A 72,089-nucleotide genomic window follows, 5' to 3' on the forward strand; every position below is an offset into this window, starting at 1 on the left:
TTCCCTTGGTTCAAAATATCATTATTTTTATGTACTAAATTCTTACATATGCTTGGACTTTAAATTTCATAGTTTTATTTATACAATTACAATTTCCCACTGGATTAATTCTTATATAGCAAGAGTTTTATCATTGTGAATGCAATTTTCTAAATTCATGATATTCTCTAACTGATCATTAGTATTAACTAGGAAAGTTATTGCTATATGTATATTTATTTTGTAACATGCCATTTTGCTGAACATTATTATCTCTAATAGTACTCAAATTGGGTTAGCCAGAAAAATGATTATATAACTTCCAAATGGTTACAAATGTGTCTTCTTCTTTCAAATATTTATTCCTTTGATTTTGTTTTCTTGTCTTGGTTAAAACCTTCAGAATAATGTTGAATAATGGTGATAATGGACATTCTGATTCCTGACTTTGATGGGACTGCCTTTAAAGAAGTGATGTGAACTCAAACGCCTACAAAAGCCTGGCAGGAAACAAACAAGTGATACAAGCCATGGTAAGAAGACAACACAAGTGGCATAAAACAGTCAGTGTCACCTGTTCTTTGTGGCAAACCTGAGTGTGCATAGCTGGTTTGCAGTGGGAAGATGCTATTTAGCTACAGTTAATTGTTGTCATGTGGGCCTAATTTGCCAAAAGCCAAAAAATCTAGAAGTTTATTTAAGATGTGATTTTTAAATTCTGGCAACTAGGACAAGTTAAAAACAAAACAATAAAGCAGCCTAACAAACTTATTTGTAGGTCATGTCTAGCCCTTGGGCAGCAAGCTTGAGACCTATCCACTGGGCTGTGGTTACACTAATGAGCACCGTATTGGTCATTGGTTCCAGATAGTTTTTTTCACATTAAGGAAGTATATTTTAATTTATTCTTTACTAAGAAATTATATCCAGGAATGGATGCTGTATCAGTATTGAGATGACTCATACAACTTCTCATACTTCCAGAAAATTGTGCTTTTATTGAAATTTTAAAATGTATTAGCATCAGGTTATGTATATTTTTCTTATTATTTTCTTGATACAATCTGTATTGAAAGTTAATCATATTTTCTCATTGATATTGTAGTAGTTTACTAGGACTGCCATAACAAAATACCATAAACTGGGTGGCTTAAACAACAGAAATTTATTTCTCACAGTTCTGGAGGCTGAAAGTCCAAGATCAAGATGTTGGCAGAGTTGGTTTCTCCTTGGGACACTCTCCTTGGCTTGTATATGGTTATATTCTTGCTGTGTCCTCACATGGCCTTTCTCTGTGCACATGTATCCCTGATGTCTCTTCCTCTTCTTGTAAGGACATCAGTCCTATTAAATTAGGGCCCCACTGCTTTGCCTCAATTAACCTTAATTACCTCTTTAAAGTCCCTATCTCCAAATACAGTCACATTGGGGTTATGGCTTCAACATGTGGATTTGGGGAGGACACAATTCATTCTGTAACAGATATATTGGTTATCTATTTTTTCCTAATTCAGAATTATCAGTACGTTCTCCTTTCTAATTTTTATTTTCCCAAAGAATGAGCTCTCTGGTCCCATAGAGTGCCAAGCATCCTTTCTATCAGTTGTGTATTCCTGCATGGACTCTTAATTACTACTCAGTAAAGTTGGCAAATAAAACCAAGAGCAAGTGGATGGGACTTTACACACAGATGAAAGAGTAATATTTTGGGGAGTCCAGGCATGGTACTTCTTTGAAAAGGGGAATGCTGAGTAGTGACCTAGTCCCTTCCATATCATGGTTAGGAGCATGGACCCTGGAGCCAGACCACCTGAATTCAGTTGCAGATCTCCCACTTAACTAGCTGTGTGACTTGGGACAACTTACTTAACCTCTTTATGCCTCAGTTTTCTCAGATGTAAAATGGAGCTTGTAATAGTACCCACCACAGAGGGTTGTTATTAGGATTAAACAAATTAATATTTGTAAAGTGCTTAGAAGATTGCCTGGCACATACTAGTTGCTTTAGCAATGTTTGTAAATAATAAACCACTCTAGGTGGTGCTGAGATCATAGCAGTGGATACACTGGAATGCATTGGACCTGTTGTCGATAATCCTGTCACACTGATGGGATTCTCCAGTATTTCTCCCTATAGATCACTTGCACACAGGTCTCATTTTTTGAACTAAATGGACATCTTTCATTAATGGATAATTTGGGGGAGAGGGCATGAGTGCAAATCACATGACTACAAATGACAGTTTAGCTCTGTAGGCTTAAGCCACGTCTAGTTTGTAGTCTGACTTGGTCAATTAGTTCCTACCAGTTAAATATATCAATTCTTTGTCAGATTTTTAGAAAATGTTCTACCTTGCCCATCATGTTGTTTTGCCTTTTGTTTGCGATTTTGACATATTTAAATGCATCTTAAATATTTGTGAATTTAAGTCCTTTGAATTTTTCTTTTGTGATTTCTTTGACTACTGGTGGGCTTCGATGTTTCTAACTATTTTAAGATTAGAGAACCTGCTCCCTTTATTTGCCAGTCAAGACATTCTGATGCAGGTCACAGTACTGGCAGAGAGACAAATATAGTAGTGATGGGATCAAATATCAGCTGAAAGTCTCATGTCCTTAAAGCAGAGAATCAAGTCAATTCTTGACTTGACTTGCCTTGCTAACAATTTCATCTCTCAGATGGTGAAGGACGTGATGAAGGGACTACTGTTCTCAACTTCATTATTCCCAGTAAAGAGTCACTTAGTGAAATGTAAATGATAAGAATTTTGGCAAAAGTGTTCATGATGTCTTAGAATATATGATAGGGTAGAGAAAGGTTGACATATTAGTTGCATGTTGGAGACTAGAGGTGGCAAATATTTGACATGCAGGCACCTTCGTCCTCCTCCTAGACTGATGGCTGTCATCAGTAATCAATCAAAAAACTTTTTACTGCTGAGCTTGGAAGTAGTTTCAAATTCTCCCTAACCCAGCTCTTCGAGAGCCACTATCAACAGATCAAGTTGACAAAGTGCTTATTTTCCATCTTCTTTCTATTTTATAAGGGGGCAGATTTACAAAGTTTCAAAAAATATGTAGACTGGGAGTCTATAATTACTGTAAGAAAATTTACATGACAATTTAAAGCACTTGTCACATCTAATTATAGTGGATTCTTTATACAACAGTCTCTCCTGCTGGATGATGAGACCTTGGATGATGGGGATTATGATGTCTTCTTTGTAACTGTGATATCTTACCTAGGGCCCTGTGGTACATAAAACTCATTCAAAAGCACTGAATTGAATAATGCTGTTAATACATATGAAAACAGTTTACATATTTACTTAATTTACATATTCAAAACTATTTTTATACATGTTTTTCATTTGCTTATACAGTCTACTAATTTCAGGAGAGAAAAAAAAAAGCTCCATCAAAATAGCTAAGTGACTGGTCTTTGAAGATAATTTTCAACGTTAAAGCAAGGCAGGATCTTTTTTGTGGTAACAGTCAAGGTTTTTTCCTCAGAAAACATGATTTATGAAGGAAGGATAAGACATACTGGTTAAATATGGAGGAATAGCTCACAGGGTGAGTAGCAAAAATTGGTCTTTGGAACTATGTCAAGCTTTCTGGCCTCATTTTCTCTGAAGTGGGTCAACGTGATAAAGGCTTAAATGCAGTGTTTGCAAAGATGTTAATGATGTTCACTAAGTTGAAAGGCAAATCCTCTAGGCTGCCTCACTATGCAGATATTAGGATACTTTATTCCGAAAGGACATGGTCATAACCCCGGCCAAAGCATGGAAACCCCCAGAGCACTGCTGGTCAGAGGCACAGCAAGGCCATGGGACTCCTTGCCTGGCAAGTGCAGGTAATTCATTCTTACGACAATGTCAAGACAGAAGGGCTAAAACGAAAACAGTGGTGAGTGATGTGGCGCTGTTTGACCTTTTCCATTGGGGAAATGTGTCTAGAAGGGAAAGTAATTTAAACAGAAGTAAAAGGGGGGTGCCTTTAGTTTGTGACAATCCCTGAAGTCCCTAGTCATTATTCTATACCATGCAACTCCTGTAGTTACTCTCCTAGAGCTAAGTTATTTGGGCTGGCTAAACACAGGATGGAAACCAACCAACCAAACAAACAAATCATCCCCAAACAGGAAAACAGTGAAAGATCATAACTTTGTCATTGCTAACAAGTCAGAAGAAAGAGAGGTCAGAGATTCCATTGATGATAACATTATGTCAAAGGTGATATTTCAGCAGGATTAATTTAGAGGGTCTTTTCATCATCAAGGATTGGAAGAGGGAGAGAGGAACTCTAACCAAAGACTAGCTGTTAAAATCTATGTGTAACTTTATAGCATTCTGAGCTACTGGAGTGACAATATGCATGAAGGAAAGGGATGCTGACAAGGACACTACAAAGGGAGTAGCAATAGGACTTGGGGACTGTATATAGATAGGTGAGGGAGAGATGTAGAAATCAAATGCTTCCTCCACATCACACAATGATTTTCACCATCGGATGCTCATTTTAATGTTAGACAAATTCTCTAAAGTAAGACTTTGGTTTTAAAAAGGAAACGAGCATATATTCTTTGTATATTTTTCCTGACTTGGTAGCTATTCCCTCTTCCCCACATTCTTTTGTCATTAAGAATATGTTAATAAAAGAGTCAGCACAATGTAGTGGACCCACAGTGAATTGAGTCAGGAGTGCCAAGCTCAAGTTCCAGTTTTGCCCCTGGATAAACTCTGTGACTTACCCTTTCGAAGCTTCAGTGTCCACAGCTGTAAAATGAGGTTGGGCTGGACAATCTCTAAGGCCCATTTCATTTCTAAATTTCTATACTGACTTATCTACAGGTTGTAATATTTCCTTCTCACATAAAAATGAAAATACAGCATTCTATGAAGGGTATTGCCTCCTTAAGGTGTCCAATTTTCCTTTGACCTTTATCATTTTATTGGCATCTACCTTTATCAGAAAGCCCTTTAGGTTTAAAGACATCCATAAATTCCAGTTTGCAAACTCAGGGAAACAGAAAGATCAGAAGAATAATTTAATGCTGTTACAGGCAGTTGAGCAGGCCAGAAAAACAGAAAATGAAACTAAGTCAACAAGCAAAATGATGGATGCCACACAAGCGAAGGGGTGTTTTAGAAGGGAGGAAAGTGCCACTGCGCCAAAACATATGGCACATTAAACTGGGGAGGACATCAGCACAGGCCTTGAATATGGGTGGAATTCAGCTCATTTCTTCTTTAACCCCCTGGCGAAATCCCCATTTGTCAAACTGAACCAAGATTAAAGTAACAACAAGGTGAGTAATGAAAGAAGGAAAAATAATACTTGCCCTGATGATTTAGCCTGAAACTACAGTGAGTATTAAAAAACACCTTTGAGTGTTTTCATTTGTGCCAACCTTGGGGCAGATAGATTTCTGAGACTACAGTAAGGTTCCTTTTTGTCTAGCTTCTGTCCACTTATCTCTTAGGGCTGTAAATATCCAAAATTCTTGGAAACATATCACTTACTCCTCAATTAGAACTCAAGTCCTAAATACAGGTATTCCTGAAGGTGGTGACACAGTGACTTAAATTCATACTAAAGTGTGCATGAATGATAGCAGATTTTGTCTGAAGATAAATTTTGATGCGTAGCACAGAGCTAGAAGGTGCTACGTCTCTTAAATCAAGAAGGATGCTACATGGAGAAGAGAAAAGATCGTTAAAGAGGGGAGACTGGAGCCTTTGAGCAAGGAACTTGCCTACTTTGCATTTTGCAAAAGCTAACTTATTTGATCTTCAGATTAGTGAGAAGTCATATTTGTTTTGACAGTTTCTGTTAGTGAATAAAGATTTCTAGATCTTCTCCTGCTCATTTAATGCTTCTGTCCAAGGCATAAGCCCTATTGCTTCTCTGTTGGTAGAAATAGAATGGGTAAAAGACTGCTAGAAGAAAACACAAAGAAAGATAGCAAGGGTGCATCTCCACCTTACTAAACCTATGTTGTCTTCCCAAACTTCTGTTTCTCTGGGCCTGTCTGGGAGGAACCTCTCCAGGAACAAATGGTCCCATGTGGGAAGAAATGTCCAGGAGTCAAGATTATCAAAAAATGAACCTGAACATTCACTAACTTTCTGGAGGAATAGATTCATGCCTTTGTTAAGTGTCAGAAACAACTTGATCATTGGACTTAAGGATTTACTTTGAAAGCAGCCAGTTAAGTTCTTTGGAACACCACACTTGGTTCTTTATTATTATTGCTAATCAAAAACCCATTTAGTGAAGGGAAAAAAATGAGTTCAGCTAGTGTGGTGTGAAAAGTAGCCTGGATGCTGCTTTCTAATGATGTCTTAATGTAAAATTGTCAATAGAAGAGAGAAAAGAACATATTTGTGTCATGCATTTAAAGAAATAGTGACTCAAGAGTGCAGTGCTTGAATGAATGGGGTCTTCATTTATGAACTTCAGCAGACCTTACTGATATTTTTAGCTGCCTTTAAACAGTCATGAGCATTAACTCAGCATGTGAAAGAAATTAGGTCAAAGTTTTAAGGAAAACAGGATGAGGGGAGAACTGTTTACATGGAAAGCATGAGCAATGGCACAAGTCCTGTCTTCTTTTGATTGCCAGTGTCCTCGGCAGAGCCATCGTAGGGCTAATACGGAGGTGGAGAGTGGAGAAAACCTGTCAACAGGATACAGGATGTTGCCTCAGCCTATCTGCAAATTGTCCATCTGCAAAATGCAGTTTTGTGGCTTAACCAGAAGATCAGGCTCAGAATTACCAACTTGGATTTCCAAGAATTCACCAATTTGGTGAGTGGGAATGGAATTGAATTTTTTTAAACTTTTATTTTGAAATAATTTTGGCTTTATAGAAGAATTGCAAAGATGGTATAGGGAGTTCCCCTATCTTTTTCACTCAGTTTCTTCTAATGTTTACATTTTACATAGACGTGCATTTATCAAAACTAAGAAAGTAACATGTACAATGCTATTAATTAAACAACTTGCACTTCTTTTCTAGAATCATTTTGCCTCTTTTTGTACCTTTGCCTTTCCAAGTAGATTCTGGAATCAGTTTGTCAATATCTACAAAAGAGCTTGCTGAGATTTTGATTAGAAATGCACTGAATCTATAGATCTACAGACTAAACTAATTTGAGTCTTAAAATCCATGGACACATTTTTATTTCTCTAGCTATTTAGTTCTTCTTTGATTTCTTTCATTATGTTTTGTACTTTACAACATATGGAAAATACAGACTGCGCACATTTTCTTTAATTTATACCTAGGTACTTTATTGTTTTGATCCTATTGTAAATAGTATTGCTTTTTAAATTTCAAATCTCAATTTGCCATTGCTAGTGTACAGTAGTATAGTTGACTTTTTTATAATGACCTCGTAGCCAATATTCTTGCTAAACTCACTTAGTATTTCTAGAACATTTTTAGAGATTCTTTGGGATTTTCAGTTCAGACAAACATGTTGTCTGCAAACAGAGACAGTTTATTTCTTCCTTTCCAATCTGTATCCTTCTTTTCCTTATTGCACTGGGTAAGACTTCCAGCACAATGCTGAACAGGTGTGGTGAGAGGATATCTTGCCTTGTTCCCCATTTTAGGAGGTAAGTGTTCAGCCTGTCATCATTGAGCATGATGTTAGCTGTAAGTTTTTTGTAGATGTCTCATTGTGATAAGGAATTTCCTTTCTATTCCTACTTTACTAAGAGTTGTGGGGTTTTTTTAATCAAGAATGAATTTTGAATGTTGTCAATGCTTTTTATGTATATCTTGTCATGATCATATGGCTCTTCTAATTTAGTCTACTAACTAATATAGTAGATTGCATTGACTGATTTTTAAATGTTGAACAAGCCTTGCATTCTTGGGATGAACCCTGTTTAGTTATGATGTGTTATCTTTTTAATATATCCTTTGATTCAATTTTCTAATATTTTTTTGAGGATTTCTATGTCTATATTCATGAGGAATACTAGTTTGGACTTTTCTTTACTTACAATTAAAAATAGTTTTGCATTTTTATTGTCTGAATATATGTCTTGGTATGTTTACTTTCGGTATTTAACTTGCTTGTTCTCTGATCTACTTGGATCTGTTTTGTGTGTGTCTGTCATCAATTTTGGAAAATTCTCATACATGATTTTTTTGGATATTACTTCCACCTCATTCTCTGTTTCTCTTCCCCTCCTGGGATTCCAATGATGTGTATGTTAGACTGTTTGATATTGTTTCACATCTCTTAGATGCTCTGTTCTGGTTTTTTAATTTTTATTTCAGTTTGGATAATTCTCATTGACCTGTCTTCAAATTTACAGATTATTTTCTCAGCCATGTTGAGTCTACTGACAAGCCTGTTGAAGGCCCTCTTCATCTCTGTTACTGTGCCTTTGATTTCTAGTATTTCCATTTGATTCTTTCTTATAGTTTCATCTCTCTGATGAAATTACCTCCCTGTTAGTGCCTGTTGTCTACCTTTTCCATTAGAGCCTTTAACATCAAAATCAGTTATTTCATTGTATCCTTCCTTCTTCTTGCTTTGGGTTTAATTTGACCTTTGTCTGAATTTGTAAGATAGAAGCTTAGTCTGAGTTTGATTCTGGTGATTGCTTTTTCTCTTCAGACTGTGATTTTTCTTACCTTGTCCTATGCCTCTTAATTTATTAATGAAAGACCAATATGTTGTGTATGACAGCATATACTGAGATAAATATATTTTATGCTTGGAGATGAGCACACCTTTCCTTCTGTTGGGCCTTTAATGTGGTGGTTTGTGTTAATATTCTCAGAAGTTCAGCTGAAGTTTGTTGATGCTATGGTTCCACCATAGGCCTCAGATTCTTCTGGTGATGTCTTGTGTTTAGGGTGTAGGCTTGCGTACCACAGAGTTTTTCTCAATGTATCCTCCCCAGAGAGAATCTGTCTCTTGCAGCTCTTTCAGAAGTATTTTACTGCTTTTTTTTGCTCAGCATTTGTTAGTGTCATGTTAGGGAGTATGGGGCAGGGAGTGTTGTTCTCTGACATTATGATTAAACTTGAGTCCAAGGCAGATATTCAGAATCTGGAGTCTTCCCAAGTGTTCCTGACCCTCCTCTAGCTCTAGTACTGGGCTTAGCATATACTTCGTTTTTTTCCAAAGAGGCAGAACATTTTTAGTCCTCCTGTTCCCTTACTCCACATGCAGTGGGTTTCAATTTGTATACTAAGGTGACAGTTTTGTTGCTCTTTTCTCTGCCGATTAAGAGAGAGGGGAGCTGGATCTGGGAAGAATTTAGCAAAGGCACCATGAGGGAAACTTTCTCAGGAGTCTCCCTGATCTTCCCTATGAACATTTCAAGGAGTTTGTGGAGGAAAAGCCTGTGAGAGAGTAAAGAGCCCCTATATCTGCATCTCCAGACAATTCATACTTTCACACCGGCCCACATTTGACTGCTAGCAATTTGTCAACAATTTTTCACCAAATCACCTTTCCGGCTTATATGTAATCCGGTGGCATCTGCCACAGGTAAGCACATGTTCAGGTCCTGTTGCTACACACAGACACCTGTCTGTCTGCAGATTGCAGGTTAGTTGTTGAATCCTCAGTTCTCAGATGGGCTTAATAAAAGTTGTTTATTTGTCACTTGTGTGGCTTTTTTCTTATTTTAAGAGCTGGAGTAATGCTTTTTCCAGCTTTCTGCATTTATGAAGTAAAACTGGAAGACTTGATTAGTTGAATTTTGATGTGTTTTTCAGCTCTTCAATTCTACAGCTTCTAAATTTTTGACCTCCATGTTTTTTCTCTTATCTCTTGGGCACAATTTAGGAAAATATTTAAAAATGTTTTGAGGTCTTCAGAGAAAGACTGTAATAATGTCTTTTTAATTAGCATCCTCCTATCAGATGTTCTAAATATGTTGAATAGTGAGACTCTCATTTATAAATAATAATTCCAACACTCCTCACTGAATTTATTCCTCTGTAGAGTACTTGACTATAATCATTACTTATCTTCCTGTGATAACTAGGCAGGGACTGTTTATTTCTCATCTTAAGTCTGGCACCTAGCACAGGACCTCATGTTGTGGATTCTCAATCTATATTGACTGTATGGGTTAATTAATGCATAAAAAACTTAATATACCCCCAGAACAGCCACAGCATTAAATTAATGACAAATGGTGAAATGGACTATGTGAGTGGATTGTCCCATTTCAGATGATTGGGCTAAATTAATGAGTATGGGGAAAAATGCCCATTCTGTATCATGTACAAAGTGGACCTAGGAGGCCTAACTCATCCTGGACATATTATAGACAGAGGAGGAAACCACTTCCCCATCAAAAAAATTCCCTCATGGGCCTGATAATACCCAAATGATTTAAAAATTTTAAAAAGCCTTTAATTCCATAGCTGATTTAAGGAGAATGAGACTAAGAAATGCCATATTGTTTTCCTATAGCAGATATTAATAGAGTGAAGAGGTGATCTGGACAGAAAGGAGGAAAGACAAAGTAATGAATCATGGCAGGTGTATTCTTTAAATATCATTTTAGCTTTATCAAACAAATTTTGATTCATAGTGTTTTTATTGTGCTTCCATTGTTAACATCATTTCTAGTTTATTATTTATTTATTTTTAAAAAAATTTTTTTATTTTGCGTTACGCGGGCCTCTCACTGTTGTGGCCTCTCCCGTTGCGGAGCACAGGCTCTGGACGTGCAGGCTTAGTGGCCATGGCTCACGGGCCCAGCCGCTCCGCAGCACGTGGGATCATCCCGGACCGGGGCACGAACCCGTGTCCCCTGCATTGGCGGACTCTCAACCACTGCGCCACCAGGGAAGCCCTCTAGTTTATTTTTTGACTCATGAATTACTTAGTATTTTCTTTTTATTAATTTTTAGTTTTACTGTATTGTATTGAAAGAATATCGCTCAGACTTATATTAATTATTTGGTATTTTTTGAGACTTGCTTAGTAACTTAGAAAGATTTCTTAGGGAAATTTTCCAAATATAGGTTTATATGTCTTTAGATATAATCCTTCTTGATAAATGGGTTTTTCCTTGTGTGTTATTTGAATCTTCTATATTTTTACTACCTTTTTGCTGCTGCATTTTTAATTTCTAAGAGAAATATGTTCAACTGTCCTAATGTCATTATGTATGTTTCTGTTTCTACTTGTGATTATGCTAATTTTTTGCTTAAATAGTTCAAGCTTATAGTGTTAGGTGCTTACAGGCTTGGAATTTTTAGATCTCTTTGGTAACTTTCTCTCATCATGAAATTAAGACTTTTCATATCTAATAATGCTTTTGTTTAAATTGTAATTTTCTAGTGTTAATATGGCTATATCATCTTTCTTTTAATTATTTTCCCCAGATAATTCTATTTTCATTACTTTATTTTCAAACTTTCAGTGTCAACATGTCTCCTCTTATAAACAGTATGTACTTGGATTTCTTTTTAAAACCCATTGTCCCTTATAAACAACATATTACTGGATTTAAAAAATCCAGTCTGAGTGTCTTTCTTTAACTATTGAGTTTAACTTGTTTACATATATTGTGATTACTGACCTAATAGGCCTGATTGCTGTATTTTATTTTGTGTTTTCTTTTTATTTACAATTTCCACTAATCATTAGAATCATTTATTTTTAAAATCTTCTTTTTCCCATCCTCTACTGATTTGGAAGTTATATTTCTGTTATTTTCATGGCTTTCCCTAAAATTTTAACGTATGTATTTGCTTTAACAAAGTCTAAAGTTAACACCTCTATACTCCTTTCAGAAAACTGAAGACTCATATTACTTTAACTCTGGACACCTACTCCCATATCCATGTTATTGTTTTCTAACAATTTTTATCTTCTCTTGTTTTAAACATCTGTCCATTTTTGTCTTTATTAATTTTTAAAAACTCAATGTTTATTAAATTTTTTATCAAATTTACCAATTTGTTTACATTGCTTCACACAATCCACTCTTTCCTCTTAGATTTAATTCCTCCTTATTGAAGCATATCCTTTAGTACTTCTTACAGTGAATGTCTGTATGGTCGATTCTCTCATTATGTGTCTAAAAATATTTTTTCCACTCCCACCTAATTGATAGTTTAACAGTTAGAAAATGGTATTCCATTGTCCTTTGGCCTCCAGTGCTGCTGATGAGAAGTTTATTATTTTTTAAAGTAATCTGTCTTGTCTCTTATTGAGTTTGTGTATTTTTTTCTATCTGACTTTAATGGTTTACAATTTCTCTGCTTTTTGGACTTATTTTTATTTATATTTCTCTAAACTCACTGTGCTTCTACAATCTAGGAGCTCATGTCTTCCATCAATTCATGAACATTCTCTGCCATTATCTACAATATTTTGAATGTGGAAAAACATGATAGGAGCCAAATTATGATTACAGAATGGAGTGTCTTTCCATTTAACCTCCAAGAACATGATTCACTAACGTGTAACAGTATCCAGGCTATAACAGTTAGAGGCAAGGAGCAAAAGAAAACATGGGCTTTTCAAAACTCAGTCATTGAGCCGAGTCACAATTCTAATTTCCAATATCATGCTCTAGCAAATCAAGACATAGTTAAAGACTAGCTGACTTGTAGCATTGCGCATTCCAGTTGAGGGATAAAAGGAAGGTTAAAGGGCATATAATATATTCTGTAATTGACTGATTGATTCATTCATTCATCAGATGTTGGTTAAATACTCTTTTTTTTTTTTTTTTTTTTTGCGGTACGCAGGCCTCTCACTGTTGTGGCCTCTCCCGTTGCGGAGCACAGGCTCCGGATGCGCAGGCTCAGCGGCCATGGCTCACGGGCCCAGCCGCTCCGCGGCATGTGGGATCTTCCCGGACCGGGGCACGAACCCGTGTCCCCTGCAACAGCAGGCGGCCTCTCAACCACTGTGCCACCAGGGAAGCCCTAAATACTTTTTAAAAAAATTAATTTATTTATTTTTGGCTGCATTGGGTCTTCGTTGCTGCACACGGGCTTTCTCTAGTTGCAGCGAGCTGGGGCTACTCTTCGTTGTGGTGAGCGGGCTTCTCCTCGCGGTGGCTTCTCTTGTTGAGGAGCATGGGCTCTAGGCATGCAGGCTTCAGCAGTTGTGGCTCACGGGCTCTAAAGCATGGACTTACTAGTCGTGGCGTATGGGTTTAGTTGCTCTGCGGCATGTGGGATCTTCCCGGATCAGGGCTTCAACCTGTGTCCCTTACATTGGCAGTAGGATTCTTAACCACTGCACCACCAGGGAAGTCCCAGATTAAATACTTTCTGAATGCCAAGCAATGAGTTAGGCTTTTGAAATTTGCAGATGAATAGTATTATATTTTTCATGTCCCAACTTTGATGAGAGTCTGAATCAACTGACCCAGTATTAATTGTTCAAAAAAGAGCCATTTTCAAATAAACATTTTGCTTAATTGTTCTTGGGCTTATTAAGGTGCTATTGAAAAGTCTCTTTCAGTACATTTCTTTCATTTGAAATATTGGCTGCATCATACTATATATCTCCCTATGCTGTTTAGCATAGCCTGTAGTGTCGGGACATTGGCGTTAAATGACCTGACTTACTCAAGTTAGGCTGTTTTATTTATGGAAGTAGAACTCCATGTGGGGTAGTGAAAATATCATCTTTGGAAGAATGCCTCTTCACACCTTCCCAAGGGTCACGCTCTTTAATGAGAGGCTCAATGACCTTGTGCAGGTTCTCTAGGGAGCAGTCTCAAAAATTTCCCAGTTAAAGAAAAGTCTGAAATTTTAGATGTTATCACTAATGAATGTGAAAACTAATGGGAGTTTCATTGTTTTAATTCTGTGTCCAGGGAATAAGCTGGATGGTCATAAAGAGAAAGTAGGATCAAATCTGAATTAAAAAAATTGTGTTCTTTTGTAAAGTAATGCAAAAATTTCAACTTTGAACATGTTTTGGGGATGAGGGGGAAATGTTGGAGAAAGAACTTCTGAAAGCAAATATGCTTAGTCCTGAGCTCCCTCTGTTATTTTAATCTAATACAAATACATGGTAAAAGACTCTGCCTTAGCAGGAAGTCAGTATGAATGCAAACCTCAATTGAAGCTAAGAAAGCCAGCTTATCAGAGTTTTGTTTTGATAGTCTAATTGCTAAGAGCTAAACGTGTCATCATCTTCTCTGGTGTGCTGCTTCCCCTCAAACAAACAAACAAAAATACAACAAAACAAAACAAAGCACATGACATCTTTTCCCAATATTCTGATATGCCTAATTAGGTGATCATACCTCTCAGTTGATAATTATGGGCTGTAGTTTGTATGTTTCCATTGAACAAAAAAAAGTGGTCAAAGTTTATTTTTTTCTTTTTAATTAAAAAAGAAATAACTTTATTAATTTCCCATAAATTTTATTATAATATCTAAAATCCTTTTTCATCAAGTAACACATGCACTTCCCCAGGGATTCTGATATGCCCTTTGTGGCAGTTACTCTCCAAAGATGGTCTCCAATGAGCCAAGCCTCCAAGTATTCACAGTCTTGTAGATTCCCCTCCCACACTATATCTGGCCAGGCAGGTAATTCTTGAGCATTCATTTTTGGAATCCTGAAACTGTCATGTAAGAAGTTCAACTGTCTTGCTTGTGAAGCCACATGGAGAGGCAACATGGGTAGGGAGAAATGCCACTGTCCCAGTGTCTCAGCAGATCCTAGAGAAACTTCAGCTTCTGGCACAATCTAATTGCAACCTTGTCACAATCTATCTGAGTGGCCTCAAATAAAGGACAGCAGGACAGCTCAACTGAGTCCAGTCAACTCACAAAACCATGAGAGATGACATAGTTGTTGCTGTTTTAAGCTACTAAGTTTTGAAGTGACCTGTCATGCTGCAATAGGTAACCAGGACAGCCCCCAGTGGACACAGTGTCTCTTCCCTCTACCCCACCGCCACCCTCACTTCAACGGAAACCCATTGCACAATGCAACCTGGGGGCAAGAAGGAGGATGAATGACATATCGATAGAAAAGTTATACTAGAAAAAAATTTTCTTTAAATACCATACTTAAGGCACTTTACATTAAAGAGCCAACATTAAAACTCTACTTCCAACCTCATATTTCTATAAACATTCATATTTGTACCTATATCTCAAGCGAGGAAAGGAAGCAGAGAAACTGAATACCCTCCTCACAAACTGATCCAATTTAATTTCAACTGATATTTCAGAAAATGTGGGTGGGAGGTGGTGAACTGACAAGATTATTTTAAAGTTTGTATGGAAATGCAAAGGCCAAGAAAATATTGAGGAAAATTCAATTTAGAGGGCTTACATTATGAGTTACCTAGTATTATTTTAAAACTATAGTGATTGATACAGTGTAGTACTGGTGTGAGGATAGACAAATAGACCAATAAAACAGATAATAGAGTTCAGAAATAGATCTACACATATATGAAAACTTGATTTAAGATAAAGTCAAACACACTGCAATGGTAAAGATGGTCTTTTCAATAAGTAGTGCTGGGTCAATTGGTTATCTACGTGTGAACAAATAAATCTTGATCCGTACCTTACACCATATCCAAAATTCCATTCCAAATTGAAATGAAGACCTAAATGTGAAATGTAAAACAATAAAATTTCTAGAAGTTAACAAAGGAGAATATCTTTGTGAACTCTGAGTAAGAAATGATTTCTCATACAGAACAAAAAAGAACTAATCATAGAAATAAAATATTGATACATTAAACTTTATTAAAGATGCAGTGGAAAGGCAAACCACAGAATGGCAGAAGATATTTGCAACATACATTTCTATCAAATGATTCATATGTTAAGACTGTTCTTAAAATATGTTAAGAATTCCTGCAAATCAGTAAGAACTGATGGACAAAGTAATTTAAAAATGGGCAAAAGTCTTGTGACTCTGTGATATAATACGAAAAATATTTTTGGTCTTTTCCCTGGTTCCTGGCACAAAGCTCCTAAAACCTTTAAAAATTCCTGAAAGGGGTGAAATGAGCATCTTTTGTTTTTCATAATAAGCCCCTTTCCCTCATAACTTTGTGCTAATGAGGTGACTCTTGGAGGATTGGGGTTGGTTAACAGAGAAACCAACCATGTGATGAGAGGGTTGGAACATTTAGTCTCACCACCAACTTCCAGTGAGGAAAAAGGGGCTAAAGATTGTTCAGTCACCAATGGCTAGTGATTTCATCAATCATGCCTAGTAATGGAACCTTCATAACCCCCTAAATGATGGGGTTCAGAGCACTTCTAGATTGGTAAACACATGTAGGTGCACCTTCCTACACTCCTTGCCCTATGTATCTCTTCCATTCTGCTGTTCCTGAGTTGTACCCTTTATAATAAACCAGTAATAGTAAGTAAAGTGTTTCCCTGCATTCTGTGAGCTGTTATAGCAAATTATTGAACCTGAGGAGGAGTTTATGGGAACCCCCAATTTATAGCCAGTCAGTCTGCAACACAGGCAACAACCTGGGACTTGCAATTGACATCTGAAGTGGGGGCAGTCTTGGAGGATTGAATCCTTTAACTTGTGGGAGCTGGCACTAATGCCAGTTAGATAGTGCCAGAATTAAATTAAAATGTAGGACACTCGGTGTTTGCAGAGAACTGGAGGAATGCAAGGTGTGGAAAACCCATACATTTTGTGTCAGAAGTGTTACGAGTAGAAAGTTTTCTTTTTAGGTTTTTTGTTTAGTATTAAATAGGTACTTCACAAAAAAGATATTCAAATGGCCTATAAACAAATGAATAGGAGCTCATCCTTATTAGTTATCAGGGAGTGCAAATGAAAACTACACTAAGATATCACTGCAAATCCATCAGTAGTGCTAAAACAAAACCAAATATCATCTGATAATACTAAGTGTTAGCAAAATTGTAGCCTAACTGAAATTCCTGGTATAAGCATTTTGGACAGCTTGGGAAGTATCTACAGAAACTTAACATATTCATAGTCCATGCCTCAGCAATTTTACTTGTAGTTATACACTCAGCAGAAATCAAAACATGAACATGTACAAAGGGCTTCCCTGGTGGCGCAGTGGTTGAGAGTCCGCCTGCCGATGCAGGGGACACGGGTTCGTGCCCCGGTCCGGGAGGATCCCACATACCGCGGAGCGGCTGGGCCCGTGAGCCATGGCCGCTGAGCCTGCGCGTCCGGAGCTTGTGCTCCGCAACGGGAGAGGCCACAGCAGTGAGAGGCCCGCGTACCACACACACAAAAAGAAAAACATGTAGAAGAATGATCTTAGCAGCTTTTTAAAAAAAAAAAAAAACCAAAAACTGGAACAAATGTCTGCAAACAATTGAATGGATAAATAAATTGTGGTATATTCTTCCAACAGACTCTTTTTAAAAACCAAATCGCATGAAGAAATGTTTTTGTAAGTATGTTCTGTCTTTTTTTCTCATCACACATCAATGAGAATGAATAAGCTACAGCTATAAGCAGCAACATGGATACATTTCACATAAGGCTGAATAAAATAAGGTAGTCACACAGAGTGCATACTCTATGAACCCATTTTTATAAAGTTTAGAAACAGGCAAACCTAATCCATGTGCTGCAGATCAGAATAGTAATGAGGTTGTTTTTTGGGGGTAGGGGAGTCCTTAATAATTTGGAAAAGACTCCAAGAAGATTTCTAGGATATTAATATAGTTCTGTGTCTTGGTCTGGATGCTCATTACCCAAATTTTGTTCACTCTGGAAAAATTTACCAAGCCACACACTTATGATTTGATTTGTTCAATTTTCTGCATTATGCTATACTTCAATATAGTATATATATATATGCTATACTTCAATATACTTCAAAACTTTTAATTTTAACATTACTTCAAAAATGTGGTGGAAAAATGAGAGAAAGAGAGAGAGAAAGAAGGAGGAGGAAGAGGAGGAGGTATGGGAGAGATGGAGAAAAGGAAAGAAAAGAAAGAGAAAAGGGGTAAAGAGAGGGAAGAAAGAGAAAAAGGGAGGAAGAAAGAAGGGAGAAAGAGAAAAAAAGGGAGAAAGGAGGAAGGAGAGAAGGAAAGAAAGGAAGCAATTTCATTACTTATAATTAGCATCATAGCTTTGGGGCAGTGTGAATCATCTATCTCCCCAAATATTAGATAATTTCGGATTAGCAATGCCTGCAAAGACATATCCCTTACTTAGAATACATAATTATAGAATCTTAGAAATTTGGAACTCATGGGTGATCTAAATTACACCCTCACCTCTAAAATGCATGATTGTGGCCACCTCTTTATGAGAAAAGAAAACCTGACCCAGTTAATAATGGGAAAGAAATCGAGACTTTTGGGTCACGTCTCAAGGCCATAATTCTGTGGAGTAAATTTCACATGCACTGGATAACTCATACGAAGCGATGGCATACTTAGCATCAGGTCTCAGAAAAGATGTGTGTACTTAATGACTTTTTCCCCAAAACGTTTGACTTTATGAAAGTTTTTAAAATGGCTTCATTTCATAGAAAATGTGCTGTGAATCTCCATCATTAACAGATGTTAAAGGGTGGGGGAGTGAGCAAAGGATGGAGAGCTGTGAACTTCAGCTCTAAAAGACCAGCTACCTCAACAATAAAGACACAGAAACCTCAGTTGCCCTTGGCCGTGGTTGCCTAAGCCGCAGCCAGCACTGCCCTAGTAACAGAAGGGTCTCATACTGTTTCTCCAAATACATGTCACCCTCCCTGCATTTTGTGGAAAGCCTTTGATGTTGATCTGCAGATGGATACCCTGGACTTTTCCTTTTGCTTGTGCAAACAAAGCAAGGCAATTTGGGTTTTCTTGGCAAATACTGTCAGATGTTTTACATTCAGCAACAAAAATTAAGTGAAGTTTTTCTTGCTCAAACTTCTACTATTGACCGTAAATTAAAACCCTATATACTCACACAAGATTATTGTGAGAAAAAAAATCTATAGAGCCAGTATCTGAACAAAATATTCTTAAACAAACCAAACCTTGTGAAAGAATATTTTCCTGAGTCTGTCCTGTCATTTTAAAAAAAGCGTATATTTACCATATATATCCCAAACTGTGGCCCAATTTAAAAGGAGTCAAATTAAAAAGTGCCTACTACATAAAAACAAAATTCTTCTTAAAATGTTTTAGCCAAAATTATAATATTATTATCAGTGCTCAAATAAATTAGTCCTTGGTTTCAAAATCTTTCAATAGTTTGACTCAGAATATAATAGAAAGTCTTCTTAGCTTTGAATTTAAATATAACCCAAATATCAATAGGGATCACTTCGTACTCTAAAATCTTGATTAGACTGGCTCAAAACCTATTCCACATCTTTTAGAAAGGATACCACCCTCTGCACATTCAGAGTGTGAAGAAAGAGGGAAGGGAGAATGGAAAGGCTCTGTTCTCATGATCCCTTCTGAGATTCTGCTTCTGTTAACTAGTTTATGAAATTTTTTTTCCATCCAACCTATGGATCCTGTTGCACAAAGCATCATCCCAAACCTGGAACACTGTATTTTTCTATGATTTAAGAGAGAGAAAGTATCTCTCTTCACTCTGTAGATATAGATAGATGGATGAATACAGATAGGTATATAGATAGATAGATAGATAGGTAGATAAGATGATAGATAAGCAGACAGACAGACATACCTACAAATGCAAATAAAATAGTACGCATGTGTCCCTAACATACCTTCTGGCTGTCCAACCTCAGGCCAAGCTATTCTGAAAGGCATCAGGGTTCCTGCCCCTCCTTCTCCTATCTGCTCTCTTCTCTCTACCTCCTAATTGCCCATAGAATTCCACATTCTGGTCACTTGGTTATGAGGAGAATTTCAGTTCTTTCCAGATGTTTCACAACCTTTCCATATCAAAAATATGTCAAGGTGCTCAGCTAAACAATATGACCCTCTACTTCTTAGGAGCACAGAGTGCTGAGAGTCACCTTGGATTTTTCTCTAACCAGACTCCCTTCTACAAAGGCAAGGTTTTACAAAGTGAGAGAGTGGCATGGACATATATACACTACCAAATGTAAAATATATAGCTAGTGGGAAGCAGCCGCATAGCACAGGGAGATCAGCTCTGTGGTTTGTGACCACCTAGAGGGGTGGGATAGAGAGGGTAGAAGGGAGGGAGATGCAAGAGGGAAGAGATATGGGGATACATGTGTATGTAGAGCTGATTCCCTTTGTTATAAAGCAGAAACTAACACACCATTGTAAAGCAATTATACTCCAATGAAGATGTTAAAAAAAAAAGGTTTTAAAAAGTAATTGTTTCCCCCTCTATTACATGCAGTTCTCCACAGCCTAGTTTCTTCATCTAACTTGCCTATCTCTACTTAATGTTGTCACTCTCAGCCTGAGGGGAGAGAAGGCAACTTATATTTTTATATCCTCTGCTCCTGGATGAGTTATCATAGGTGGGAAAATACGACTGTGTTTGACTGGTATTCTTCAGCATCTGGCTCAGGGCTTGGCATTTCAAGGGAAATGTTAAGAATTTGACTTCGAATGGTGATTTGTTCATGACTGTAATACACTAATTGTCACAGAGCAGTACAACTCATGAAAGTGGCCCACTAAGACTATCTCCAAGCAAGGAAGATGCTCTCCTACCGAATCCATTGGAGTTATCCAATAGCCCAACCATGGCCCTTATTTCTAGTTCCTAATAACACTCTTCAGTTTAACATTTGGCACCTACTTTCTCAGCTCTAGTATTTAATTGTAGATTTCCTTAACTGGTGGTAACTAACAATCCCCACTGCAATTTCTCAGATCTCAGAGCAAGCTAGTCATCCACTGGGTATACCTGGTTGGTACCAAATCCCCAGGACTCTGGTTTCCAGCCCTGCTCATTCCCTGCCTCACACAAACCGGTGACATGATTCTGCTGGATCCTTTCTACTTTGAGGTAGAAAGCACAGTGAAGGACCTTGCCCTACAGATAGAAACATCTCCATTTGGACATAATATAAAGTCTGTGGGTACATAACACATTCCTTCCTTCCTGTTAAAGTGTTCCTTGGAGATTTATGGCAATGTGTGCGAACTGTAGATTTTCCACATGCTGATCACTGCCTCCACATAGACTCTATGGTCACTGTAGTCTACAAGATGAAGGTGTGTTGACTTCACTGTCACCCTCCAAATTGTAGAAAAATGATTGACTTGCTTCACAGGTACAGAATCAGAGTTCATTACTTATCAAACGGAAGGTTTTTTTGAGGTAGTGAGGTCCAAAATGTGTGGGCTTTTCTGGAAGGTGGCACATGTTTCTTTGCAGTATAAAGGGCATGATTTCATTCTCCAGCACTTTAATACCTGCTTCTTGGCCCGGAAACTGACCATCTTTGACCCTGTCTAGTAGGGAAGGACTAACAGTTCTTAGAAGAACTAAGGAGGATGGCATTGCGCACATACTTACCCAGGGAGAATCCAGAACTTCAAATAGGCACTTTTGGACATTAACCCAGGAAACACTTGGACTGCAAGATCATTACCTATGAGCTGGTACAGCTTCCTTGCACAGACTTTGTGAACTGACTGGCAAGAGGCCTAACTATTAAATCAGGCCAGTCAGTCATTTCATAGAAAACTGATTAGGAAAGCAATTCAGGAAGACCCTGGTCATCTTGACTTAAGAATCCACATTCTTTTCAGCTCTGGCTTTCCTGTGCAATTTTTTAAAACTGATAGTTGAAATCAGCAGAGGAGACCAGCTCCCTTTCCACAGGTTTCATGAGCTCAGAACCTCAAAATATAAGAATAGCAAAAGGAGTTTCAGGTAGAAAAGAGAAAGGGAGAAGAAGGAAGAGAAAGGAAAGAGGGAGGGAAGAAGTAATTTATTGATCAGTTTCTATAAGATGCCAGGTGTTTGCTTTCCTTCTATTATTACTAATATTCAAAACAGTCTTGCAAGACAGTTATTAGTAAAAGCCAAGTCATGCCTTTGAAATAATAATACAGTGTGAAATCCACCAGGTCGGAGCAAAATTTTGCTGGCAGGAATCAATGAATCATCTTGTAAGCAAGCAAATACCCATTTTCCCCTGTTCTTGCGGTACGTGGGCCTCTCACTGTTGTGGCCTCCTCCGTTGCGGAGCACAGGCTCCGGACGCGCAGGTTCAGTGGACATGGCTCACGGGCCAGCCGCTCTGCAGCATGTGGGATCCTCCCGGACCGGGGCACGAACCCGCGTCCCCTGCATCGGCAGGCGGACTCCCAACCACTGCGCCACCAGGGAAGCCCTTCCTCTGTTCTTAATTGTGCCTTTTAGTTGGTGATCTGGGGTCTATGTGGGTAATGATTCTTAGGACTCATTATTTATGGAGCAATCTCCTCCTAAAACTGTTCTCAAACCCATGATGGAACTTCCTCCCTGCTTGTGCTTGCCTAGCTCTGACCCTTTACAATCTCTGCCTCCATCTAGATCCCCTGTCACGCTGGACATGTCATTAGTGCTGATTATCTATATTATCTAAAATTTTCTTCTGAGTGACAGAAAGCACTTTAAATGGCTTCGTGTTTGAACAGCTGGATTAAATGGCACTCTAAGTGTCTGAAAGAAATAATACATCTCCCCAAACTGCCTACCTCCCTCAGGGGAATAGCTTAATCACCTTGTAGAATTAACCTATTATCTAATCAATCCTTACCAAAACCCTACATTAGGTTTAAAATTCAGTTAAATAGACACAATAACTCAAATAACAAAAAGGTTAAAAGAGCTCATGTATATCACTCCTTTTTCTAAAAAACAACTACTAAGCATCAGTGAAGCACTTTTAACTCTTTACGTATTCCTTGATTCTACCTTCCTTTCCAGATAAACTCTTATATTTCTCTTCTAACGTTCTTGAACAAACTCTCCCCATTCCTCTTACATTTCCTGTCTGTCTTTTACACTCTATGTCTACATATGTGCTTTGCTTCCTACTGTATTCTATAAACATATTATGTTAAAAACTGTTTAATGTGATATGTAGTGGCATAAGGGTATTAAGAACATGGAAAAATGAGAAGTGCAGTAAAATTAAATCAAGACTAAATAAGGAAGAGGATGTCAAATAAAAGTCTGGGGCCTTAACAGGAAAATAAAAGTACATTTATTTCTACACTGCTAAAAGCAGCTAATTGAGAGCTATAGTATTTCCTCGGTCCCTTTCAGTATGCCCATCATGCCAAGTGGATATATAAAATGTATGCTTTTTATAATCATGGTTTTCTTTACGAATGGGAAAGATTATCTTAAGGTAATCTAGCATTCTTCTGTTCAAATTGATGTCCTATTATTATTGGGTTTTTTCATGCTGCACCCCATGAAGGCAGTTATCCAATCTGCCATGGTTCTTGCTTTCCTTTCCCTGCCTTCTGTTTCCATGCATCTTGAAATTTAAGTATCAAGCATTCACAGTTTTGTTTTGTTTTTTGGACCTGCCTCAATTTTTAAAAATTTTAGACTCATTTTATGTTTACGTACCAAGAAAGTTGTTTGATTGGGTCAAAGAAGAAAATGATTTTTAAAGAATTTATTGATGGCTAGATTGGAGAAAAAATGTAGAAGCCACATAGATAGTTGGTGTATGGTTTAAATATATTAAGAGATAACAGAGTTAAAATAGCTTTTAACACAAGATGCTATGAAATCATGGAAACAGAGGTACTTCACGTGACATATGCTTTCCCTATAATCCATGGGAAAAGAAATAAAAGCCATAGACTATTTAGATTGACCAACTTTTCAGATAGTATCTATTAGCTTATTCAAAAGGATGACATAGACTGGATTAATCCAGTGTAAAATAATATTATTGAATTTTTCATCAAAATAGACTGATATCTACATTAGCAAAAAAATGAAGAAATAATCTTGACAAGGTATGTACAAAATTTATATGAAGAAAAATTTAGATGATGAAAGAAGACAAAATGGAAAACTTCTTATATTTTTTAAGGGTTAAATTAAGTGCAATTCCAATTAAAATACCATTGGGATTCATTTGGAAAAGGATAAGTTGATTCTACATGCCATATAGAAAAATTAAAAACAAAAAAGAAAAGGGCATTCTGAAAACCTCTGAGAAATAATAGCAATGAGAGGGAACTAACTTTTATAGACTTTAAAATGTATTCTGAAGGTATAGAAATTAAAAAGCTTATTAGTGACACAAGTAAACACAGGAATTTGGTATATTTTGAAAATGTCATTTTAAATTAGTAGGTGAAATGGATTACAAAGAGATTTCTACCAGGAAAAAAAATAAAGTTGAATTCTTACCTAACACTTTGCATCAAAATAAAATCAGATAGACAAAATATTTAAATATTAAAAATAAAACAAAGGTACTAGAAGAAAACATAGTCGTTGTTTTTTTTATTATTGTCAGAATGAGAAAGGCCTATCAAAGAATGACACAAATGCTCAAAGTCACACAGACTAAAAGTAGCAGTTGAATTTACCTGCATAAAACTGAGAATCTTTTGTTTGGCAAATAATACCAAAAACAAAGTTGAAAGATAAATGGAATCCTGAGGAAAAAAATGTTAGCATCAAATATTACAGACAAAGGGCTAATTCTTTTGGGAAACCCCCCCCCCCCAAAACTACAAGTCATTTTAAAAAAGACTAAGAACCCAGTAGAAAAATGGGGAAAGAATGCATACAGGCTTTTTCCTGTTAAAGGATAGAAAATTCATTTTATAATTATCATCACTTAAAGCTAGAGAAATGCCCCTTTTGTAATTCCTATCAGGTGGGCACCCACCTCTGCACCCATGCATCCTATTCCCCAATTCTCTACCCCTAGAGTATCCACATTTTTGTTGTTGTTTATATACTGTGCTATGTTGCTTCATCTGAACATAAACAAATACAAATATATATCCTTATTGTATCTCTTTTCTTTTACAAATGTTAGAGTTCTCTATTCATCCTTCTGTATCTTGCTATTTTCACCCAACAGTATATCTTGCTGTTCTTTCTTAGATTTAGAGAGAGCTTACTTACAGTTTTGTAGTGTTAAGTGTGTGGTTGTACCAGTTTATTAACCAGTTCCTTATAAATGGACACTTCTGTTTCTGATATTTTACACTTAGAAACTATGCCACAGCAAATACTCTTGTACCCACATCATTTAGCACATGTAGATTTGTAGGATAAATTTACAAAAGTGGGATTGCTGGAGTAAAGGCAAATACAGTTGTCCCTTAAACAACATGGATTTGAACTGAGCGGGTCCACTTGTACTCGGATTTTTTACTATGGTAATTCAGGATCCGTGATTGGTCAAATCCTTCCATGTGTAACTGGGGAGATGGGGGGCCGACTGTAGAGTCATACCTGGATTTTTGTCTTTTCTGATCTGGGGCCAGGTGTTGGCATTCCTAACCCCTGCGTTGTTCAAGGATCAACCATACATTTACTGCCATTACACACATTTGCAGCATTAAATGCTTGAGTAAATGCAACTGTGAGTTTGGTTGATATTGCCAGATTCCCTTTACAGAAGTTGTACAGGGCTTCCCTGTGGCGCAGTGGTTAAGAGTCTGCCTGTCAATGCAGGGGACACGGGTTCAAGCCCTGGTGTGGGAGGATCCCACGTGCCGTGGAGCAGCTGAGCCCGTGCGCCACAGCTGCTGAGCCCACGTGACACAACTACTGAGTCCCATGCACCTAGAGCCCGTGCTCTGCAACAAGAGAAGCCACCATAATAAGAAGCCCGCGCACCACAGCAAAGAGCGGCCCCCGCTCGCTGCAACTAGAGGGGGCCCACGCACAGCAATGAAGACCCAACACAGCCAAAAATAAATAAGTAAATAAATTTATATATATATAAAAAAGAAGTTGTACAAAAGTTTAAACCCCCATTGATGTATGAGGTGCCATTTTCCCCGCAGCCTCACCAGCAGCATCTGGTGTCAAACTTTTATGTTTTTCCAATCTGATAGGTGATAAATCTTATTTCCATGCATTTGTCTTTTCATGAGGAACCTGAACATATAAACTTACACAATAGGAATCAGCCTTGATTCCTTTAGTCAATGGCCATGCTGCGTATGTGCATTATGAAACAGCACAGTTGAGCAGTTTTCATGCTATCATAGCAGTACTTGCCTTGGGCAAAATACTTACCTCACGAAAAATACACTATTCTTTCTCAGCGTCTAGAGAAAAAAAAACGACTGAAGAAGATTGATGATTAATTTGCATGTTAAAAACAGTTTTTCTCCTCCTTGAAAAATTGTGGAGGTGAAAATAGTTTGGAGATAGAAACATAACTTGCCAGAGTCTTTCTAAAAGAGCTATTGTGGGAGGTTATGCAAGAGACTTTGAAGCTATTGTCTACAAGGTAATAAAAATGGTCTGAAAACGATAGGAAGAGATCTAAGAGTGGACGCATCAATAGTTTTGTAGGCATCCCTTTTTCTCCTTTTACTACTTTATTTAATTAAGATATGATTGACATAGGACATTGTGTAAGTTGAAGGTGTGCAAGTGTTGATTTGATACATCTGTATATTGTAAAATGATTACCACATAGTGTTGGCTAACATCTCTATCACCTCCCATAATTATTATTTCTTTTTTGAGGGGAGAACAATTGGGATCTAGTCTCTTACCAACTTTGAAGTTTATAATACAGCAGCGGTCTCCAACCATTTTTGGCACCAGGGACCGGTTTCATGGAAGACAATTTTTCCACGGACCAGGAAATAATTATGAAATAATTATACAACTCACCATAATGAATATATTTATATATATATAAAAAGAAATATAATTAAATATATAATGAAATAATTATACAACTCACCATAATGCTGGCAGGAGGCGGAGCTCAGGCGGTAATGCAAGCGATGGAGAGCAGCTGTAAATACGGATGAAGCTTCTTTCGTTTGCCTGCCGATAACCTCCTGCTGTGCAGCCCGGTTCCTAACAGGCCACAGACTGGTACCGGGCTGTGGGCTGGGCGTTGGGGACCCCTGTAATACAGTATTGTTGACTATAATCTCTATGCTGTGCATTAGATCCCCAGGACTTATTTATCTACTGGTTGCAAGTTTGTACCATTAAACAACATCTCCCCAATTTCCCTAACTGCCAGACCCTGTAACCACCACTCTACTCTCTGATTCTACAGTTCAGCATTTTTAGATGCCATTTATAAACGATATCATACAGTATTTGTCTCTCTCTGTCTGACTTATCTTACTTAGCATAATACCCTTCAAGGTCCATCCATGTTGTCACAAATGACAGGATTTCCTTTTCTCTCACAACTAAAGAACATTCTCAATGAAATATCAGCTTACACGCAGCAGCGTCTCATGAACTAGGAATTTTTGAAATCTGTTTTATAGTAGATGTCCACACTGTTCATCCTGAGCAAAGTGGGGGCCATATAAATCAACTGTCAACATTCTTTGGTGCTATAGCAACTAAGAATTTTCACATCAATCGGGAAAATTCTAAATACTAAGATAATTCTTCTAGGCAAATCTGAGTTGGAGACAGAATTACAAAACCTTCTCCCACTCTGTTCATGTTCACCACCTATGTCAGAAAGTTCCAAGCATTGCTCAAAATGAAAATCTCTGCCCTCCCAATCAGGCCCTTTATCTACATTTTAAGTGTGACCAGTAATAACTTCAAAAATTCTGTATTTTCTCATTTTATGTTAATCATGCATCCTCAAACAACTTTAATGTTAGGTAAGAAGAGAGAGTTTGGAATTCTGTGGAGTAGCTGTACTTGGATAATTTCAAATAACCTTTGTAACTACATTTTACATTCATATAGTATTATTCTCAAGCAAATATTCCACTTGAGCGGTGCTACATTCTTCAAAAAAGAATAAATTTTTGATGTAATGACTAAATCAGGAGAGGAATTCATCTTTTGCACTATTCAGATAGACTTCCGTAAATTAAAAAGATCAAATTGAGAGTGATAAGAAGTCAGAATTTTTGAAGTTTTTTTTCTGAATTGTTAAATGTATCTTTTAGAGTTCTATCCATCTTTGCAAGTGTGTATGCAAGTGTGATTGTATATATGCTTGCATTTATATCTGCCTCTTCTAAAAAAGGACTTTGAGGGACATTATTACATGACAAATGTATAATAAGATTGTTAAATTAGTAATAAATAAAATAGGAGGTAGAGAGTATGCTAACATCATGGTGATCTTAGTCATGTGTAATTGACTATTAAAAATTAGTCTTTGACCTTGTTGAAAGCAAAGGCAAAAAAGAAAATAAAATAACACCATGTTTTTTCTTTTAATACCTTTTATAATAAGGCATAGCATACATACAATGAATGGCACTGATCTTAATTGTTACAATTCCAGGAGATTTGTCAAATGCACATATTGATGCAACCCAAAATCCCTATCAAGATGGAGAACATTACCATCACCTCAAAAAATATTCCCCTGCCCCTTTCCAGCCAGTTCCTCACTGGTGCTCTGATTTCCTTCAACAATGGATTTGCTTGTTCTAGAACATCATATAAGTAGGATCACACAATATGTACTCCTTTGTGTAGATGTCTTTTGGCTTCTTTCAGTGTAATGTTTTGGAGATTAGCCCACGGTGTTGTGTTTATCAGTAGTTTGTTCCTTTATGTTGCTGAGTAGCCTTCCACTGTATGAATATTCCCTATTTTTAAGATCATTAGTTTTTTGATATCTGATTGGAAGCTCTACTAGTCCTTAAAGAGAATTGTATAATGATCCTTATACTAACAGATATTTGGTATATGAACTATCAAGAAATATTATAAGCAATATCTTTAGTGATAACAAATGCAGAAACAATCTTCAATTGACTTTTTCTTATGTCAACCCTTAACAGCTATCTATAACCCTGTGTTGATCAGCACACATCCAGTTATCTGACCCTTTAGTCAAGTTTTAGAAGAATATAGGAGAGTTTAGATCAACATAAACCCAAAGGATCTGCTAATGACTGCATTTTGACCTTCAAGGTACATGTGGGGCCCAGCAGGCAGAGCTGGGGTTTGAACCTAGGTTATAGGTAGAGATACAATCGATTTGACTAAATTCAATATAATAATCTAGTTACATTTGACTGATTAGTCTTATTGATCTACATGGCCCTAGCTTGGCTGCATTTTCATACAGCTTCAATTGTGTTGTTTTTAGAGTTTACTGAAAGGAACCCAGCAAATCTTGGGTTATGGATGGAACCCCACACACCTAACTGCCAGTTCCAGCTGCTTCCAATCATTAATGGGGACTACAGAGCTCTTTTAATGAGAATTATTTGCCATCTAAGCTTCTTCTATAACATTAGATCTATCCTTCTATTTAGTATATTATATACAATAGGTAATGTATCATTTAGCCTTCAATATTAAATGTCTGATGCAACCTCCAGTGAGACCGAAATGCTGTAAATCATGACACTTCTCTCTTTTCCGCTAGTACCCAAATAGAATATTAGAAATCAAGGTGGAAAAGATGAAAGAATTATAGACAGCAAAGATGCATCTCTCACATTGTTTCAGGAAATTCAATTGAAGTTAATGTTGAAGTGTGGTTCTAGTATGATTTTTGGTGTTTAGTTTTTACTTGAAGATGAATGCTTTTAATTTCATTTAATATTTATGTAATTATTTTTAATGATTGTTGACCTTAATTTATGGTACGAATTTAATTATAAATAATGTGCCCTCTCTGATTTTGATAATATTTACATCTATTTTCTTTTAATGAATTTTTATTAGTATTCTAATGCTTATTGCTTCATCAATATGTACATATAAATATATGATTCTCTTCCATATCTAAAGCTGAAGCATCGTCTCATGTCCATAACAGTGATTTGTGTTTTTGTATGATACCATTCTTACCGAGAATGATTAAAAAGATATGAAGCATTTCTCTATGACCTGTGGTTATCATCTTCATCCACCCCATATCCTTAAGTCATGAGAAGTCCCATCTCATTTCCTTTATAGTAGCCTTCTTTTTTCCTTTTCTACATCTCTGCCAATTTTTCTAATAGTTGAGTCAAGACTTTTGAAAATCAGTATAATACTCTTTATCATTGATAGAATTAAACACTTACATAAAGTCATTTTCACTCTTTAGCATCTAATACTGTGATGTTAAATACTTGGTTGGTTAACTATAAGTGAGTTGTACAGAAGGCATGCCCCACCCATACTGGCATTTTGATACCAAGAGAAAGAGATGGTAATAATTAAACCATTATTTGGAATGTTTAAATCAAATTGTCACTCTTTTCCTATGACTTGCAAGCTTACACAAAAGAGTTATCTATGAACATATACTCAAGCATCATTCAACATTCATTAGTTGAAAAATATTTATGGCCACCCACCGTCTATTAGGTATGTCATGGTGTGATAGTAAGATCTCAATCAAACAGCCCTGGATCTGCTCTGTCTCTTACTACCTGTATGGCTTTTGGAAACTTTTTACTCATTGTAAGCCTCAGTTTCCTCTTCTGTAAAGTTGTAATATTTTATTTGTTCATTTGTTTGTTTGTTTGTTTAGATAACATGTTCCAGTACTTGACAAGATTTATGTGTCAACAAAAATATAAAGTCTCTACTAGTATGTAATTGTATAACCTTGCACAAATGGAATCACCTCTTTAGGATTCTCTTTCCTCTTCTGCAAAATGAGGAGTGGGGATAGATTAAATGATTTCTAGATGGTTCTCAAATGTCTGCATCGCCTGGAAGCTTTGTACAAATAACAACACCTTACTAAAATATATAAAAGTTAGTGAATTATGACTTCTAAAGAAAAGAACTGAGAATCTGTTTACATAATATTACTATTCATATTGCATGTATTTTACTATATATGTATATATAATGTATGTTTGTGTGTGGATAAATATGTTTTCTATTTTTCCCTAGGGATATGACTTAAAGTTTTTTTTAAAAAATTTGAATGTACCTCAAACTTACAGAAAATTTCCAGCTATACTATACAGTATATAGGATTTTTTTTTCATCTGAACCATTTTAGAGTAAGTTCCCAACATGATGCTTTAATGCATTTTTTATAAAACTTTGGATGGAAAAAATATGGTGTGATATAAATGACAGTGAATAAGGTGTATAGGAAGTTTGTGGTGGATGATGGTGCTGATAGAAGCATTGTGGGTATAGAAGGCAAATCCATATCCAGAAAAAGTATCTATTCTAGTGAGGACAAAACCCTGCCTCTTCCGTGAAGGAAAGGGATCCACTATAATCAACCTGCCTTGGCTGGTCCCCTCAAGTACAGTACCCTATGCCTCACTACTGGTCTGTGTTGTTGGGAGATTACCCTTAGGAAGTATGGAGTATCCAGATCTGCTTTAGTGAGAGAAAATCTGTTTTGTTGAGCCCATGCATAATTTCCAATGTTGCCCTCATAGTTACTGTGTTATTCCGTCCGCCCTTTTAGCAAGCCCTGGGTGACTCGATAAAGAGGCTGACTGACATTTTCAGAACAAGGTCATCTTGTCTACCTGATTATTAAGACCTGTCAGTGCTCTTACTTTTAATTTAACCTCATTTTTATTTTGATGAAGTGCAGCTTTCTTCATGCTTTTTGTGTCATATTTAAGAAATCTTTGCCAACTCTAATATCACTAAGATTTCCTCTTAGGTTTTCTTCTAAAATTTTTACATTTAGGTCTATGTTCCATTTTGAGTTAATTTGTAAATGGTGTGAGGCAAGGGGTCAAGATTCTCTTTTGTAATTTTTCATATAGTTACTCACATGCATTTGACATTTAACATAAAACAGCAGCTTAAAAGTGTCTTGGGTGGGAATTAAGGTATAAATAATGACATGTGGGCCTTTTGGCTCATGTTTTTGGACGATATAGAGAACCAGGTGTCACCATATAATGACTGACTCATGCTGATGTCCAGTTTCTATAGAGCAGGCCTCCAGATCATGAAGATAAGATCCCAAGGAAATTCCAGCTCTTACACAGGCAATTTCAGCCACAGGTCCAGGGCTTGCTGCTAGCTTCCCACTCACCTCCTTTAGATTGCTTACCCCTCTGAGGAGGCCAAATGCCCCAATAAAAATTCACTAATATCAAAGCCTACACTCCTCTTCACCAAAATGATACAAAGACAGAAGCTGTGAGTCAGAGAAGGAGAAGGAAAGGGAGAGGTGAGCACATTGCTGTTCTCTCACAGGTACCTGGGCTTCCTGTTCACTCTCCTCATTTTTAATGCCTGCCTCCAAAAGCTGTAGAAATATGCTAATTCTAGAAGGTTATGCCAAATATTCTATATCACTTTTCAGTTTTCCTGTTTCAGTGTTTATTAATATTTCTACATGTTTGTAACTAATTACAGAAAATACAGTGTTCAAAAAAACTCCACCTATAAATCCAGTATATCTGTGGGGGTAACAACATTATTAAGGTAGGTTTCACTTAAAAGTTATTTCCAGAGGAGTTACATTACACTGAATTTCCATGGATCATTTAAAATATGATTTCATCTCTATTCACATATACATAAGTTTTCAAGAATGTAGATTACACTCACGTGCTGTATGGGTTCGTGTATGCGCATATACCCCATACTCATACACACATCTCAGTTTTGAAATTTCTAAGAAGGGAAAATATATATGCCAGACAAGTGGATTTATTTCATTTCACTACTGGTATTGCTTTTACAGGACAGAGTAGAATATTAATTTTTTGAAGGCATATTAAACAGAACAGAAACCGAAGCAGTTGAAATAGATACATTCAAAGATACACATTTTGCAGTCCACTCACTTATTTCACTACCAGAATAATCTGGTATTTGCTCTGGGAGCACACTTTTGACTAATGACCCCAGACATAAACTTACTTATGCATTCTAAAAACTATTATTACAAAACATACAAATATTTTCTGTAAATATTCATACTGCATGATATAAAATATTTTCCATTTTTACTGAGCTTTTCACATTTTTGCTTTTGTGGCAGAAGGCTGTGCAAGCAGCAAGTTCCCTGTAATTGATCACTCTACTGGGATGTTCCTGAGTGGATTGATAAGATGGGATGTTGAGTAGAAAATTTCCCATTTGAGTTACATTATCATTCCAGGGAACAAATAGATTTCAGAGGGTGTTTTGAGTCAATCAGGAGACTTTTGAGTAAACCTACATTGCCTGCACATAGAATTTCTTAGTTTTCTCAAAGTGTGAGAATGAGTGACACATAACCTCTCCTGCTGTTAAAATAAATTTGGAAGCTGCTCTCTCTGCTATTCACAGCAATTATGTTCACCCAAAAGGAAGATGACAAAGAGCAAATGAATAAAAATAAAAATTCCCTAATGTGGAAAGATAGAGACCATGATCAAACAGAGAATAATATTTGTTTTATTTCCAGTCATTTGGAATAATCAAACGTTTCTCACTTCTGGCTCTACCACTCGGGAGATCATCCAGAACTCTCTGAAATGAAATCCACTGTCATACTTTCCACTGTGGGAGAGTGTCCATATAAGCACATTGTTTTGCATTTAAATATATATTGCCTTTAAATTTTAAATGGAGTTATGAGTGAGAAGGCTTGGCAGCAAAGAAATTAGATTGGGAAGTCAAGTGAGAAAACAAGAGCAGGCAAATATATTAAAATGGGGCTTTTCATTTGTTGTGTCTCAAATACCCACCTGGAATCCAGAATGAATTCACAGATGCCTGATACCCAGCTTGATGTTTTCTTGAATGTTAACATCTTCCAAGATGGCAAGCTAGCAATGCTTTTAAAACATACTATTTAGGGACAAAAGAAAACAAATATGGATTCATCAAAAGAAAAACTGAAAATCTCTCCATCTATATAGCATCCCAGAATTAGACTGAAAGAAGGAAAATGAAGAAAACGCAGACCATAAGTTCTCTATCATACCAAGTTCTTTCTCATAAAATTAAGAAATAGAGAACTCCTTGTCTCTATAAAAGTAAAGTAAAAGATCAATTTATCCTGTCATTATAGAGATATGTATAAAGGTAAAATCTATATATGTATGCATATCTCATTATATGTAAAGCTAAATGCTGTACTAGATAACATACATACTTTGGAAAGTGGAAGAAACAAAGGCTGTGTATTCTTTTGGTTTACATATGTGAATGTGTGTCCATACATTGTCCTTGGAAAACAATATCCAGACTAAAAAAGATCAAAGAAAAGTAAGCAAAGTAATAGACAGACTTAAGAATATAACAGATAGGGAAAATGTGAGGGAAGTGAATATATTTTGACAAAGAAATGATACTGAGAGGGTCAGGAAATGAAAACATTACATAAATACTTACATACTGAGCACAAACACAGGGTCAAACCAGGCCCTCAAAGACTCATAACTCCCATTGAAGTCAAAAGTCTGCATTGGGAGTCATGGACTCGCATTTAAAGACAAAACTCAGCCTTAAACAGTTTAAAGGTGAGAAATAAGTATTTATTTTGGACAGAAACAGCCAAACAACTGAATTTAAGAGGAGGAAAACTCATTTTTGAAGTAAAGAGGACGTTTTTCACCATAAGGAAAAACAAACGCTGAAACAGCTTGTCTGATGAGATAATCACAGTATACAGTAGGCATGCTTAATTTAAGATTAATTAGGTCAGTAGAAATTCTATGTTGATTTAGTCAGGGACTAAATGCAAACACCTAAGGATCCTTTTCCATCAAACTACCTCCAGTGTGATAATATTAACGAGTATTCTATTATAATAATCTTGAAACATCTCTCACTCTGCTCACTCTGGATACACTTTTTTTTTTTTTTTTGCACTTGGGTATATTTACATGATCATGGACTTGTAAAAGCATAGAAATAAAATAAATTTAAAATATATTTCTTTGTCAAATGGATCTCAGAACACTAATGCATAAGTTGGTTCCTTCAACACGAGAATTCAATCTGATGTGAGAACATACTTTGACTTAAAGAAAAAACTTTCCTTCTGAAAGCAAGACTTGTACTAAGCAGGTTGACGGTCTGTCTGTGTTACTGTTATTGGCTCCGGACCCAGGGGAAGGGGGAAGAATTTCAGATCAACCTAAGTTCTAAAAGCTAGTTTCCGTTTGAGTACCTGGAAAGTAGTCAACAATCATCTCCATTTTACATTTCCTGTAGTTTATGAGATAGGAAAATTCCCTGAAGGTCTTAGCAGACCTGCTGACTAAAGATCCAAAGAAGGTTTCCCCCACTGATCAGAGGCAAAACATATCATTGAATTCATTGACATTTTCATCTTATGCATTTAGCATGCAATATTCTCTCCGAATAGAATCTATCGCTTTTACACTGTGTAATGGTAGGCAGCATATATATTTTTTTCTAACGCAAGGGAATGTAAAAAATAACTGTGCCAAGAATGAATTATTTGAATTTAACACACAAGCTGCAGCTGGTCACTAAAACCCATTTGTGGCTTGTCAAAGAAATGTGTGGAATCACAGAATCATTTTCCCTGTTGTAGCTGCCTATTCGTGTGTGCAGAAATTGAACATTTCTGATTGGATTTATGAAAGAGAAAGACTTTTTGAAGAAACTCCTCTTAGCACTCAAGTACCAAAATAACAAATTCAAAAACCATAATACTTGCATTTGTGCATTACTTCTTCATACTTCAAACTGCTTCTGCAAGTTTTGAACTGCCTCTACAGCAATATTAGCTTTATTTAAAAACTGAGGAAATTGGTGTGTAGCAAACAATTTCCTCAAGATTGGTTAGTCAGATGGGTATGGACCTAGGAAAACTAAAACACCAGCTTCTTCTGTTTCTCCTGAAACACAATAAGCACAAAGTTTACAGACTCAGAATTTCTGTTTCAAGACTCACATACTACATACCTGCCAGCCAGTCTGCCACTAACCCAGCAGAGACCTAATAGCCATGCATTTCAGCTATAATCACCTAGCCAGTCTTCAAGGCCAACGAGGCCCCTTATCTACTTTCTTCCATGGCCACATTTAACTTCTGCTCTTTTATCTTGGCGCTGCTGAAACTCATGGTATCATACACATTGGCTTCACTAGAAATTCACATTGTCTGACATTGGCTGCTACTCAAAAATATTTTATCTCTTATAAAACATATTTTATTTATCTTTTATTTATCTCTTATTACCTCTTATAAACTGCAGAACAGCTGAATCAGCATCGTCATGGGTTAGACCCACGTGATTCTGATATGTAACCAGACTGAGAACAAGAGTCTCACTCAGTTCCCCTTGATAGCCATTCCAAACCTGATCTACTCTCTTCACATTTCCAGTCCCACTCAGTGCTTCCCACAAAATCCAGTACTGTGTTTTACCCATATAGGAATTCAAGTATTTATCACATGGGTAAACAGAAGGATAAATGGATGAATTGATAGTAGGAATTTGGTAAATTTTATCAGTAAACGCATGTTCAGCTATTGATTTACTCTTACAGCTATTGATTTTTACTCTTACAAGCGGCCACAAATTAGCAGCTCACAGGTGTATTTTGTTCGGCTCTCGAAATGTTGGCCCAAATGGTATTTCTTAAATATTTGAATTAATTGGCAACATTTCAACATTGGGAGATTTCATATAAAATTTGCAATTCCAGCTTTTCTTGGGAAAAAGAATGAAGATTTGGTAATGTTGAATTCACATACCAATATGACTACCATTAGCTGAAGCAGCGTAGGTGGCTCTGTTTAGCCAGGACATGCCCTTTGTTTCTCCATAGTCCTTTCTTTTGCCTATTGTCTCTTTAATACCAAGGCTGAGTGCCATTCATTATTGATCAAAAAGCCTGTGGTTCTGTTTTTCTTTTAAAGTAACAACTTCACTGTTTAATTACCTGCATGGTTTGTAATAGGATTTAATTTTGATCTGATTGATATATTTTTGGAATAAAATGTTCAGACAGAATATGTATTCTAGTCTTACCTTGATCCCAACCAACTCTGTAATCTTAGCCAAGTGTTCTGACTTTTCTTGTCCAACTTAATCATCTTTAAAAGGAAGAGGCTAGACTTTATCAATGGTTTTCAAACCTTAGTCTCAGTCTCTTTGGTACCATAAAACTGATAACAGGCATCCAGAGACTATTGGGATGATCCTCAAAACCTAGTGGAAACTCCGTATTTCTAGGGTGGCTGTTTATAGCAACTTAGAATTGTACTGATTAAATATGGCTATTATCAATAAAAATGGGGACAAAATAAGTTGCTTTTTAACAAATGCAGTTTTCCAGGTTATTTTTCAAAACATGGAGCCCACAGCAGCCTTTGGTACAGAAATGTTTGGGAACCACCTTTAACATTTATTCTTGTTTTTTGTTTTTTTTAATTTTTATTGGAGTATAGTTGATTTACAATGTTGTGTTAGTTTCAGGTGTACAGCAAAGTGAATCAGTTATACATATATATATATATATATATATATCCACTCTTTTTCAGATTCTTTTCCCATATAGGTCATTATTACAGATGTAAAAAACAAACTTATGGTTACCAGGTGATAAGAGTTGGGGGAGGGATAAATTGGGAGATTGAGATTGACACATACACACTAATATATATATAATGGATAACATTTATTCTTAATGGAATAAATTCTGTGTAATAAATTCTGTGTACCCTCAGTCTCATGCCTATATGGGCAAATTGAAATAGTATTTAATTTTTCTCCTTCACTGTTAGTCTTTCTAACCTTTTTGTTCTTTATTTTTCCCTCTAATTGTTACTTCTTAAGTAATTAGCACTTTCTCATGTACAAGGCATGAGCAATCAAATGAAATCTTTCATCCGGAGGCCTTTGAACACGGCCAAGCTTAGTAAATGGAAGGTAGAACTATTACTATTATTAATAACCGTTTCAACAAGGAGGGAGGGGATAGGTATGGCAGATCTTTTTACTTTGAATTGTCATCTAGTGCTTATGTCACTGTAGCTTTGATGTTCCAGGAAAAAATCTTAAGATTATCTAAGATACTTTCCAGTCTTCGCAGAGAGAATCTAACAGAGTTGGTTGATGTGCACACACCAATCTGGAAGGTGGGGCAGGGGACAGTGGCTTTAGTGTGACTGAAGTATCTCCACATTGAAGTCAAACTGAATTTGACACACTGCCTTGGAAAAAGGGGAGGAAGTGGTTTTCCACCCTCTTTCCACCATCCCTCTCTCCTATAACTCATTCTACATCAGGTCTCGTATTGTGAGAGGGAGGAGAAAGGGATGTCATTGTTCAGAGTGAGAACGAATGAGATTCTGCATCATACAGGTCAGTATCTGCCGTTTTCTCCAGTTTTCAGAGCCATTCTCTGCATAACATCTGATGACTACACAGCCTCCTAATATTTCTCCTTCCTGATACTGACTGGTTTTCTTGCCAGAGAGTCTGTTGGATTTATTTCAGATTGATGTTATCTACAAATTAAGGAAACATTCCCTGAATCTGAACCTTGAAGCAAGAGCAGATATGACACTTGCTAGATCTTTCCGAGTAGCCAAGTGAAAATTGAAGCACCCAGAATGAAACTTGCTGGGGAAGAGGGTGAGGGAGCCTCTCCAAGAGGCCCCATGGTGGGGCAGGCAAGCCCAGGGAGCATGTCAAGTGCAAAAATTATTTACCTGATTGTTACCACTGGCAACACTGAAAACAAAAGTACGTCTCTGGCTCATCAGCCAATTCCATTTATGACACTGAACAAATCTTCCTATGGGTTGTTAGGGATCTGGCTGATTTTTCACAAAATCTAAAATGGGATATGAAGTAAGTAAAATTACATATTTTTAAGCCAGTCCACAGATTCCTGTAGAGAAAGAGGCCCAAAGCAAACTTCATATAAGATGTGACTAAAGCTTGATTCTTCATGCGGTTCACTCCAGAAGATAGAAAGAGAATCTCACAAAATTTGCTTTTAAGCACATTTTCATGCACTGTGTTGTAAATGTGAATCCCCCTCATCTGGAAATGCTGATTGCTGCATCTAACTCTGCTAATATTTGTGTGTGTGATCTTCTGGGGGGCATATTATAGTTTGTTCATTAGCTTTTACCTTATTACTCATTAGAAGCAGTTACCTGGTGTGCTGTGCTGAAATGGATTCTGAAGCTGTAACAAAGATGGTATGAATGATTGTAGCACTCTATTAGCAATGCCTGTCGTGGGTGAGAGTGTGTAAGTGATGGAAATAATGGCAGGTATAGTCCATCTTTTGAGCAAATGATCTAAAATTTCTTTGAATTCAAAATTTTGAGGTTTAATTTTTAACTTACTGTATTCCATATGTACAGTATAGGATGCTATTTAGAAATGCCTATTTGAAAAATGGATGTTAAATATATTGCTTGCCAAAAGCAAATGCTCCATAAAGGCAAAAAGAACAAAAAGCAGGGTATGAAAACAGCTGCATTGGGAAAACTTTCTCACACACATCTCTCTTATGATGTCCTCATTTTTCTCACCTTGAAAAACCAAGAGATAAGCAAAACGTTTCCACCTTAAGAAAAGACAATATAGTTACCGTCAAGATTTTCAATCAGTAGTGCATCATTGCTAACTGAGCACATACTCTCATGGAAAAGAAATTAGCGGAAAATGTTATTCTGACAGTTTATTGATAAACACACAAAGCCTAGAACAGAAAAATCTGGAAAGATAATGATAAAAATAGCTAATATTTTTAACCACTTTATAAAATTTTGAACACTTTACACAATGATAATGACAATAACTAGTTCACATTTATTGAGCATTTACCATATGCCAGGCTCAGTGCTAAAAAGCATTTCATGTATAACTCATGTATAACGTTTCATGTACAACTTTCAATTAGTTTTAATTTAATAACCTTTTATTAAATTTATTAAATTTAATTTAATGAAATTTATTAAATTTAATTTAATGAACAAATGCATTATCTCATTTAATTATTATGACAATCTAAGAAATAGGCATTATTTTGAATAATTAATTAATTAATTTTTGGCTTCGTTGGGTCTTTTTTGCTATGCGGGCTTTCTCTAGTTGCGGCAAGCAGGGGCCCCTCTTCGTTGCAGTGTGAGGACTTCTTGTTGTGATGGCTTCTCTTGTTGCAGAGCACAGGCTCTAGGTGATTGTGGCTCGTGGGCTCAGTAGTTGTGGCTCACAGGCTCTAGAGCGCAGGCTCAGTAGTTGTGGCGCATGGGCTTAGTTGCTCCACGGCATGTGGGATCTCCCCGGATCAGGGCTTGAACCCTTGTCCCCTGCATTGGCAGGCAGATTCTTAAGCACCAGGCATTATTTTTATCCTAATTTTACTGAAACTGAGGAAACAAGAGGTCAAGTGATTTGCCTAAGGTCACATGGAGGTGAATGATGTTGGCACTTGAATCCAGATAGTCTCCATCCAGAACTCCTGGGCATAAATCATTACACAACCATGTGGATCAGAGTAAAGATCTTCCAAAATGAGCTGGACAAAGCTGAACCCCTGAACCTGGGCAAAGCCAGAGTGTGAAGCAGCAGCTGTTCTGGGAGCTGCACATGGACCTTGGCTGACATGCCTTTAGCTTCCTCCAGGCTTCAAGAGAAAACTCTAAAAAGCTGCTCTTGGCTGTTGACTTACCCATTGTCAAATTTTCACAATTTGAAGATCTTCTTATATGATTTGGAGGGGATTAGGTATTTTAAACATCAAATGGAAGTTCAGACAGTTTGCCCAATCTACTCTTGTCACTGGGGAAGAAAAATTATATCTTCAGACTGGAATAAAAATTTGAGTCCTGTAATGGTGCTTTTCTCTTGGTTTTGATTTTCTGTGCCCCGGGCATGAGCCCAGCTGCCAGCTGAGCTAACCACGTAGTAGGGTATGATCACCTATGTCCTGACAAACCCTTTGCTTTTGTCTCCTCCATTTTAAAAGGCTCTGCTACCTAACAGTCTCCCTTCCCTCCTTCCATAGTCTTTTACTGAGAGGAGTACATATTGTTTGCAGCAGTGGGTTCTGCTAGAGAAATGGAATTTATATCCTTCTCAGCTCCAAAAGTCACACACCATTCCAGCATTGAAAACAATGAGTTTATTAAAGTCATTTAATTGGTGCAGTCTAAATTATTTCTTTCCAATGTGGAGAAGGCAGGCAGGCTGAAGAATAATGTCTTGACTCTTCAGAGGTTTTCTTCATAAGAAATGACGTAGAATCTTTAGTAGGCATTGAAGAAAAAAGAAACCTGATATGTATTTGGAGAGAAATATTTAATAGTAGTTTGATAAGAAATAAGAAGAAACCCACTTCTTCCTCTGTATATAATGAGCATGATTAATGGGACCTCATGGAATTGGAATCTTATAAAGGATTCCATTTGTAAATAGATCTTCAGAAAATGTTTACCTGGTAGCTACCAAAAAAAAAACCACCCTAAAATGTTCATATGAGGAGCTCCCAAATCAGATATTTACCTCTTTGGGAGTGCACATGGTGTCAGATGAGTCTCCCTATAACATAAGAGATTGAGTCAGTCAGAATCCCAGCAGAAAACATACCACACACTCAGATTGGATAATTCGATATGGATAAATTGGATAATTTAATAAAAGGCATATTTACAAAGGTGTGAAGGATTTGGGCAACCACTAGGAATAATGCTCTACTCTAGGATACTTATATCCTGAGTGTGGAATGCAATGCATCCCAAGTCCCAGAAGGCAAGGGCAGGAAGCACTTTCCAGAAGAAAGGGAGGGAGTATGAGAGAGAGGGAGGGAAAATATGAAGCCAGGTGCCAGGGACTATGGAGCTTTGGTCAAGGTCCACCCTCAACAATCTCCCAGAGTTAGACCAGGAGAATAAATGACCAGACCTCATTCTTTTTTCTTCTTCTGGTTTGCTGCCCATGCTGTCCAGTGGGATGGCCAACAGACGCTAGCCTCCCAGGGCACAGAGCAAAGAAGAACAGAACCGAGGGATAGGAAAGACGAGCAAAGGGAAATGCCCACCAAAGAGATTTTTCCATGTGCTGCTTTGCCTGAGGCAGGAGAAGGAGGGAAGGGATGTTGAGCAAAAAGAAAGACAGAAAAAAAGCCAGCCCTATGCACTAGGGTCTCCTCCTCCACCACTGTGGCTTTACCTAACCACAGAGCAGGCCTACTGAGAGCCCCCTCCTCCCTCCTGAAATCCTCTCTTGTACCTTATTTCCAGGGGGCTCTGCTTTTAGCCACTGTCATTAAATACTACCACCTCCTCCCCACTAAGGAGTTACCTGATGGTAGTTTATAAGACTTCTCAAAGCTACTAGACTTTCAATGGGGCACGACTGAGCACAACATTTCCTAAAACTGGAAGAGATATATCAATAAATCTAGGCATTTCTTACACTCTGAAGATATTAGATACCTGGCTGATGAGCCTCATGCTAGGAGCTGTGGAAAATATATAGAAAAAGAAGGTGGAATAGTTTTAAGGAGATAACTCAGGTGGAATTGTAGGTGGTCGAGGTATTTTTCTGTAGCATTCCCTTCAAATTATGTCATGAGTTCTTCCTGTTTTTCTCACTTCTTGAGCCTACCCTCTGGTCCTTTCATTTCTGAGCTCATTGTAAATCAGTCAGCAAGAATTTATTGTGCACCTCCCATGTGTCATGCCCTGTTCTGGGCTCTTTAGAGGTATGGCATGCTCCGAGAATTCAAAGAAGTAGCCAATCTCTATGCAGGTTTCTGGACAATGATCTAAATTCAGTTCCCCTTGATATCCAAGACCTTTAAAGAGATCCCTGCTCTTTCCTCATAGAGACTCAATTCACTACTCATTTTATGTTTTACAAGTTCATGACCATAAATGGCAATTTAGGCTTCCTATATTTTGCTCATTCTGCTTGGGTTAGCCTATACCATCCCATTCAAACAATGTACCTTTTCATGTCAAATCATTATCAGAAATCATCATCAAGGTCTAAGAATGAAATTAGACTTGATTTTTATCTGTGCCAGCATTAAAAGCAAGACACTAATGACATATAAAATTAGCATAAATCTGGAACTCTAAAATAAGGTCTTTTGTTTGAAGAAAAAAATTTTAAGGGAAAATGAAGTATATTAACCAACTGAATCAAATAGGATGATTGGTTTCTTGTCTACCTGAGAGACTTCAAGGCCAGACATAACGTGGGATATTCTCAGCATAGCCATAGTTGGGTTATTTTGGCAGGTGAGAATCAAAGAAGGGGCATTCCAGTTGGCACTAACAATGTGAGCAAGAGTGGAGGTGCATGACTAACTGCCATACAGAGGACTCGGGGGAATAGGAAGATTTGACTAGAAAGAATGGATCCTGATGGCAGAGAATCTTTAATGTCTGCTAACGGTATGTGAGATCATGGGAAAGCTTTGAAGGGTTTTCTTTTATTTATTTTTAACAGGGGAATGAAGTGATCAGAACTACAGTGATAAGTAATCTTGAGTTAGAAATAGCAAGGTGACTTGGCAGATTTCAAAACCATGGGTGAAATGGCTGAAAGTGGGATTCAAACTATGTAGGTAAAGTAAAAAGAAGTACAGTAAGTACAATAAGGAAATTCTAGTAATTACTTAAGAGAAAAACATTACCAGGAGTGGAATCTGCAAGCCATTTTTTTTTTTTTTTGGGGGGGGTACGCGGGCCTCTCACTGTTGTGGTCTCTCCCGTTACGGAGCACAGGCTCCAGACGCGCAGGCTCAGCGGCCATGGCTCACGGTCACAGCCGCTCCGCGGCATGTGGTATCTTCCCGGACCGGCGCACGAACCCGTGTCCCCTGCATCGGCAGGCGGACTCTCAACCACTGCGCCACCAGGGAAGCCCCTGCAAGCCATTTTTGATTTAAGTTCTATGTTATCCCATAAAATATGCTGAAGGAAAGCAAAAAGGGACAGAATGTGTGCACAAATCTGGATGCTTGAGAGAGAGAGAGAGAGAGAGAAAGGTGGTGTGCAACTCCATGTGTTTCTGTGTAAAACACAGTCCAGTGGGAGGCAATTTCACTGTCAGTCAGTCACCCTCTAGCCAAAGTCAGTAGTCATTTACCTGCCCAGCATCCCAGGTTTCAATAAAACTGAAGCATACATTACCTTTTTGATGTTGAAGGGAGGCCGACAATCCATGTCAAGATTTGATCCAAAGTGCAAAGCAATGCTGATGAAAAACATAAAGGTCAAATTACTCCATCTGTCTGGTGTCACTGCCCAACTCTAATGGCCCCTGTGATCCCTATCATGTTGCTGCAAGTTATAACACCGAATCAAGGACTGCCAGGTTGGAATGGTAGAGTAGATAAATGCGCTTCACTTTTCTAACATACCTCATCCTTGAAGTACAGTCAAGAAATGGTTCACTTTCAACACACTGGAATGTAAACTCCATGAGAGAAAGGTATCAACCTGCTTTTATCCACTGCCACATGTCTGGTACATGTTGGGCACTTAGTAAGCATTTGATGGATAAATGATTGAGTTAATGAATTAAATCTAAATAAGCTTTTATATATAATTTATATTAAATAGTTATATATATAAATATTATACACATTTGCCCCTTGAACATAGCAGGTTTGAACTGTGCAGGTCCAGTTATATGCAGATTTTTTTATACCTGTATTTTTATTTTACAGATCTTTAAATATGGGAAAAAGTTTGTGCTCAATTAGAGATCACAGTATGTGGAATAAAAAGAACTAGGATTTGAGCCCTGATTCTATCCAAACTGTTTCAGCTTCCTGACCTTGGGTGTGTCATTTATCAATTCCTTTGTTTTTGAGATAGCAGAACATGGATTTTCAATTGCATGGGGGGGGTCAGCACCCCTAACCCTTGTGTTATTCACAGGTCAACTGTATTACACATCACAGACACACACACATACACACACACATACACACACACCATGGTAATTATTGTCACTATAACTTAGCTCAAAAAAATTTTAAACCATGTATTGAAAGCAGGTAACTAATTATGTGAAAATAAGAATTAAACTTTGGACATTAGGAGTTATGTACTTCTAGAGAAAATGGCTAGTAGAATCCCTTTTTTTTTTTTTATGTTGCTTCATTGGTTTGTTTATTTATTTATTTTTGGCTGTGTTGGGTCTTTGTTTCTGTGCGAGGGCTTTCTCCAGTTGAGGCAAGTGGGGGCCACTCTTCATCACAGTGTGCGGGCCTCTCACTATCGTGGCCTCTCTTGTCGCAGAGCATAGGCTCCAGATGCGCAGACTCAGTAGTTGTGGCTCACGGGCCTAGTTGCTCCGCGGCATGTGGGATCTTCCCAGACCAGGACTCGAACCCGTGTCCCCTGCATCAGCAGGCAGATTCTCAACCACTGTGCCACCAGGGGAGCCCAGAATCACCTTTTATATTTAGTGTTAGCTTAACTTTGAGGTCATTGGATTTCATCGGTAACCTCATTTTCCTAACTGGCTCAAAGTTCCTGCCCTGGTGGTAGCAGTGTTCACTGTAAAACCTCACCAGAAAGATTGAACAAAGAACAACGTGGGGACAAAGAGGAGGTGGTTTGCAGGAAGAAGTGAGCATGGTCTCTTGCTTTTCCTCTGTCTCCCACCTGCGAAAGAGCACCTCCATGTCCGCCAAATTGCTAAATCAGGAAACCGAGAGTTCTGCTGGGTCGCTCACACTGGCTCAGGCCCACATTCAGATGGGTCCCAAAGCTTGGTGGTTTCCCAGTGATTTTCAAATCATGCCTAGTGGGGTGAGTGGAAGGTGGAGGGCAGGGGCTCCACTTTGACAGAACAACCCTGCCCTATGGTTCCATGTAAGATTGCAAGATTTTGCTTGATAAAAAGAATTCCACTATGAGAGCAGTTTTTTTGGCAATTTTAACACTTATCTTCTGTGTCCGTCACCTCTTCTCCATCCTACAGCTTTTCCGTTGGTCAGGCCTTCATTATGAACACTTGGATTATAACAAGGGCCCACTCGTGGATGCCCTGTCTGTGGTCTTCCTCCTTCCTGCTCCATTATTTTACTAGAAAATCATTTGCTTCTTTCTTTCCTTCCTCAAATTTCTTCCATAGTTGCTTTTTGAAGCTGTATGAAATACTAAATACCTTTGCATAGAAGGCAAAACCTCTGTAATCTCTTTCTGTTTCCTGTCTGGCTCTTCTTCCACCAATCGCCCCATCCCCTATCACTGCTCCCACAGTAATATTATTCTACGTATAATGTTATTCTGTGGTAACACAGAACCCCTATCTCTGTTCCTTTGTGCTTACTGATCCTTCTCTTTGGAATGCCTGTCTTTGTGTGTCATTACTTTTCTTTAAAATTCAACTCAAGTACCACCATCTCTGGGGAGCTTTTGTATCAGCCCAAGATAACCAAGAGATAACTACGTTTTTGGAACCACATGACAAATTATCTATTTTCAGGAACTCCAAGTCCTCATATTCCTATTCTTTGAAAGAAAAGTTCTCATCTTTCTATTTTTCTTTTATTAACCCAGTGCTCTCAATGCATGTATTTTATGGTGTTCAGCTTTGAGGAAAATGTAAGTATGATGTAAGTCCTTTAGGAGTTTGCAGTCAAACTGTGGAGCTAATTTATGAAATTTATCAGGCATTTTCAGGGCTATATATTTATCTTTGTCACCAATCACAATTCAGGAAGACTCCTGATATTACAGGCAGGGCAAATGGCCAGTCTGAGTTACTTGCCAAGTGACTCACTCTCTAGTGTTAGGTGCTTTGTGATGGCATACATGCTACATCATTTAATTATCATGATTATTACATAAGAAGACTATGCAGTTATTATTACATATCAAAGTCCTTTCTTATTATTCTGAAGAATAGAAACTTTTGGTATTAAAATGAAAAAGTATGTAAAATCTGTTCATACTGAGGGTCTAGAATGGTTAAGAAAAAAGCAAGGCAGCCAAAACTAGTAGTATGGTGGATAAAACTGCGACATTCACAGTTGCTAAATTAGCACTGAGTTTGTAATGCCTTTTCTCTTTTTTTTTTACATCTTTATTGGAGTATAATTGCTTTACAATGGTGTGTTAGTTTCTGCTTTATAACAAAGTGAATCAGTTATACATATACATATGTTCCCATATCTCTACCCTCTTGTGTCTCCCTCCCTCCCACCCTCCCTATCCCACCCCTCTAGGTGGTCACAAAGCACAGAGCTGATCTCCCTGTGCTATGCGGCTGCTTCCCACTAGCTATTTTACATTTGGTAGTGTATATACGTCCATGCCAATCTCTCACTTTCTCACAGCTTACCCTTCCCCCTCCCCATATCCTCCAGTCCATTCTCTAGTAGGTCTGTGTCTTTATTCCTGTCTTACCCCTAGGTTCTTCATGACATTTTTTTTTCTTAAATTCCATATATATGTGTTAGCATACGGTACTTGTCTTTTTCTTTCTGACTTACTTCACTCTGTATGACAGACTCTAGGTCCATCCACCTCATTATAAATAGCTCAATTTCGTTTGTTTTTATAGCTGAGTAATATTCCATTGTATATATGTGCCACATCTTCTCTATCCATTCATCCAATGATGGACACTTAGGTTGTTTCCATCTCCCGGCTATTGTAAATAGAGCAGCAATGAACATTTTGGTACATGACTCTTCTTGAATTATGGTTTTCTCAGGGTATATACCCAGTAGTGGGATTGCTGGGTCATATGGTAGTTCTATTTGTAGTTTTTTAAGGAACCTCCATACTATTCTCCATAGTGGCTGTACCAATTCACATTCCCACCAGCAGTGCAAGAGTGTTCCCTTTTCTCCACACCCTCTCCAGCATTTATTGTTTCTAGATTTTTTGATGATGGCCATTCTGACTGGTGTGAGATGATATCTCATTGTAGTTCTGATTTGTATTTCTCTAATGATTAATGATGTTGTGCATTCTTTCGTGTATGTGTTGGCAGTCTGTATATCTTCTTTGGAGAAATGTCTATTTAGGTCTTCTGCCCATTTTCGGATTGGGTTGTTTGTTTTTTTGTTATTGAGCTGCATGAGCTGCTTGTAAATTTTGGAGATTAATCCTTTGTCAGTTGCTTCATTTGCAAATATTTTGTCCCATTCTGAGGGTTGTCTTTTGGTCTTGTTTATGGTTTCCTTTGCTGTGCAAAAGCTTTGAAGTTTCATTAGGTCCCATTTGTTTATTTTTGTTTTTACTTCCATTTCTCTGGGAGGTGGGTCAAAAAGGATCTTGCTGTGATTTATGTCACAGATGTTCTGCCTATGTTTTCCTCTAAGAGTTTGATCATTTCTGGCCTTACATTTAGGTCTTTAATCCATTTTGAGCTTATTTTTGTGTATGGTGTTAGGGAGTGATCTAATCTCACACTTTAACATGTACCTGTCCAGTTTTCCCAGCACCACTTATTGAAGAGGCTGTCCTTTCTCCACTGTACATTCCTGCCTCCTTTTTCAAAAATAAAGTGACCATATGTGCGTGGGTTTATCTCTGGGTTTTCTATCCTGTTCCATTGATTTATCTTTCTGCTTTTGTACCAGTACCATACTGTCTTGATTACTGTAGCTTTGTAGTACGGTCTGAAGTCAGGGAGCCTGATTCCTCCAGCTCCGTTTTTCGTTCTCAATATTGTTTTGGCTATTTGGGGACTTCTGTGTTTCCATACAAATTGTGAATTTTTTTCTTCTAGTTCTGTGAAAAATGCCAGTGGTAGTTTGATAGGGATTGCATTGAATCTGTAGATTGCTTTGGTAGTAGAGTCATTTTCACAATGTTGATTCTTTCAATCCAAGAACATGGTATATCTCTCCATCAATTTGTATCATCTTTAATTCCTTTCATCTGTGTCTTATAATTTTCTGCATACAGGTCTTTTGTCTCCTTAGGTAGGTGTATTCCTAGATATTTTATTCTTTTTGTTGCAATGGTAAATGGGAGTGTTTTCTTGATTTCACTTTCAGATTTTTCATTGTTAGTGTATAGGAATGCCAGAGATTTCTGTCCATTACTTTTGTATCCTGCTACTTTCCCAAATTCATTGATTAGCTCCAGTAGTTTTCTGGTAGCATCTTTAGGATTCTCTATGTATAGTATCCTGTCATCTGCTAAGAGTGACAGCTTTACTTCTTCTTTTCTGATTTGGATTCCTTGTATTTCCTTTTCTTCTCTGATTGCTGTGGCTAAAACTTCCAAAACTATGTTGAATAGGAGTGGTGAGAGTAGGCAACCTTGTCTTGTTCCTGATCGTAGTGGAAATGCTTTCAGATTTTCACCATTGAGGACGATGTTGGCTGTGGGTTTGTCATTTATGGCCTTTATTATGTTGAGGAAAGTTCCCTCTATGCCTACTTTCTGGAGGGTTTTTATCATAAATGGGTGTCGAATTTTGTCGAAAGCTTTCTCTGCATCTACTGAGATGACCATATGGTTTTTCTCCTTCAGTTGGTTAATATGGTGTATCACATTGATTGATTTGCCTATATTGAAGAATCCTTGCATTCCTGGAATAAACCCCACTTGATCATGGTGTATGATCCTTTTAATGTGCTGTTGGATTCTGTTTGCTAGTATTTTGTTGAGGATTTTTGCATCTATGTTCATCAGTGATATTGGCCTGTAGTTTTCTTTCTTTGTGACATCTTTGTCTGGTTTTGGTATCAGGGTGATGGTGGCCTCGTAGAAGGAGTTTGGGAGTGTTCTTCCCTCTGCTATATTTTGGAAGAGTTTCAGAATGATAGATGTTAGCTCTTCTCTAAATGTTTGATAGAATTTGCCTGTGAGCCATCTGGTCCTGGGCTTTGGTTTGTTGGAAGATTTTTAATTACAGTTTCAATTTTGGAGCTTGTGATTGGTCTGTTCATATTTTCTATTTCTTCCTGATTCAATCTCGGCAGGTTGTGCATTTCTAAGAATTTGTCCATTTCTTCCAGGTCGTCCATTTTATTGGCATAGAGTTGCTTGTAGTAATCTCTCATGATCTTTTGTATTTCTGCAGTGTCAGTTGTTACTTCTCCTTTTTCATTTCTAATTCTGTTGACTTGTGTCTTTTCCTTTTTTTCTTGATCAGTGCGGATAATGGTTTATCAATTTTGTTTATCTTCTCAAAGAACCAGCTTTTAGTTCTATTGATCTTTGCTATCGTTTCCTTCATTTCTTTTTCATTTATTTCTGATCTGATCTTTATGATTTCTTTCGTTCTGCTAACTTTGGGTTTTTTGTTCTTCTTTCTCTAATTGCTTTAGGTGCAAGGTTAGGTTGTTTATTCGAGATGTTTCCTGTTTCTTAAGGTAGGATTGTATTGCTATAAACTTCCCCCTTAGAACTGCTTTTGCTGCATCCCATAGGTTTTGGGTCATCGTGCCTCCATTGTCATATGTTTCTAGGTATTTTTTGATTTCCTCTTTGATTTATTCGGTGATCACTTCGTTATTAAGTAGTGTATTGTTTAGCCTCAGTGTGTTTGTATTTTTGCTGATCTTTTCCTGTAATTGATACCTAGTCTCATAGCGTTGTGGTGGGAAAAGATACTTGATACAATTTCAATTTTCTTAAATTTACCAAGGCTTGATTTGTGACCCAAGATTTGATCTATTCTGGAGAATGTTCCATGAGCACTTGAGAAAAATGTTTATTCTGTTGTTTTTGGATGGAATGTCCTATAAATATCAATTAAGTCCATCTTGTTTAATGTATCACTTAAAGCTTGTGTTTCCTTATTTATTTTCATTTTGGATGATCTGTTCCTTGGTGAAAGTGGCGTGTTAAAGTCCCCTACTATGAATGCGTTACTGTTGATTTCCCCTTTTATGGCTGTTAGTATTTGCCTTATGTATTGTGGTGGTCCTATGTTGGGTGCATAAATATTTACAATTGTTATATCTTCTTCTTGGATCGATCCCTTGATCATTATGTAGTGTCCTTCTTTGTCTCTTGTAATAGTCTTTATTTTAAAGTCTATTTTGTCTTATATGAGAGTTGCTACTCCAGCGCTCTTTAGGTTTCCATTTGCATGGAATATCTTTTTCCATCCCCTGACTTTCAGTCTGTATGTGTCTCTAGGTCTGAAGTGGGTCTCTTGTAGACAGCATATATATGTGTCTTGTTTTTGTATCCATTCAGCCAGTCTGTGTCTTTTGGTGGGAGCATTTAATCCATTTACATTTAAGGTAATTATCGATATGTATGTTCCTATTCCCATTTTCTTAATTGTTTTGGGTTCGTTATTATAGGTCTTTTCCTTCTCTTGTGTTTCTTGCCTAGAGAAGGTCCTTTACTATTTGTTGTAAAGCTGGTTTGGTGGTGCTGAACTCTCTCAGCTTTTGCTTGTCTGTAAGGTTTTAATTTCTCCATCAAATCTGAATGAGATCCTTGCTGGGTAGAGTAATCTTGGTTGTAGGTTTTTCTCCTTCATCACTTTAAATATGTCCTGCCAGTCCCTTCTGAGTTGCAGAATTTCCGCTGAAAGATCAGCTGTTAACCTTATGGGGATTCCCTTGTGAGTTATTTGTTGTTTTTCCCTTGCTGCTTTTAGTATGTTTTCTTTGCATTTAATTTTTGACAGTTTGATTAATATGTGTCTTGGCATGTTGTTCCTTGGATTTATCCTGTATGGGACTCTCTGTGCTTCCTGCACTTCATTAACTATTTCTTTTCCCATATTAGGGAAGTTTTCAACTATAATCTCTTCAAATATTTTCTCTGTCCCTTTCTTTTCCTCTTGTTCTTCTGAAACCCCTATAATTCGACTGTTGGTGCATTTAATATTGTCCCAGAAGTCTCTGAGACTGTCCTCAGTTCTCTTCATTCTTTTTTCTTTATTCTGCTCTGCAGTAGTTATTTCCACTATTTTATCTTCCAGGTCGCTTATCCGTTCTTCTTCCTCAGTTATTCTCCTATTAATCCCATCTAGAGTATTTTTAATTTCATTTATTGTGTTGTTCATCGTTGCTTGTTTCATCTTTATTTCTTCTAGTTCCTTTTTCAATGTTTCTTGCATTTTCTCTATTCTATTTCCAAGATTTTGGATCATCTTTACTATCATTATTCTGAATTCTTTTTCCGGTAGACTGCCTATTTCCTCTTCATTTGTGAGGTCTGGTGGGTTTTTATCTTGCTCCTTCATCTGCTGTGTGTTTTTCTGTCTTCTCATTTTGCTTATCTTACTGTGTTTGGGGTCTCCTTTTTGCAGGCTGCAGGTTCGTAGTTCCCGTTGTTTTTGGTGTCTGTCCCCAGTGGCTAAAGTTGGTTCTGGAGCTCCTGTAAGCAGCGCTCTTAATCCCCTCTCCTCAAACACCAGGAAACAAAGAGGGAAGAAAAAGTCTCTTGCCTCTTCAGCAGGTCCAGACTTTTTCCCGGACTCCCTCCCGGCTAGCCGTGGCGCACTAGCCGCCTTCAGGCTGTGTTCACACAGCCAACACCAGTCCTCTCCCTGCGCTCCGAGCAAAGCCCGAACCTCACCTCCCAGCCCCTGCTCGGCATTGATCCTCTGTGCAGGAATCTCTCTGCTTTGCCCTCCGCACCCCTGTTGCTGCGCTCTCCTCTGCGGCTCTGAAGCTTACCCCCTCCGCCACCCGCAGTCTCCGCCCGCGAAGGGCTTCTAGTGTGTGGAAACCTTTCCTCCTTCACAGCTCCCTCCCACTGGTGCAGTTCCCGTCCCTATTCTTTTGTCTCTGTTTTTTCTTTTTTCTTTTGCCCTACCCAGGTATGTGGGGATTTTCTTGCCTTTTGGAAGGTCTGAGGTCTTCTGCCAGCAGTTCAGTAGGTGTTCTGTAGGAGTTGTTCCACGTGTAGGTGTACTTCTGATGTATTTGTGGGGAGGAAGGTGGTCTCCATGTCTTACTCATCTGCCATCTTCCCCCTCTCTCTGCCTTTTCTCTTGAGGTTGTTTAGTTTCTCCAGGGTACTATGCCTGCAACTATGTACCTGCTACTAGAGAGAGGTAAGAGATGAATAAAATAATCTAACCAACTCTAGTTTAAAAAAAAAAACTACAATTAACAATTGTTAATATTTTAATGAACAATTGCTATCTGTTTATGTATTAGCATTTAGAAAAGTGCTATTTGAAGCTAGATGTAAATGAACACAACACCTAGTTTCATATCAATGCCTTCTATCTAGTCATCATTAAGTGCTTCTTAACTTGACCTTATTTTGCAACTTATGAGACTTCTTTTTTTAGAGTCAAAATGCTTCCTGGTTTTGGCCAGATCCAAAAGACTCTAGAACTCTGCGGATTTGTAGTGTAAGCTTCGTAACACTCACATTGCATGTTCTCTCCCCACACAGTGCCGTGCAGCTTTGCCTGACCTCGCTCCATCCGTGCCTGTGATTTCTTTTGCCCTCATCACTGGCCGATGCTGCATTATAGAGCCCTTTTGTGGTGCATTGGGGATGTAACCACCTTGGGGCTCTGCCACTTGGCTGGTCACACTCTTCCTCCTCTCCCAGTCCAGCTGCCTGCTCTAGAAGGACCAAGTCCCAACTACATGGTTCTTTTCCTCCTTGTGGCTTTAATCCCCTAAAATGCACAAGAAGAAAATGCACAAAATGTGACAGGAGGTGATGAGCTAAAGCTAACCTTTCTTACCATGGCAACATCACCAGGTGCTTGGTTAAAACTCACTTCTGATGTTGCTCTTTGTGACTAGAATGAGTATTTGTACAACTGTACTTAGATGTTAAATGTGGTAGACAATTTGCACTCTCTTCTAACTTCATTTTAAGGAGACATTGCTTCTTTACCCATTATTAGAATGGGTAGGTTTCTCAAATTGTGAAAAGGGTGGCATATTCACTAGTGAGATATGGCCCATTGGAGTCAACTTTTATTTGCTTCTTTATTATTGAGCTTCCTTTACTCCAGCAAGAGACTGTAACTTTTTATTTGGCTATGCACCTATTTTTAGTCCATGGGGTCTGTGTAGGATGCTACCCCAAACTCTAGGGCTGGTGCCTGTGACCCAGCCCAAAGTCAATTAATGCACCAAATCTCCTGGTGATGACGGTAAGTTCAGGGGTGGACACATGATCTCAGCCTATGAAGTCAGAGTGCATCTCAGGTCTGACTGACCCATTTGACTTGAACTTGAAAAAATATGAGGCAGGAAAAACTGCAGCTATCTTGAGATGACGTGGAGCTAAAAATGAAATCAATATGCTAAACAGGACAGCAGAGGGAAAATGAGTTCTGAGGATACTGCTTGAAATCTGAATGCAGCCCTGCCTGAAGGCATATCTCTCCCTAGACTTTTCACTAATATAAGCCAATATATTTCCTTTTCACAAAATGTATTTAAACCAAGTTGAGTTGGGCTTTCTGTCACTTGCAAAAGAAGGAGTCCTATGTGACACTTTCTGATACTCTGTGCTATGTTTAAACACACAGGTCTTTTGTCTCTTGTCTGGGATTTGAGCCTGGCATAGATCTATACAAGTAAATACATTTCACGGACACCTTCTAATAAGCTGCTCCTTATGTAAGGCAGGCATCATCTTTACCTCCAGTTCTTCTATTAAATATTCTATTCTTTTAATCCTTTAATTTTTCCTCTCCCTTTTAAGGAACATTTAATATTTTGAAGCCATTTTCTTTACTAAAGCAACCATCAATTAGTTATTGTTTGCTCTTTTATCAACCCATACTTCAACTTTGTGGTAATAAAAATACCATCTCACCTAAAAGTTACACCTTCCACTGTACAACTGAGGTATACATTTCTCATCCAGCTATTTGAGATCTTCTGTCCTTCATAATTGTGGGAAAGAGTCCAGTTAGTGGAAACCCTAATTGATCCTTAATGAGTACAAAGATTATTTCGTTATACCATCTTGGAGCTAGACTTATTTTAAAATAGATTAGCTTCTTGCTTCTTTCCTATTCTCTTTAAGAAACAACCAAGCAAACCATGCATGGCACTTTTGTCTCTGTGATCTAATTTCAACCTCATTATAGTGCTATTAGGCAAATGCAAGTATATTTTTAAATAAATGTCACTTACCATAAGAGGCTTTCTACCTAGATAGTTCACTCACCCGCCAGCAATAAAGAATTAAGAATATTTCAGTAGTACTTAAAAAAAGATTAAGGGCATAATAGAAAAAAGGGACATTTTTGTTCTTCCTGTGAATGTTCGATTTCTATAGAAATAAGAAAAATGGTTGTAGCGAGTATATGTATGAAATGTAAGGGTGAAGAGTCGTAGTTTCCCTCTGTTCTATGAAAAAAAATATCAATAATAAAGACTGCTTTCTCCCCAAGGAGGAAATATTTGGCTACATTTAGACAGGCAAATATTTTAGAATGTCTTTAAAGTATAAAATAAACAAAACAATTTTCTTTCTCAGGAAAGGTTATTTGATATAGTTCTGTTACCCCTTCTATGCATATCCTCTTTAATGAGGTAATACTGTCTGTTCGCTTCCTGTCTGGGGACTTTTTGCAGAGATAGATATATTCTAAGCATGTTTATTTACCAGCTACCATTACTTTCTTCAGTTCCCAGAAGGCCTTTTCTTCCACCCACAAACTATAATGAGGAGAAAAACTGTTAAAAATACAACTGCGTCCCTTATAATCGTACATAAATTACTCGCTTATGTGCTTGCTTTGGCTAACACATTTTCAACTTTTATCAAATTGATTCTTTTAAATTTAAGTGAAGCTAATGAAATTTCACTTCCCCTATCACAGCCTCTAACCATATGACAAAATTTGACCACCAAAGTCCACAGGAAGAAAAAAAATTTTTTTAAGTGGAGTGGTTTTTGTGTGTTACCTCTCTCGGCCAGGAGTCCTTTTTGTTTTTTCTTTATCCTTTCCTGGCATCATTTTTTTTTTTCTCCCAGTTTCCACATGATTCCAGAAAATCTTTTGTTCTCTGTCAGGTCAACAAGAAGCCAAATTAAAAACTAACAACTTTTGAATTTCAACAGCCAGACAAAGTGAATGTTGACTAAGAAGAGAAAAAAAAAAGAAAGAAAAGGGGAAAAGACCCTAAGGGAAGAAAAGACCAGCTGAGGGATTTGGAGGGCAGTGGCTCTGGAGGGGCAAGGCTGCCTCGTTTGATGTGGGAGGTCTGAGCACAACCTGCTGGGATGCTCTCTGGGACATCTCATTAACCGTGTCATCAAAGCCCCCTCAGGTCCAGCGAATCATAACATTATCTCTGACATTACCACACAGATACAAGGTTCCCGAGGCAGTCTATAAACATGCCTGTACTAACCAATTCATCGTGGCTTGACACCCCGGCAAGGGCTGGATGCCCTTTAGTGAGCTCCGTGAATTGCCCCAGTCATTCATCAAAGTTTCTTGGAGTGCATTTCACACAGCATTAAATTTAATTAAAGCAACATTGACTGCATTGTAATGCTCAGGAGGCTCTTTGTCAGAGGGATCTGGAACACTTTCAGCTTAAAATATCTATTGTTTTCTTGGAGTTTTTCTTGGTTGTTGGGTTTGGGGGTTGAACTGATTTTTTTAAAAGGTTGGATATCCGGATCAGATTGAAGCGATGGCGACTTCCCTTTTCATTACTCTTTTCTTTTCTTTCTTGCTTCATCTTTTTTGACTGGTGCTTCTTCCTCTTCTTTTTTTAATTTCCAAAATCAGAACACCTAAGGATTTGCTATCAAAGTAGCTTCAAGATAGTAGCTTCACCATAAGTTATGTATTTATTGTGTTATTACATGACCCCAATAATGCCATCTGCACACATTGTTAGGAAGCGTGCACAAGCATACAGAGACACGTTCCCGTTCAGAGATGTGCTCACGTCTATGCCTAAATGGGCCAAAAAGCCCAGAACAGGCTAAGAAGGGGCACATTAGCATTGCATCTCAGTCAGCAACTTCATGGAAGGTGCTATTTTAAAATCTGAAGTTGTGCACCTAGTGGGTGACTGTACATAATTATCCTAGACCCTTGATGTCCTTAGTGATGTTTTAAAGTAAAAGTCCTTGATAGCTGGGGCTGAGGAAAAACAAATGTCTTTTCTTTTCATCAGCAAAGAAAACTATGACAAGGAGAGGAGAGCACATCCAAGAAAGTCAGTGAGCTACTCTAATACCCTTTAGTGCTTGTATCACAGCTGCATTATTTATGGACTATGTGGATGTATGTGTGTGAGTGTGTATGAGTGCGTGGTGTGATGGGGCTTCATTAGGCATGAAGGGAGAGGGAGGAAAAATGAAGAATAAAATGAAACTTGCAGGGAATTTTTAGAGTACGCCTTTACCTGGTGACACTTTCTGGCTACTTTTTGAAAAATATATGGATACTAAGTTTAATTCTCCATCTACACCTACCCTCACGAAGGATGCAGAAAAATCCAAGAATTAAGGCCAAACAACATAATTTAGTTATGACAATTTGGGGCCAGTATAATCTGGTTTAAACAAAACAGATTGATCTAATTGTAGAGTTAACATTTTCCTTTCAGGGACTTTTCACTCATTTTATTTGTTTGTTCTTACCATTGTGTGATTGTATTAAATGACTTGATTTCTCCAATAAGTTTCCTGTGGGTTCAATTCTATGAATTCGGTGAATTAGTCCTAGTAGGCATTACTAGGTAAACCTATATACATCTAATCCATTTTGCCAGAAATGTATAAGTTCTCTAAAATTTATGTTTCAGTTTCTTGGTCTACAAGATGAAAATAACAAGATCTAGCTTACTGAGCTCCTAAAGATATTATAAAGACCATAAAAGAGAATGTATGTAAAAGTTCTTTGACTAGAATAAATATGCTTTATAATTTCTTAGAGTAAAATATCAACTAAAAAAAACAGTGACAAATTGTAATTTTTTTAATAAATTAAAACATTTATCATCCAGATGGATGATTTGAAACTCAAAGCATCACATATTTGTTTTGAATTTGTATGATAGTGAATAAGGAATACGGGGGGAGAAGAGGAGGATGAGAAATTAGAAAGGACCATTATATATTTGGGCTTAACAAATTAAAAAAAAATAGATTTAACATCATACAATCATGTAGTGATGAAAACAAGAGACCAGAAATGAAAACATTGATGTAAGCATATCAGATTTGAAAGGACTCCAGGAGGAAATCTGCCTTGGAGCTAAAAAACAATTTTCTGATTCCACATTACCTCACAGTAGATGTATCTCATTGTTAGAGGAACAGATATAATACAATGTTGTCATGGAGGGCACCGGGTGCAGGGTCAGGCTGGCCTGGACCCAAATCCCAGTTCTACGTCTTATTAGTTGTGTGATATTGGACACTTGCTTAAGTTCAGAGCCTTGATTTCCCATCCATAGTATGAAGATAATAACATCGCCCTCTCAAGGCACTTACACATTTTTTGTAAGGATTATAGAAATTAACATGCACAAAACCTTTAGTAAAGAGATTGGCATATCGTAAGCACAGATTCTGAAGGGGAAGTTACAAGTAGAAGGTGTATGGATTGTATGATGGAGTCTAATAGTTTCCAGAAGTTTAATGCTAGGCTAGTCCGAGAGCCACAAGTCTATTCTGCCACTTTCTGGACCGTGAAAGCATATTTCCCCGACTGCCCAACCCCTCTGTCCAGGATGGCAGTGCTACTTTCACAAAAGCTTTTGGTGGTCTTTCATTAAATAGGGGAAAATCATTGCCCTCTGGGAGTCAGTTTGGAATGTCAGCACAGAGTGAGATCAGAGAGGAGATGTGCAAGGACCACTGGAAGGAAGTAGAAAGATGCCCAGGTCACTGAGGCAACTGCATTGAATGCATCAGCGTCAACATATGCCAAGAAGCATATCTATAAAGGGGAGTTGCTTAGCCCTGTAAGTTTAGAAAAGGGAAGTCAAGGAGGCAAATATTGACAATGGCTGTCGTAACACCCCCGGGGGAAAGAGCTTTAGCAAAGGGATTTTAAGTATTTCCAGCTCTCCTGGCAAGCAGGGCCTTTATGCAGGATGGATGCATAAGGCTCTCTTAGCCCAATGCAGTTCAGTATTCAACTGCCCCTACTTCCTCATCTGACTCCATCCATCTGACAATGTGGATACGGCTATGGGGGGCAGAACGTGACAATCATGGGGACTTGGAGTATTTCTGGTGTTTGTAACCTGATTTCTGGTGTTTCATTTAACTGTTTCAGCTTTCTGCCTTTGAAGTCAAGCCCACCCTTGGTATTTTTGATAAATGAGCTTTCTGTAATACCAAGGGCTAGATCCTACACTGTGATGTGCCCACTATGTCAGTCAGGGTTCAAACAAAGGGACAGAACCAGGAAGAAGGAGATTTGTAGTAAGAAATTTGTTACAAGGAATTGGCTTGCACAATTGTGGGCTGGTTAGACAAGTTCTATATCCATGGGGCAAGCTGTCAGGAAGAGCAGTCTGGAAATCGTGAGCATGGGCTGAAGCTGCTGCCCACAGACAGAATTTCTTCTTTATCCAGGGAAGCCTCAACTCTGCTCTTATGGTCTTCTAACTGATTAGACCAGGCCCACCTAGATTATCTAAGATAATCTCCTTTACTTAAAGTCAGCTGAGTATGGATTTTAGTCACATCTATAAAATATCTTCACAGCAACACGGCAGATTAGTGTTTGATTGAATAATTGGGGACTTTAGCCTAGGCAAGTTGACCTATAAAACAGACCTTGTACTCATCAATTTAATACTAGGGGTTAGATTCTAGATATTACATACCCACGTAAATTTGGTACTGTATTCTAGAATACAATATATCCTCCAAGGTAAGATTAAGAGCTAGACCCTATGGTACAATATATCCATCACATAATAAAAGTTATCCGATGGGGCAACTGCAGAGCAGGTTTGCTGTCTTTTTCCTGCAATATCCCAGAATCACCATGGGAACTCTCCACATTTCTGTGGAGGTCCCTTTTTCAATATTGTAAATTGTACAGTCAGCACATCCAGAAAGCAACAGTGACCTAAAAGTTTGGCTACGTTTAGGATATCTCACTAGTCAGATTTCATCTGCCTCTATGACTCTATATTTTTGAGATTTTTAAGATCAATCCCTCTACCTGTGCTATGATCCTCAATTGCCCTCACCACCTTGGGAATCTCATACTATCAATAGGCATTTTCTCTTTCTGTTTCTTTATCTGTTCTGATGATCCTACACACATACATTTAAACTTCCTCCAGTCTCTCCCATTTGAAAAACAAAACAGAACTTCTCCATTCAACTTCCCCCTACTACTTCTCCTTTTCCAACCCAACCTCTCAAAAGAGTTGTTTGTATGTCTTATTTCTATTTCTTGGCCTATCCTTTCTCTATAACCCATTACACCAACTCCACTGTGATGGCTCTCATCACAGTCACCAGTGGCCTTCATGTCATTAAATCCAGTAGATATTTTAAGATTCAGCTAATAGCAGCATCTGACAACATTGAAAATTCATTCCTTTTTATAACTCCCTCTTCCATCAGTATCTTTGTTTTACACACTTTCGTGGTTTTCTTCCGGACTTTTTAGACACTCTTTCTCAGTCTCCTGTTCTTGCTTATTATTCTTTACCCAGACTTTAATGGTTGGGGGTCCTCAGATCTATGCTGAGCCTTCTCCTGCCTATTGCCTCCAATTATCATGCATATGCTGATGATTGTCAATTTTTAAATATACACATGTCAGTTAGAAATGAATCTTGCTGTAATTAATAAGAAAAAGAATAGCTGAAATGAATATAATTTTGTTTTTGTTTAAAAAAGTCTGAGGGTAGATTTTTGTGGGCATGTTTCATCTATTCATTATATATAATTATATATTATATTCATTATATATAATGAATTATATATAATATATATAATTTTATATAATATATAATTATATTACATTATATTTCATCATCTATACATTATAGCTGAAGTCTTTATGATTCTCTCGCCTTTTTTTCTTATGGCAGCAATATGGCTGCTGACGCTCCAGCCATCATATCTATATTCAAAGAGATAGAATAAGGCAGAGATGAGATTGTATCTATATCAGAAAAATATACTTTCCTAACAGTGGCTTAATAAACTGAAGCTCATGTCACATTGACTAGATCTTTGTCACATGACCATCCCTATATGGAAAAGTGACAAGGAAACAGAGCGTTGTTTATCCAGCTGGTATAGTAGAGGTTGACAAAAGAGAAAAGAGTTGGATGTTGGGTAATCCAACTTACAGTTCTTCCCCACCTAGCCAGTCCTTTCCATTGAGCTCCCAACTGCCTCCTCAGCATCTCCACTTCGATGTTTCCAGGGCATCTCAAAATCAAAATACCAAAAACTTAACTCATGATATTTCCTCTAAGTATGGTCCTCCAATTGTGCTCTCTCAAGAAAACACACTGCTATTCATCCAGCTACAAAAGCAGGAAACCAAGACTGTTATTTTTGACAGTTCTCTCTGTTATCCCACACACAAGCAAATACACACACATCAGATACATTGCCAAGTTCTATTATTGTAGATTTCTAAGTATTTTTCAAATCCCTTTACTTCCTTCTGTTTTAGCCACTGCCACTCTAGTCCAAACTAACATCATCTCTTTCCTGGACAGCATCCTCTTGTGCCATCCTCTATTCTGTTCTCAAAGTGATGTTTTTTTTAAAAAAACTTAAATCATGATCCTCTGCTGGTCATGACTTTCAAATACTCTTAAAACAAATAGTATGATCCACACAGTTCTGTACAACCTGGCCACTGTCCAGCTCTCTGGCCTCATCTCTCACTCATTTCTCCCTGCTTCTTGAGCTCCTTAGCTCCTAGAAGCACCTTGTTTCTTCACACCTCAGGACTTTATCTTTCCTGATTTTTTTAGTGGTGCAGGAAGTTTCTGGAACACTCCCTTCATTCAAGGAGTTGATTTCTACTTACCTTTATATCTCAGCTCCAACATCACTTCTTTGGAGAAGATATTCTTGAACCCTACACCAAATTATATCTTCCTGTTAAAATCACTTGAATTTTCTAGTTATTTTATTGAACAGCTTATATCACAGTTTGTAATTATATATTTATTTGCACGACTATTTGATTATCGCCATGTTCCCCTATTAGATAAGCCCTTGAGGGAGGAGACCGTATTTATTTTTTTCATTACTTTATTTCTAGTGCCTGGCCTGGCAAAATAATTAATATATATTTATAGGAATTAATATATATTTGTTGACTAAATATTGACACAGATTTGTGTTTACACATTGGCAGATTTTAATCAAACAAAAAAGAGAACTTATCGACTTCTTACTATGTATCCAGCACTGTGATAAGTACAAATAAAAAGACTACTGGTGAATTTGAGAAGACAGGATTTGCTAATCCTCAAAGAAATGCCATTTAAAGATCTCTGATACTTGTCCCATGTCACCATCTAATTTTGCTGGCCACACCATTGGGAAACTGTGGATATTTAGTTCAAGACCAGTACAGTCACAGTGACTACTGCCAAAAGCCAAAGAGATAGATTATTACAGCTCCTCTAAACCTCTTATGGACCTTACTGTTGGGTGATCTCCGTGAAATCCCTTTGCCCAGTTTTTCGATCTTATTAGTTCTCAATCTGACGGTACACTTCTGTTCTTTAGGGAGACCTGACTCCCTACGTCTTTTACCAAACTAATTTTATCTCAACATGACATGACAGCTGCAGGCATGGTTTTAAGGAGGCACCAGCAAATAAAACTGAAATAAACTCTTTGTGCTCTATGCTGCTTGCGATAAACTCCTGAATGTCAGAAGAAAGATTGAACTTCAGATGAATAAATAGCCTGACCTAGACTCCTGTACCCTCCGTTCACCCCAACCACGTTTATTCTCTGAGATGAAGATTCACCTCATCCCTCCCGGAGTACATCTAGTGATCTGCTAGCCAAAATAGCACCAACTGGTCAGAGAGACCACTTAAAGAAAGAATGAGCATCTCCATTTTCTTTTTAGAGTGTATTCTTCTTTTCTTTAGTCAGACCAGCTCCATCTTTTTATAAATGTCAATGAAGCTTCTGTAAGAGGTTTTAGGGGTGGGTGGGTCGGGGAGTAGGGGATATATTTGATTATGATATGAAGAACGGTCACACAAATTCACAGTATTGGGGCTGAGCTAGTTTCTACTCATTCAGTGCCCCTGCAATCTTCATGTGCCCCTCCAGGTCCACCCTCACCTTACTCTCCTTTCTAGAGGTTAAGCTGAATGGGTCATATCCCAGACTCCTGAGCCCTCTGACTTCCTTTAGATTCAGCCAATGATAGGGGCCCAGGCAGGAGGTGGAAGGAGGCAGGACGGTGAGGTCTGGGTATTTATGCTTACAGCACCTTCCTGTGAGGTCTCAGGGGCTGGCAATGGCTTAGCTGGAAGGACCTTGCTCCTAGTAAGATTGTCTGCTCTACAGGACTTTCCCTCCTTACAGATCTCGTAACTTTCCCCTTCTCTTGTTTCTCAGGACCTGGGAGTGGGAGAGCTCTGCTGCTGTGGGTCTGAGTGTATCTCAAGAGCACAGACTAAAGGGTTCTTAGCTCTTTGCCACTGCTCTCCAGTTCTGCTTGTTCTTTAAAAGTAGGTCCAAATACACATTTTCCCCATCTCTTCCTCAACATTCAAGGAGGTGGCATTCCCATCAAGTCTCAAGGTAAGTCCAGAAAGTATCAGGCGCTCCATTTCATCAGAATGAAACATGCAGGTGATGGCTGGTGGGTTGCTGCTCCCAGCATTGCTAGACTTTCTCTCTGTGTCAGTTTTGTGATCTGCTTTCAGACTTCCCATCCCTCTCACTGAATGTCTGTAGCAGTAGTTCCCAAATGCCAATTCCAGAATGAACAGTCAGAAGGTGGTTGTTTAAGTTATAAATACAGATCCCTGAGTCCGGGGTACAGTGTTGTGATTTGACAGGTGGGTGAGGCCCTGAAATTAATGCTTTTGTAAGTTTCCCTAAATCTAGTCAGGTTTGGGAGCCATTGCCCTATGTCCCACTTCTAAAACCTCCTTCTGTTTCTTCTTCTGTTTCTTAGAGAGATTTACATAGAGCTTCTGCTATCAGGTTTGTAGATTTCATCTCATTCTTATTATCATATACGGTTATTCCCCTGTCACGTTTATCAGATCAGCTTCTTTAGAAAAAAATCAACCCTTCCAGTATGATATGTCACCATTCCAAAACCTCCAGGCCATGAAAATGCCTATAAGATCACATATACAATTTAAATCAAAATATTAAGTTGATGTGTAAGTATTTGTATAAAATATACTTATCCACACAGTAGATGTATATATCTGAAAACACGAGGATTCTCATTAAACTTGTTCCTTAATATTTTCTTCTATACTGTTCTCACAGTTATCCTCTTTCCTGCCATATCTGTTGTCTTCTAATTGTCTGGAATTTCAGTTTTGTCTGATCTTTATTCTCAAGTTCAATTTAACTTCTTGACCAGGTCACCACATTTTTTCCTCGAACTTATTATTTTCAAAGAAACAGTCCATCACTCAATTCTAGTATTCCTAAATCTTCCTTTCCCTTTCAAAGTCAACTTTCTGCTGAAAGAAACACCACTGTTTCCGAAGCTATTTAGAGCTTCTTAATAGACTTTTTCTAACAGCATCTTTCATTTCCACAAAGTTCATCAAAATTAGATAACAATTTGATGAATCTCATCAGGCTTTCCATTAAGTCTCTGAGACCTGTCCCCACTAGATGGCACATCCAGCCAGACAACTCTTTTATTCTCTAATTCCTGAGTCTCGGGTACAACTACTTAGCTACCCCTACAACTGGCTCCCTCCACCAGGCTCCTGTCGCGGAGATGGAGGGTGGTGCTCCAAATGCTGCCTTCAAGTCTGGTGCCCTCTCGGTGTTTGATCCCTGTTAACCTCCAATCTATTCAATTGTGAGCAATTACTCTTGTCTCCCCAAACCCAGTTTCATTGTTTTCTATAGAACCTCTGATTTTTTAGCCAAGTACATGGCCACCCAACATAAAGACCACATTTTCTCCGGAGTGCTATTTGAGTGGTCTGTGAAACTCTGGATATGGGGTATATCTTTCTTCATTTCCTCCCTGCCCCTCATGGGGCTTTGCTGGAAGTGGCAGCTGCTTGGATTGTCAATTTCATGCCAGGTAGTCTGTCTCGGACCATGAGGAAAGGACAACATCGCAGGGAAAACAGTAGTTGGTTGCAAAGGACCTGGGCCTCTAAGCACTTAGAACAGAACCACCAGGGTAGCCTGAACCACTTACTCTCAGGTATCGTTGACACATAAGAAAACCATACCGTTTTGGACATGGTTATTTGGGAATTTCGATCACTCTCAACTATACCTAATCCTAACTGATTCAGAATTTGGAATCTAGAAGTAGAGTATTGCAAGTAAATACATCCAAAGTGAGTCATTGGCCTAGTGGATTTGGTAGGATAGTCAATACTATAATGAAATGTTGTGAAACATTTGGTTAAATCATTTTCAGCAACAAACCATGTATGGATTGAGGCTGTAGGGAGAACTCAGGAAACTGGTGTGTGTTGGCTGTTTTATGTCACTTTCAGCCAAGTCCCAAAGGAGAAAGATAAATTTGGGCCAGAACTAGCTCCTGCAAATAGAAGTAGAAAAGAACATTCTTAGCTTGTGGCTTGCAAGTTACCAAGTGCCCAGTAATTTGGGGTTTTGCAGGGATGAAAACCTAACTGCATTTGTATCCTCAATGGATTGGTAAGAAGCAAGGGCTGCCTAACCACAGATAGGACTCCACCCCAGGATGGTTTTCAAGCACCTTCTAGTAATTGTTCTCTACAAGACAATGGGAGCCGGCTCAGAGGCACATGTCAATTCAGGGAGGTTGTCTTCAGATGCTGCAAGGTAGCCACTCCTTAGGTGAAAGAGAAAGGAGTAATCACAGAGGAAAGTAAATGTCAAGGGCTTTTATACTTAAAATTTATATCAAGACCACATCTTTGGCTAGGATTACCCACACATGGAACAGATTGGGCACAAATAGATCAGAAGCCTACTAAGTTTCTGAGGGCATTATATGACCAAAAAACCGCAAACTTGGTCTGTAAAAGTCTCTCCAGCCCCTAAAATAATCCCTGCACTCTAGAACCTGTGCCAGCAGGAAGCAGGATATAAAAACTGTGAAACCCCCCAAAAAGGCATAGCTCTGGCACCCACCTCAGATGCAGTCATGTAGTAAAATGGAGGAGAAGAAAGTCCAGAGTGCAGAACCAGGGACCACAGAGGACAAAGGTCAAAAGAGAGCTTCCCAGGGACCAGAAGGAAAGGCAGCCAGGTGGGCTAAACAAATTTTTTATGATTCTTGCCAGAGGGACTCCATTGCTGCTGTGGACTGGTGACTTGTGTGTTCCATTCTTTTTCTAAAAAGCCATTTTTCGCTGCAGTGATTTTGTTTCTATTTCACAATTGTATATTGGATGTGTGAGGGATTGAGGGGATAAATAACTGGCATGGGTGGAATTATATTAAGTTCCTAATTTTTTTAACTTCTGATATCTTTTCAAATAAGAAACATACAATGCCAAACAGGCCTGTTGTTCTATCGTAAAGCACCAGTACAGCCCCTGAATATATACAATTTTTTTCTTCTTCTATATATGACAAGTTAATTATGTATGGTAGAGTAAACTTACTACTGTAAATGCAAAACAAAAAAAAAAAGAAGAAAAACAAAAAAGTTTCATAAAGTTAAAAGTTGTGCATTACATTATACTTTAGATGACCTCCTGCTGGTTTTGAAGGAAAACAGTTAACTTTATTCTATTCTCCCTTGGTATTAGCTTCAATTTCCTTTTCAAGCATCTCAAACATACAATAAGCTTTTGATTATCAAGATTTCAAGTGTTCTACTAGACAGCCAATGTGTATTTATGAATGGAATTACTAAAGAAGCAACTTGACTCCATCTAGGGAACAGTTTCCATGAGCCCTAAGCAATTCTCTGGGACTAAAGAACTGAAAAGAACTCGTTGGCCTTATTTTCACAATTGTTTTGGTACCTCCAGGGAAATGCACAAAGTGTTGCTGAGAAGCATATATTATACATTTCTTATTTGTTTATTTATACCCCACCTTATTCCAGGAAGGATTTAAGATGGCTTATGGAGATGCATATGGTAACACAAATAAATTCATGAGAGCTGAGAAAGTTGAGGCAAAATAAAAAGAAAGAAAGATGTTACCAGTAATACATTTAGTATATAAAAAGTATGTCATGAAATTGTATACATTTGCCAAAAGTAGGCCACCATTTTGTCTGTTCAAAAGGATACCATTAAGATGTTTTCTCTAGTGTTTGTAAGATAAAAACCAACCAGTAGCTCCAAAGAAGCATGACTACTTCTTCAGAGACACACATGTCCTATGGTTTCTCATAGAATAGATAATGTCCTTAATTTGCTTTACAGCAAATACTTTCTTCATATTATCTCCTATAATATCCCCCATTGTAGAGTGATGAAACCATTCCAAGGCACATTTAGATTAATAACATGGTGGGTGGGGGTGAGGCAATATCTAGGGATCCAGGTATACAAATCTCTTATACTGAATTTATCCAAGGATAGATTCTGAAATATCTACAAGAATGGAAGAACTGCATATCCTTGTGGCAATCATTTTCTTCCTTCACATTAATTAAATATCTATTATATGCAAAGCACAGTGCTAAGTTCAAGACATAGAATCCTTAAAGTACCCTCTTTGTATCTGTTTTTATTTGGGGAGGAAGATGACAGATGTTTATCAAATAATCTCAAAAACAGATATATAATTATAGCTATGATAAGTTGGTTAATGGAAACATCTGGCATGTCAGTGACAATTAATGAGAAAAGGAGTAGGATTTATGCAGCCATGGGTAGAGGCCGTGGTATCAAGGGGAAAAGAGAGGATAATGGGAGTGGAGAGGAGGGGAGGGGTCTAAAAGCAATCAGCAGAGCAAACAGCACATATGAGGACCCTGAGGTAGAAGCATTTGAGGGGAGAGAGAGAAGGCCAGCATTGCTGGAGGCCAGAGGTTAGAAGAAGAGTGTAGTGAGATTAGACTGGAGAGACATAGAGGCCAGACCAGGCCGCACCTTGTGGGAAGTTGTTGAAGGCTTTTGAACAGGGGGTGGTTCAAACATATTTGTATTTTTAAAAATTGTTCAGAGTGAGGTGTGGAGATTAGAAAGGTTAGGTTAGGAATAAATGTGGAGAGAAGAGTTAGAAGGCTCTCAAGATGCAAAAAAGACTGTGTGGCTAAGATTAGAGTGTTGTGATAGAAATGAAGAGAAGAGAATGAATTGGAGAGTATCTTGGAGTTCAGATCCACAGGACTGATATTTTTGCCTTCAGGAGACTTAAATAGCTATTGATGGGCAGTGATTTTGAGGACATATTTCTGACCAAGTCCTTGGAGTGCAGTTATTTTATGTGGCAAGTTAAGTACAGAGCCGTATGTTTTAAAAGCCATGTGGCAAGTTAAGTACAGAAGCCGTATGCTTTAAAAGCCAGCTATGCTGGAGACAGAAGGAATAAAAGCTAAGCAGCCTTGGATAGAAGCCATCTCATCTCCCCTTGAAGACAAGTAGACAAAACCCAAGGCAAGGCCAAGATTCTCTTCAGGAAGTAATTCTTTTTTTTTTTTTGTGGTACACGGGCCTCTCACTGTTGTGACCTGTCTCGTTGCGGAGAACAGGCTCCGGACGCGCAGGCTCAGTGGCCATGGCTCACGGGCCCAGCCGCTCCGTGGCATGTAGGATCCTCCCGGACCGGGGCGCAAACCTGTGTCCTCTGCATCGGCAGGCGGACTCTCAACCACTGCGCCACCAGGGAAGCCTGGAAGTAATTCTTTAACTCTACCTGGACGCACCGAACCAGTAACGAAGACATCCATGTCCTCTGCCATCAAGTGTGGGTGGTGAGAATTTTAATTGGACAATTTACATAACAGATTTTTCTACCCTGACCATTAGAAATGTCGTGGAAGCACTCATGCCACTTGCAATTTCTACTGCACTTTCAGATAGCTACTTGTGCCTTCAACAAAATGAGCAACATAATTTTGCCTCACTTTTCTAAATGAAGTGAGTTGCTGCCAAGGAAGATCAGATTGAAACTGACATGAGTTTACCAACAATAATGGCTTTGGGTTTGCAGGAGTTGATGTTTAGCCCTTTTGTCTAGCAAAAACTAGGTAGTAAGGCCAGATGTCAATTAAGACTACACCTAGTTTGTGATCCTAAAATTGTTTCATCACAAGTTACAATTTTTCGTCTCATGAAAACTGCTCATCTCTCTAGTCTCTAGTAGTCTCAGGTCTATAGGGCACCCATTCAGATTTTCTGATATGGCTTAAAAGGGAGCTGGTAATGTTCATTGCAGCACTGTTTACAATAGCCAAGACATGGAAGCAACTTAAATGTCCACCAACAGAGGAATGGATAAAGAAAATGTGTTACATATATATACAGTGGAATGTTACTCAGCCATTAAAAACAATGAAATAGTGCCATTTGCAGCAACATGGATGGACCTGGAGATTATCATATTAAGTGAAGTCAGACAGAGAAAGACAAATATATGATATTGCTTATATGCAGAATCTAAAAAAAATGATACAAATGAACTTATTTACAAAAAGAAATAGATGCACAGACTTAGAAAACAAACTTATGGTTACCAAAGAGGAAAGGTGGTGGGGGAAGGATAGACTGGGAGTTTGGGATTGACAAGTACACACCACCACATTTAAAATAGATAATCAACAAGGACCTTCTGTATAGCACAGAGAACTCTGCTCAGTATTCTGTAATAACCTAAATGGGAAAAGAATTTGAAAAAGAGTAGATGTATGTATATGTCTAACCAAATCACTTTGCTGTACACCTGAAACTAACACAGCATTGTAAATCAACTATAGTCCGATATACAATCAGATTTTTTTAAAAAGGGGCGCTGGTAGAGCTTAGCTCCATTTTAGCCCAGTGAGAAGGTTCCCATTCTCAGTGTATCACAGAGCAGGGTATTTACGAGAATCAATTGTCAGTAGTCTTCACAGAGCTTAGAAGACAGCTAATTCCTGTCCACAGAAGCAAAGCTTGTGGCATCCACAATGCCTCTATCCCTACCTATGCCACACACAAGGGTAATAGTTAACACATGTAGCATTTATGTGTAAGGCACTGTTCTCAGAGCTTTATCTAGCTTCAAAATCAACTTGTTTGACAAATGTTAAAACCAGGGCACACAGCTAGGATGTGTCCAAAGTCACAGAGCTATAGGATGTCACTGAGCCAGGACTGAACCAGGCCATCTTCTCTGGTATCTGTGCTCTTCAATGCTCTACTTGGCTGGCTGGGCTTGTGTGCTCAAGAAATGGTCAGTCAATTTAGATGTAAAGGTGTAGTAGTATTTCCTAGTTGGTTTTTCTCTCTTATTTTTTTCTGGGAAAATCAATGTTTACTGTGTTTCAGCAGAAGGAAATGCATGAAGGTATGGAGCATGGGCTCCATACCTTCACACCACAACTTATTCACATTCAAGCCAAAAAGCCAAGGAAGATGGAGCCTGGGATGTGACACGTTCTTTGTTGCAACTTCTCTTCTGTTTGTTTGCTGTTAAGTTTGCTGAAATGTAATATGACAGCACATTGGTAGGGAGCTTAATGATGCTTCTCATCTATTTCAAAATATGCTTTACTTAAACACAATGGCAAACCATTCAGACGTTGTCATAGGGAACTATTTCTCTTGTTTGTGTATTAAACAGGTATATATGTTATGCCAGATTATAAAGAAAGACAGGTAGAGTCCTTGCGCTCAATGAATCTGCATTCAGAGTGTAACCAGCACACTCTGTGTGCCTTCTAAAAGTCCCCCCAGAAAGGTCTGCTTGTGCTTAGAAGTCAGTTGCTGGGTACACTTGACCAGCTTCCTATATCTCGGGGAAAATGGAGACTATCAGGAAAGAACAGCCATAGGTTCTTTTCTCCAATGCGTGACTCTATTTGTACTTCCTGACATTCCATCACAGAGGTGGGCTCTGTAGATGGGCCACTACAAGGTGGGCTGAGAAATGAAGACCTGTTGGTGCAGTAAATACAGATAAATAGAGCAGGAAGAAAATCCACAAGAATTCCTTAGAGTATTAAAAAAAACCAAAACTGTTTCACTTGTTAGAATGGCTGTCATCAAAAAGATAAGAGAACAAACGCTGGTGAGCACGTGGAGAAAAGAGGACCCTTTTGCACTGTTGATGGAACTGTAAACTGGTACAGCCATGATGGAAAACAGTATATGGAGGATCCTCAAAAAATTAAAAATAGAACTACCATATGATCCAGCAATTCATCTTCTGGGAAAAGTCTAAAGGTAATGAAAACACTAACTCAAAAAGGTATATATACCCCTAATGTTCATAACAGCATTATTTACGCTACCCAAGACATGAGAAAAGACATATCCGTCAATGGGTTAATAGATAAAGACGTTGTAGTGTGTGTATATATATATATATATATATATATAAACAAAAATGCAAAGAAATATTATTCAGTCATAAAAAAATGAGGAAATCCTACCATTTGTGACAACATGGATGAAACTTGAGGGCATTATGCTAAGTGAAATATAAGTGAAATAAGTCAGACAGAGAAAGACAAATACTGCATGATATTACTTATATGTGAAATTTAAAATAAACTCTCAGAAAAATAGATCAGAATTGTGGTTACCAGAGGAGGGGTGTAAAGATGGGGAATTGGAGGAAGGTGTTCAAAAGGTACAAACTTCCAATTATAAGATAAACAAGTACTTGGGAAGTAATGTACAATATGATGACTATATTTACTGCTGTATGATATATAGGAAAGTTGTAAGAGAGTAAAATCCTAAGAGTTCTCATCACAAGGAGACATTTATTTTTCTTTTCTTTTTACTATATCTGTTTGAGAAGATGCATGTTAGCTGAACCTAACATGTGGTCATGTTTCAAAGTATATTCAAAGTATATGTAAACCACCATGCAGTATAGCTTAAAATTATACAGGGATATATGTCAATTATTTCTCAATAAAACTAGAAAAAATTAATATGCTATAAAGGTGGTATTTCAAATTAGTAGAAGAAATAGGTACATGAAAATAAATGTTGCTAGATCTGTTGGC

The sequence above is a fragment of the Delphinus delphis genome, chromosome 5, assembly GCF_949987515.2.
Source record: "Delphinus delphis chromosome 5, mDelDel1.2, whole genome shotgun sequence".
Classification (NCBI taxonomy): Eukaryota; Metazoa; Chordata; class Mammalia; order Artiodactyla; family Delphinidae; genus Delphinus; species Delphinus delphis.